Source organism: Oncorhynchus kisutch, linkage group LG24 (genome assembly GCF_002021735.2).
Source record: "Oncorhynchus kisutch isolate 150728-3 linkage group LG24, Okis_V2, whole genome shotgun sequence".
In the NCBI taxonomy this organism is placed as follows: domain Eukaryota; kingdom Metazoa; phylum Chordata; class Actinopteri; order Salmoniformes; family Salmonidae; genus Oncorhynchus; species Oncorhynchus kisutch.
This window is the reverse complement of record NC_034197.2, coordinates 17,835,455-17,907,543: the sequence shown is the minus strand read 5'-3', so window position 1 is coordinate 17,907,543 and position 72,089 is coordinate 17,835,455. Positions and strand designations below refer to the sequence as shown.

At 42.3% G+C, this 72,089-nt stretch overlaps 2 protein-coding genes across 6 annotated transcripts; both read left to right on the top strand.

The window, feature by feature from the left end:
* The first annotated feature begins 13,838 nt into the window (after positions 1–13,838).
* LOC109869743 (disks large-associated protein 4-like) lies at positions 13,839–42,972 on the top strand. Its single transcript, XM_020460004.2, has 10 exons — positions 13,839–15,082; positions 15,387–15,628; positions 16,839–17,004; positions 18,610–18,826; positions 33,564–34,000; positions 34,131–34,222; positions 36,398–36,837; positions 39,204–39,295; positions 39,730–39,870; positions 39,985–42,972. The coding sequence occupies exons 1-10, from the start codon at positions 13,883–13,885 to the stop codon at positions 40,207–40,209; spliced, it is 3,252 nt and encodes a 1,083-aa protein (XP_020315593.1). The 5' UTR covers positions 13,839–13,882; the 3' UTR covers positions 40,210–42,972.
* Positions 42,973–44,393: 1,421 nt separating this feature from the next.
* Positions 44,394–68,770, top strand: pfkfb2a (6-phosphofructo-2-kinase/fructose-2,6-biphosphatase 2a). Of its 5 annotated transcripts, none has more exons than XR_004205291.1 (16): positions 51,892–52,434; positions 52,946–53,046; positions 54,548–54,673; positions 55,010–55,106; positions 55,650–55,716; positions 55,836–55,910; positions 56,028–56,084; positions 56,214–56,338; positions 60,488–60,695; positions 60,866–61,012; positions 61,119–61,223; positions 61,310–61,439; positions 63,231–63,293; positions 63,399–63,463; positions 63,551–64,460; positions 66,102–68,770. XR_004205291.1 is itself a non-coding variant. In XM_020459567.2 (16 exons), exons 2-16 carry the CDS (start codon positions 52,950–52,952, stop codon positions 66,153–66,155), a joined length of 1,617 nt encoding a protein of 538 aa, XP_020315156.1. In that variant the 5' UTR covers positions 52,007–52,434; positions 52,946–52,949; the 3' UTR covers positions 66,156–68,770. The 5 variants fall into 5 exon arrangements, 3 of the variants coding, with proteins under 3 accessions (XP_020315157.1, XP_020315156.1, XP_020315155.1); XR_004205290.1 differs by having other exon boundaries at positions 51,893–52,434; positions 52,812–53,046; XM_020459567.2 differs by having other exon boundaries at positions 52,007–52,434; positions 64,260–64,460.
* Positions 68,771–72,089: the final 3,319 nt, after the last annotated feature.

Sequence of the window (72,089 nt, the reverse complement as noted above, 5' to 3'; positions counted from 1 at the left end):
GTCTTGTTTTCCTACACACCTGGTTCCAATTCCCTCAGTATTAGACCTGTATATAACCCTCTGTTCCCCCCCATGTCTGTGTGTGGAATTGTGTTGTTTCATGTATGTGCACGCTAGACTGGTTTGCACTGGGTTATGTCAACCCATATTGTGTTTAGTGTTCTTAGTGCCGTGTGTTTTGTTCTCCGAAATAAAAGGCTGCTTTGGCTACCCAACTTCTGCTCTCCTGCGCCTGACTCCCTTACAGCCAGTTACGCATACCTAACATGAATGCATGAACTGTGTTTAGAAAAAGGCACAACAAAAATGCTACACCTTGCTAGAAAATGTCCCCTATGTGTGAAAATCCTGAAAATGCGTCTGCTCAACTGTACGCATACAGCACCCCCAACTCAAAACATCTTCACTCAGCTAAGACCGAAAACCATGGGACACCAGTTCTGTCATATATGCTGGGTTACAACAATCTCTGAACCCAGGCTCTGAAACCCAGCAAAGTGCTTTCAGTTACCAGTCCTTTTCACTGCATCATGTTCTGTATAGAAAGGCTTCTGGTGGCCTCTAAAGGCTATTCTCTTCCTTTCAGCCCAGCTGCTCTTTTCATCCCTGCCTGCTCCAGCTCCATCATTGATCTAAATCTCTGAGCTTTATTTACACTCAAGTCTGCTGTGAGCTCACACCACTCGTGTTTCACCAGCTGTGTACAATTTCTACTAAATTCAGGTGTTGAAACATTCTGGTCCCCCTGCTTTGGTATACAGTGATGTGCCTGTGCACTTTGCCATGCAGCTTTTGTTTCATTGTCACTAAGCAGCAGCAAGTAATCTCTTCATTACAGACAGGAAATGAAATTGGTCAATTACAGACACTGTATGTGGTGCAATGTAATTTGGTATTATATATCATGTTGCAAATACTTTCGGTGTGTAATCTTCTCAGAGCGTCTTCAAGGTTCTGTCACAACAAGAGGCTTAGACTGAACACACAGACAGGCAAGACAACCACCACACCACCCTGTTGATGCTGCCCCTCTGTCTGACCAGCTTTTACTGATGGACATTTCTGTCAGAGTGGTCCCTGCCCCCTCCCTGCCTGGATACACATATGAGACTATAATCTATTTACAAAAGGGGGAAGCAAAATGCCATATTAATTTAATCTGGTTTCTGACCTGTGTTCCTCTGGGATTTACACAGGGCTAGTCAGGCTGCTACTGCTGCTACTGCTGCTACTGCTGGGAAATCACTTAATATGAGACCCTTGACAAAGAAAGCTTGGTTATTACGCTGTACAGAGCTCCCTCAGGATGGAAAGCTTTTAATTAGCAATAGCATAGAGGTGCTTATTGGTTGGACTTGGACTTGAGGGCAAATTATCCTATTTCAGTCTTCTAAGTAAATGGTGTGCCAATGGTCATATTCACCTTGCTAATGAGACAGAGGGATAGAATAGGGACAATGAACCAGGTTGATTGGGATTTGTGTTTGCGGTGCAGTGCTTGTGTGGTGGGCCATCTGATTACAGACCTGAAGGTCATTGCTTTCTTCCAACTTGGAGGAAGTCTAATCCAGAGAGAAGGGTCATAATTGGACGAGATAAGACGGGAATAGCATCACAATCAAATGGACCAATTTAAAATCAGGTCAGCGAAGAAGTACCCTAAATAGTTTGGCAAAATGGGTTAGGGATGCAGAGGGATAGGGCATTGTTGTGTCAGGGCATGGTGACAGAGTTAGACAACAGCAGATGAAGTTGAACCCTGTTTAGCTCTCAAACCAAACCTACTGTTAGAGAAAACATTTTTGCTTTGCCCTTTGCTTCCTCTGTGTACTGTTCTATGTCCTGCTTACTCCTTTTTCATCCTCCCTTTTCTTCTACTTCCAGAGGCAAATGAACCTTTTCTTCACTGTAAGCTCCAGCCCCAGGGACTCTTAAACTCCAAAGCTCTGACGGCATTTTAAATGGATGCTGGAGGAGGATTTGCCTTGCCAGCTACTAGCCAATAGCATTGAATAGCTCCCCTGGGCTCACAGGCCAGGGAGGCATCACCATAAGGCTATTGTTTCCGAGCTGAAGACAGTTAGCAGTGTTGCTTAACATGCCTCTCATACCACAGCAGCATATGACTCCACGGGTTAATGCTTGTGGCTTTTTCATTCAACAATGTGAGTCTCGTTTTGTCTTGAGACCATTACAGTGTCAAAAGTAATTTAGCCACAAAGTGGTGTTCCTTGTTCAAAGCTCTGGTTTTCTTTCAACACTCTTAGTCAATGTTGCCTTGTCTGCTCTGCTGTTGGTCCACACCATGACAGATCAAATCTATCTGTTAGTACTGTAAACTTTGATCTCTGGTGATTGATTGATTGATACAATCTTTGTCCCTGCATGGCATTCATATCGTTGTAATATGAAGCCTCTGTACTCGGCCTGGCCTCAAGCCTTAAAGATTCCCATCTCATTCTGGTCCTCTTTTCTTTTTTCCCCATAAGAGTCCCACAGATGTTAGCCAAATTCATGTAATAGTACAGTATGTGCAAATGCAATCTCAAGATTGGATCTTTGTTGTCAGGCAATGTTCAGAAGCTGGAATGAGACATTACAGAATTAAAACAGTAATGAAAAATAAGCCAGAACCAGTATACTTGAGGATTTTGCAAGTAAATTGCCAAGGGGGAATTTTCAGCCTTTCCCCTAATTATACTTCAGAGCCTGCAGTGCTAAATGAGGGAGAGGGGAGAGCTGCATGGGGATTGCTTTAATGGGCAAAGCGTTGATGAGCGTCCTATAAACACCAAATGTTACTCGCTCTGAATATTTCAACAGGGCTTAGCATTTCAGAACGTCTCCCAAGCTGTAACAATGAGAGCCGTTGGCCTTGGAGAGAGACGTGCGTGCCACCACACAGTCCCAACAGATCCTGTGCAGGCAACTCAAAGCCAGGGTTGAATGACTATAGTGCTTGCTATAACCCATACCCATGAGTAGTTTGCCCTGGCTGGCTATCTTTAAACCAGGCCTTCTGTCATTCTCTAACTGCCTCTCTATCTATCCATGATGCCCAATCAAAATGGGCCCTGAAACCTTTTAACACTCACTTTATACAATACATTAACTGCCATTGTCTTCATGGAACATCTGCACCATATGGTTAATGTTCTGATCTACCCGCCTTACAGGGGAGATCATTATATTTATAGAAGTTTCCATTAGGCTATGTTGTATGTACCATCTTAAATAAGCATGCTCCATTCAACAAATGTAGAACTAGGAATAGATATAGCCCTTGGTTCACTCCAGACCTGTCTGCCCTTGACCAGCACAAAAACATCCTGTGGCCTTCTGCATTAGCATCGAATAGCCCCCGTGATATGCACTTTTTCAGGGAAGATAGGAACCAATATACACAGGCAGTTAGGAAAGCTAAGGCTAGCTTTTTCAAACAGAAATTTGCATCCTGTAGTACAAACTCAAAAAGGTTATGGGACACTGTAAAGTCCATGGAGAATAAGAGCACCTCTTCCCAGCTGCCCACTGCACTGAGGCTAGGAAACACTGTCACTACCAATAAATCCACAATAATTGAGAACTTCAATAAGCATTTTTCTACATTTTTCTACAGCTGGCCATGCTTTCCACCTAGCTACCCCTGCGCTCCCCACAGCAACTCGCCCAAACCTACCCCACTTCTCCTTCACCCAAATCCAGATAGCTGATGTTCTGAAAGAGCTGCAAAATCTGGACCCCTACAAATCAGCCGGGCTAGACAATCTGGACCCTCTCTTTCTAAATGTATCTGCCGAAATTATTGCAACCCCTATTACTAGCCTGTTTAACCTCTCTTTATTATCGTCTGAGATTCCCATAGATTGGAAAGCTGCCGCGGTCATCCCCCTCTTCAAAGGGGGAGACACTCTAGACCCAAACTGCTATAGACCTATATCTATTCTACCCTGCCTTTCTAAGGTATTTGAAAGCCAAGTTAACAAACAGATTACCGACCATTTTGAATCTCACCGTACCTTCTCCGCTATGCAATCCGCTCTCGCTGCTGGTGATTCTTTGATCCACCTCTACGCAGACGACACCATTCTGTACACCTCTGGCCGCTACTTTGGACACTGTGTTAACTAACCTTCAGATGAGCTTCAATGCCGTACAACTCTCCTTTCGTGGCCTCCAACTGCAAGTAAAACTAAATGCATGCTCTTCAACCGATCGCTGCCCGCACCTGCCAGTCCATACAGCATCACTACTCTGGACGGTTCTGACTTAGAATATGTGGACAACTACAAATACCTAGGTGTCTGGTTAGACTGTAAACTCTCCTTCCAGACTCACATTAAAAATCTCCAATCCAAAATTACATCTAGAATCAGCTTCCTATTTCGTAACAAAGCATCCTTCACTCATGCTGCCAAACACCCTCGTAAAACTGACCATCCTACCGATCCTCGACTTCGGCGATGTCATTTACAAAATAGCTTCCAACACTCTACTCAACAAATTGGATGCAGTCTATCACAGTGCCATCCGTTTTGTTACCAATGCCCCATATACTACCTACCACTGCATCCTGTATGCTCTCGTTGGCTGGCTTCATACTTGTCGCCAAACCCACTGGCTCGAGGTCATCTGCAAGTCTCTGCTAGGTAAAGCCCCGCCTTATCTCAGCTCACTGATCACCATAGCAGCACCCACCCATAGCACGCAGTCCAGAAGGTATTTCTCACTGGTCACCCCCAAAGCCAATTCTTCCTTTGGCCGCCTCTCCTTCCAGTTCTCTGCTGCCAATGACTGGAACGAACTGCAAAAATCTCTGAAGCTGGAGTCTCTTACCTCCCTCACTAGCTTTAAGCACCAGCTGTCAGAGCAGCTCACAGATCACTGCACCTGTACATAGCTCATCTTTAAATAGCCCATCCAATCTCTCATCCCCATACTGTATTTATTTATCTTGCTCCTTTGCACCCCAGTATCTCAACTTGCACATTAATCTTCTGCACATTCTACCATTCCAGTGTTTAATTGCTATATTGTAATTACTTCACCACCACGGCCTATTTATTGCCTTACCTCTCTTATCCTACCTCATTTGCACATGCTGTATATATATATTTTTCTACTGTATTATTGATTGTATGTTTGTTTATTCCATGTGTAACTCTGTGTTGTTGTATGTGTTGAACTGCTTTGCTTTATCTTGGCCAGGTCGCAGTTGCAAATGAGAACTTGTCCTCAGCTAGCCTACCTGGTTAAATAAAGGTGTTCTCAGCTAGCCTACCTGGTTAAATAAAGGTGTTCTCAGCTAGCCTACCTGGTTAAATAAAGGTGTCCTCAGCTAGCCTACCTGGTTAAATAAAGGTGTTCTCAACTAGCCTACCTGGTTAAATAAAGGTGTTCTCAGCTAGCCTACCTGGTTAAATAAAGGTGTTCTCAGCTAGCCTACCTGGTTAAATAAAGGTGTTCTCAGCTAGCCTACCTGGTTAAATAAAGGTGTTCTCAGCTAGCCTACCTGGTTAAATAAAGGTGTTCTCAGCTAGCCTACCTGGTTAAATAAAGGTGTTCTCAGCTAGCCTACCTGGTTAAATAAAGGTGTTCTCAGCTAGCCTACCTGGTTAAATAAAGGTGTTCTCAGCTAGCCTACCTGGTTAAATAAAGGTGTTCTCAGCTAGCCTACCTGGTTAAATAAAGGTGTTCTCAACTAGCCTACCTGGTTAAATAAAGGTGTTCTCAGCTAGCCTACCTGGTTAAATAAAGGTGTTCTCAGCTAGCCTACCTGGTTAAATAAAGGTGTCCTCAGCTAGCCTACCTGGTTAAATAAAGGTGTTCTCAACTAGCCTACCTGGTTAAATAAAGGTGTTCTCAGCTAGCCTACCTGGTTAAATAAAGGTGTTCTCAGCTAGCCTACCTGGTTAAATAAAGGTGTTCTCAGCTAGCCTACCTGGTTAAATAAAGGTGTTCTCAGCTAGCCTACCTGGTTAAATAAAGGTGTTCTCAGCTAGCCTACCTGGTTAAATAAAGGTGTTCTCAGCTAGCCTACCTGGTTAAATAAAGGTGTTCTCAGCTAGCCTACCTGGTTAAATAAAGGTGTTCTCAGCTAGCCTACCTGGTTAAATAAAGGTGTTCTCAGCTAGCCTACCTGGTTAAATAAAGGTGAAATAAAATTAAATAAATAAAGATAAATGTATGGGCAATAGAGTGCTATGCTGGGTAAGGCAGGCATGCAGCATTAGGCTGTCATACAACGATGCTCTCACTACAATCATCCTGTCAGAGCCAGACTGCGTCAACTTTGTAACCCTTTTTATTTTCGATTAGTCACTTCAACCTGTACATAGCTCTCTCTCAGTGGTGGTTAAGATGTCGGTGAAACACAACACAATCCTTGTTTAGGACACAATGCTTCCTGAGGGTGGAAACGGGATGTTGTTATATAACTCAGTGTCGTTATGTGCCATTTCCATCACCAGCAGCAGCCAGCGACCCTCCCCACGGCCCATTCTGTGACACACAAACAAAAAGAGGCAGACCCTGTGGAATATAGTCTAATCTTGCTTGTTTACAACTTCAATCTCAGATTTGTCCTTTTCTAACCCTAATCATATCTGAGCTAGAAATGGGGCTCTTGGATTAAGAACACAATGCTAATGGTTCCCCTCTTATTAGCCCTGTCATCCTCAGCCTTATCTGGGTCTCTCTGGCTCTAACAAAAGGAGGCAGTTGTGACATAACGTTTTTACAGAAACAAGTGACTGGGAGCTACTTGCCTAACAATGGGACTAATGGCGTGTGTGCTCATATGTAAAGTGTCAATCCTGTGTGAATCGGGGTTTACTTCATTTTGGAAGGATTATGGATTTTGAGGTGAAATGTGAATGTGTTCATATATTAATGTGTGAATCCTTCTGATTTGCTATCTTTGAGACCCAAACCTTGCCAAGAATCTTACAATCTATTACTGATTCACTTGACATTAACAACAATTAGACCACACAATCACAATCCATTAGACCACACGTGACACAATTCCAAAGCATCTGGGTGATTTATATACAAACTTGAAGCCAAGGTCTGAGTGAGAGGGAGCAGACAAGAGTGAGAGAAGGAAAGAGAAAGGGAGGTGATTATTTTGGGAGTGTTTTCTAAAGCTGATGCCCAGCAGGCAGCTGTATATTCACCTCTGAACAAGGAGCTGTTGCTGGATCAATACCTCTGTCCTCACCAAAGGCTGAAAGGGAAGTGCACTGCCACTGAGCAAATTCATTAAAGGCCTGGTTAGTGGCGCAGCACAGTGGGGTTTGACTGGGTAGCCAGTCTCCACTGGCTGACAGGTTCAGGTCTGGAAAATGAAGTTCCCTTTAGACAAATATACTGCTTTGAAAGGATGTGTGTAGATTGAGCTGTGTACTGTATGAACTTGAATAAAACTTGATAACCAGAGCAAGATTACATCTGCAGAATGATTAATAAGATAAAAATTCCATTATCCTTTTAGTCTGTCACAAGATGTAAGAACCCAATAAGAACTCCAAGGAGAGCAGTCTCCACACAGTCAAAACCAGTCCAATGGCCAGTTAGCAGTCTGCTAACCCTGAAGAGCTGGTTCTGTTGTTCAGCGCCTACCTTTTATTAGCATCTCGCTAATAGGCCTAGTTCGTGTGCCTTTTTTACAGAGGTAAACTAAGCAGGCTGCTCTGCTGCTGGAAGAATAAACCCACTCTGACTCTTTTGTACTTCTCAGATCAGACGCTTTATCAAAGAAGTCCTACGCTAAGTTTGTTAATTTTTCGCCAACCGGTTCCCGCTCTTTCATCTTATTTGTGCCTAATGAACTCAGTGTGATGCATATTAAAGCTCTTTAAGGCCACGCAGAGAGGCAGTCGGCAAAACAATGTGCTTCCAAACTAAGCCTTTACAGAATACAGTATATGTTGTGTACTGCGAAGCTTGAATTGTGTAGTGATCAGGCTCAGATTGGGTTTGAAAAGACAGTGTGTGTCTGTGTGTGTGTGTGTGTGTGTGTGTGTGTGTGTGTGTGTGTGTGTGTGTGTGTGTGTGTGTGATGCGTCAATGCGTGTGTCAATGTGTGCTTGTGGCCTTCTCTTAAAATAATCTCCTCCATGCGCTGTCTGTCTATGATTAGTAACAGTCACACTGTTCTCAGCCTGCTGAAGGACTAAAGTCACTTGAAATCCAGTGGTCAGAGTTAGAATCTTTTGGACAAAGGAAATAATTTAAAATCTTGTGTGCCTCTGCCTCGTGATCATTAGACTCCAAAATTGCAATGTTGGAATCCATATCAATTCCTATGGACTACATTTCTACCAGATTATAATTGTTCATCAAAGAGTAAATAATAATAATGAATATTATCAGTGACAGGTTTCCTACCTTCTCATGTGTGCAACGTGATTCTGTCAGAGATGGTGGTGGGCAGACTATCAAAGGCCCCTCTGATTGAACTGTCACTTTGACCTGGTTCAATAATTATCGAGGACGGTGCGTCAATGTCGAACTTCAAACAGTGTTAGGCTATATGCAGGAATGTGAATAAAAAGATATCTCTGTCTCTTTGATTTCATATGTCTCTGTCGATGACGTGGGAGCACACTGCACAGCAGTAATATCATGTCTGAACGCTTTCTACAGTACATCATATCAATTTGTTATGCCCTTGGCTTACACCACACACTAGTAGTTCACAAACCTGCTGAATTTCAGTCTCCAAACAACCATATATGAACCATTACACAATGCATCGACTCCGTGTTATACACCAAGAGAAAATATTACATTCTCAGGTGTATCCACTGATGCCGCATAGTACTACAGCATGTAGAAGCTTAGTTCAAACTCTTGTCATGTTCAAACTCTTGTCATGACACCATAGAAGGTAGACATAAGCAGAAGTGTGATGTTCTCTCAGGGTAGAATGATAAAAACAGTGGCTGACACTGGGGGTTCACTAACGAAAGTAAATGTCAGCCAGGTGTAGGTTGAAGGCTGCTGATTAGGCTTGGTGCTGTCTCTGTGCTCTATTCATCATTGGAAACCGCACCAATGAATAGGGCTACATAGGGCTGTATACCGACTGAATAGTGATACTTCCCCTACCAATCATTTTCCTCCTCACACACAAGCAGATCACGTAGTACACTTACAAATATACATGTTTACATATGCACACACACACACACACACACACACACACACACACACACACACACACACACACACACACACACACACACACACACACACACACACACACAGGTGAACAGCTTGCTGCTGAAATAGACCCAGCAGTCCTGTCACTCAGGGGAAGTGTTACATCTATTTTACCGTTGCAGGCAGGCCACAGCTCCCATGACACTTACGCTAAGCCTGTGCTTCCCCACTGTGTGTGACAACTGGTGATGGGCGTTTAAAGCAGCCTGAGCCCAGGGGGATCTTCCGTCTACTTGATAATTATCTCTGTGCCTGTGGTCCAGGTTCCATACACAGCCAGCCTGACCCTGGGACGGAGATGCACGGGGCTGCAGCACTTCTCACCATCTTTCCATAGAGCCTAGAGTGCTGTGATGCGTGCACATGCTTGTGTGGGTCTGCACAAGCATCCGTGTGTGTGTGTGTGCCTGTGCATCCGCGTGGCTAAGGCAGATGAATTACAGCAGCCTACAGTATATTGCTGTGAAGCCGGCTGTATTTGTCTCAGCGTTGTTCTGCTTCAGCCAATGAGACAGACTGAGATAAGTGAGAGCTCTCATACAGCAGAGGGGGGTATGAGGTTAGATAAAGGAAACAAACCCCAAACTAATGTTGTGGTAATTAAATGTGAGCGGTACATGCTCAACTCCCAGGCAGGATTTCCAACTGTGCTATCAGAGGGAGATGCTGAATGACCATGCAGTGAAGCTGTGTTCAATGACACAATTCCCACTGGGCACACACTGGTTGAATCAATGTTTCCACATAATTTCAATGAAATTACGCTGAACTAACTTGGAATAGACGTTGAATTGATGTCTGTGCTCAGTGGGTTCCTACTTCTCCACGCAGCAGCTTGCTTGATAAGCATTAATCTCACATAAATATGGTATTTTTATACTTTTTAATGTCATGTTTACAGATCGTGAAGAATGAACGGGTTAATTTGAGCTACTAGAAAAAAATGACACCAAAAGCTCAGGCTACAACTAGTTTTCCTGTGCACACAAAACAGTTCCATCATCAATTTCCTCAGCATGATTTAGGCTTCCAGCTGCATGCGCGTGAGTCATTATGCCAGAGCCTTGTTTGCCAGGTAGATCTGTGACGTCAGAGGCATCAGGAAGAGAGAACCAATAAACAGACAGACTTGTCTAGACCGACTAGCCTAGCCAGCACTGACTGTTGCTGTGGAAACCGCTATCCGTATTGACAGACAATTCCATGGCAGGAGAATACGTCCATCATTCATCAGAGCTTCAGGATCCCCTGATGTGACAACAGCCAACCAGCAGAGAGAGAGGATCCATCAGCTCTGCTTTAGACTAATCCCTGATTCCCTGAGCGCTCTACTATCACCTCTGTCTATGGTCAGGTTACGATAGCCAGGAGAGATGCCTGAGGTCAGGATACAGAATATCACATCTGCTCCTCAGTTCGTCCCCATTTAAGACACTGTAATAGCTTTGAAGTACTTCAATGGGGTGACAACCTGTGTCTGCCTTACGTCGGTGTTTGTTCTATTCCCCATGTTAACCTCTGTGAGTCTCTGATTCTACTTGTAGTTCACCTTAAATTAGTATAAGGTGATTGTGGCAGCAGAGGCCTATGCACCAAACACAGTACATCTGGGTAGACAGCCTACATAGTGGAATACAGGGTTGCACTCTCTGCAGTAAAATGCACAGTTTATATTTGCATTGCTAAATAACCTTAATAAAATCATAAGTTAATAGCCTTTAAAGTTCAGTCAGACAGTCCTTTGGTGCTTTAATATGCAGTGACCTTTAAAAGACATAAAAGATTAAGCACAGATGGTCAATTTACATTTCTCACTTCATTTAGTCATATAAAGAGAATCATGTAATTTTGATGAGCAGAGCATATACCAGTGTGTACTAAATAATTCTACACCCTGAGCTCAGTTGGGAGGCACTGATGCTTTCAAATCTCTGGCCTAGCTTGTATGCCATTGGTCTGTTCTGTAGCTCTCCCTGGTGGTTAGTTGGAAAACCGTGAGGACATGGTGATGTGGGTTACAGGAGAAGATCAGTTATGGTCCCCTTCATCTGCTGGTAGAGGGCAAGTCCTCTGTCTTTTGCAGTGCAGTTTGGTTTAGCTATATCAATAACATCGCTGTAGAAGTGCTGTGTGACACACAATGTATTTTTAGTTAGTGCTTCACAACAGTACTTAAAAGATCTAAGGACACATTGGAAATACGTGATGAGCTCCAACTCTGTGTTCATTTGCTTACAGTGCCTTCAGAAAGTATTCACACTCCTAGACTTTTTCCACATTTTGTTGTGTTACAAGGTGGAATTATGATGGATTTAACTTTTTTTTTTTGTCAACGATCTACACAAAACTCTGTACTGTGAAAGTGGAAGAAATATTCTAACATTTGTAAAAAATATATTGAAAAATAAAGCACTAATATATCTTTATTAGATAAGTATTCATTCCCCTGAGTCAATACCAGTGGCGGTCGGTGCCAGATGAGGGAGGACAAGAAAATGTTTTAATAGCATGGCCTTATTTCCATTACAGGATATTGGATGACTGTCATTCATATTCCATTCACCCAGCTCAATGTAACAGTGATAGGTTTAGGCTACTTACTACATGATACTCAAATTTTCCCTATACACAACATGAGGTTGCTGCAACCTAGCCTATGAATGAAAGTTTACAACGTAGGTACACAGGTCGAGATACATTTCAGTAATCAAGGTGACAGACATTGACACGTTCAATACCACCTTGCACAATCTTGCCTGCATCTAGCTCATCTAGGGTGTAATCATTAGTCCAACAGTTGCAAAGGAGAGTTTCTATTGGACAAATTCAGGCATGTTTATGTTTTTCAACAGAATCAGCGGAATGAATACACCCCTATCACATGCAAACAGTTCACTTTCATAGCAGCCAGATCGTTGTATAATTCCTTCTAGCATCTATGTGCATCTTACCTTTTTCCCTTCGCTTGTGCACTTCAGTGCACAACACATCAGCAGTCAGTGACCAGGCGAAATAACCTTTCCAAGCCAAACCTTCATATCATTACACACAGCCTACATCATTGTCACCATATTAGCTAATGTCAAGTCAACAACATAGATAATAGAACTAACGCGTTAGTAAACCCACTACAATCATGCAGTACAGTTAGCAAGCAGTTTAGCAGTTACGGTGGCAATAAATGAATCAAATCAAATGCTTACCTTGACTTGGAAGAGTTCCAGTGTTGAATAGCCATAGCCAGCTAGGTAACATAGCATCCCTCTCTGTTTGAGCCGGGTGTTTGAGTAATCTAAACTAGCTAGCTAGCTGCATTTGCTAGCTAAGTAAGTGAAACAAAACATTTTTTTAAACAAAATATAGCTAGCACTCTCTCTCTCTCGCGTCTCCTTCATTTTTGAAGAAATTAATTTGTTCAAAACGGTTCAACTATTGTCTCTCTCTCTTTGAGTTAACTACACACCTCATTTTATGCACTGCAGTGCTAGCTAGCTGTAGCTTATGCTTTCAGTACTAGATTCATTTTCTTATCCTTTGATTGGGTGGACAACATATTAGTTCATGCTGCAATAGCTCTGATTGGTTGGAGGATGTTCTCCAGAACTTGCCATAATTACTATGTAAGTCTATGGAAGGGAGTGAGATCCACGAGTCAATGTGCCCAGAGGAAGATGTAAACAAGCTGCTGATGCTACTGTAGACCTTCATTGCAAAACAACGTGTTTTAATCAATTATTTGGTGACGTGAATATATTTAATATAGTTTTATCTAAAAATAGACACAATTAATGTTTCACTATTTTCATGAAATTCACCAAGGAGGATGGTCCTCGCCTGCCTCCTCTGGGGAACCTCCACTGGTCAATACAAGTTAGAATCAAATTCGGCAGCGATTACAGCTGTGAGTATTGCCACACCTGGAGCTTTCCACACCTGGATTGTGCAACATTTGCCCATTATTCTTTTCAAAATTCTTAAAGCTCTGTCAAATTGGTTGTTGATCACTGCTTGACAACCATTTTGTGATTTTTCCATATATTTTAAAGCAGATTTAAGTCAAAATTGTAACTCGGCCACTCAGGAACATTCACTGTCTTCTTGGTAACCAACTCCAGTGTAGATTTGGCCGTGTATTATTGTTTGGTAAAAAGCAGACTGAACCAGGTTTTCTTACCATATAGATAATTGTATTTTATGGAGGTACAGAGATGAGGTAGTCATTTAAAAATCATGTTAAACACGATTATTGCACACAGACTGAGTCCATGCAACATATGTGACTTTTTAAGCACAGTTCTACTCCTGAGGCTTGCCATAAAAATGGGGTTGAATACTTATTGACTTAACACATTTCAACTTTTCATTTTGTATTAATTTGTAAATAAAAAATACATAATTCCACTTTGACATTATGGGGGTTTTGTGTGTAGGCCAGTGACAAAACATCTCAATTTAATCCATTTTAAAGAGAAGCAATAAAACTCTTATAAAACTCTTAAAAGACTCTTACGTAAACTATCGCCTCCTCTTTCTCATACTGTATATTCTAAAAGATGTCATATTCTCTGTTCCAGGATGAGCCCTCCAGGGCTGTAGACGCGCCCTAGCTGGAGACATGTTCTAAGGGCAGCAGGAGACCTGCGCTGTGGCAACCATGAAAGGGTTAGGAGTCAATCGCAGCCGTCACCTGTCGGACTCCTGTGAGCCATCGGGGGCCCCAAAGAAGCCCCTGTACCCCTTGACCTCTGACGCCCACGGCCCCTTCCTTCTGAGCCCCACCATGAACCACTACGGCACCCTGGACCCCCACCAACTCTACCAGGGCCCCAACCCCCAATCCCTGCCTTCGGAGTGCCTGCTGCCCCTCAACCAGATGTCCAACAGCAGCACATTCCCCCGCCTCCACTTCACCTCCCAACAAGAGCAGGCTGACTACTCCCCGGACTACTCCCAGGGCTACATGGTCCCTGCCGGGGGTGGGCCTGTGGGCAGCCGGGCGGGCACCCTGTCCACCTCCATGTCCATGGGCCTGGGTCTTAGAGGGGCTCCCATGATCACCAGTGGATCAGTTACCATCTCCTCTGCAGCAGCAGCCAAGATGAACCGGTTGCCATCTAACCTGTTGGACCAGCTGGAGAAGCACCTACCTCTGCAAAGGGATGGCTTCAGTACCCTCCAGTTCCACCGGGGCAGGGTGGCCAAGCAGCGCAGCGAGAGTCCCGGACGCATCCGTCACATCATGCACTCTGTCCAGAAGCTCTTCAACAAGTCCCAGTCGCTGGAGGGCTCGGTGGTCAAGGGCAACATGAACAGCACTACAGGGGGAGGTGAGGAGGGGACCAAGCAGACCCGCAGGAGTAAGAGTAAAGACAGGGCTAAGACTGAGACACTGAAGCAGCAACCTAGCAGGCAGAATGCACTGGGGCTCTGGCGCTCAGACAATGCCCTGGACAGTGACACAACCGCCAAAGCTGGCACTATCGCCGTGGGCTACCGTAACCCACTTAGCATGATGACGCTGGGCAGGGCGGTGTCGGACAGCCAGGCTCCTCCCAGGCACCTCCCACAGGGCTACAACACCATCTCTGCTCACACACTCAAGGCCTCCAAGAGCAGCAGCGACCTCAAGTACCTGGCCTGCCCGCAAGCGCTGGTAGGGACCAGGGGAGGGGAGCTGGTGGGAGGAGGAGGCAGGGAGAGCACCCTGGTGAAGAGAGGCTCCTGGTCCACACTGACCCTCAGCCAGGCCAGGCAGGTGCTCCAGAAGGGCTCAGCCACAGTCAACAGGAAGCTGCTCAAAACCAAGTCGTGTCACCAGGACCTGACCTGTCAGTACCTCCAGGTAGGAGGCCCAGTGAGTATTATTCAGGCACTAGCATCCACTGCACCCCCTAATTCCCCTCACAGCTTTACTGTTCCCTGAAATGAGATTTGTTTTCAAACCTAATTCATTTGAATCATTTTTTAACTTACTGCAGCAGTATCTTCACATTTACAGTCTATAATCCCATTATTCAAATACTTTCATTTCAAATACACACAGTACATTCACATGAAATGACCCATTCAAGGTCTCTCTCATTAAGCTAGTTAAAAGATTGTCTGATTTAGTGGAGTTGAAGGTTTGGTGACTCATTGTGGCCCAATGCTGTCTGTAGATTCCCCTGGGGGACTGGAGCGCTACGCTGGGGGGCCGGGGCCGGCCCGGTGGTCTGGAGATCCCCTGCCGGAGGATGCGTAGTGGCAGCTACGTCAAGGCCATGGGGGACGTGGATCAGGACAGCGAGGAGTCGGAGGGAAGCCCCAAACCCTCACCCAAAACAGCTGCCCGCCGCCAGAGCTACTTGAAGGCCACCCATCAGTCCCTGAGCGAGCAGCAGCCTCCACCACCACTGCACAAGTGAGTGAAACAGCCTCAAGAGGAAATATGCATGTAGATCATACTGTAGTTAATACTCTTTAGATATGTCTCAGAAGAGGGGCTTGTTTCTCATTATCAATCTATGTCATGACAGAACAGATAACATGGGATGTCCGAGGGAACGTATTATTTTATAGAGAAGGAGCTACAGACACCCTGCATGGAAACCTGCCTGCTCTAAAAGAGAGTTGAATATAGCAATGCAATTCAATTAAAGTGGCCACCACAAATGGACAGCAGGGGGCAGAATCCTGACACTGATGTGGAACAGTTTCTACAGTATATGCAAGGTAAAACCTGCAGGCTGCAACAGACCCTTGTTCATTAGGAGTACATATCAGCTTAACATGTTCTTAGGGGATGTTCATTTATAGGAAAAGGAAATCACCTCCCAGCAACAGGTAACCAAAAGTTTCCATTTGAGGTCAAAAAGGTGAAATGTTTTGTCATGTTCCCCACCACCCAAATCGGCAGGCCTCGCTGCTACGCTCTCATGCTGAAGGATAATGGGGTACTGTGGTCTCCGCTACAGAGTGCATGCTCAATGCAGCATTTGGCCAGGTCAGTGTCTTATGGAGGGGGGCAGCACGGCCCTCCATTCACACATGCCCACCGCTGCTGCCGCTTCTCTCTAACCACCCCAGTGCTTTGTGTCGTGCTCCTTCCCACACCCCATCTATTACCAAGTGCTCCGAGTGGTGTGTTAGTATCCCAGCCACAGCCAATCCAGTCATGTCTCTCATTATACACCACTGATTCCCCATACAAACCCCTTCCACCCTCACCCCGGCACACACATTCCCACTAACAGGTGCCTTCTTGACAGACAAGTCAGAACAGAGGAAACAATCTATCCGTCACAGCAGATTCCATTAATGATTACAAAGCAAAAAAATAACTCCAATTTCCTCCCTTTTGTTTTGATGTTTACTGATGACGCAATGTTTCCTCTGTGCTGTCATTTTGATACCCAGCTACACCCCAATATTCTCTCATGCCACTGGTATTTAATCTCACAAAATCACAAGAGGTTTGGGGAAGGTTCAAGCATCCACTGAAAATGGATGCTCCAGCACCAGTGGTTCTCATCAACCCAAGACGTCACGTTTCCTCCCCACCCTTCATCCAAGTATTTTCCTTACTGTTGAGGGGTAATTCCAGCAGCTAATTCTCCCCCCTTTCCCTGTAGCTGTCTCCCCTCCCTGAGAGAGCTCTCCACCAATCGGAGCCTGGACAACCTGGACTGCTTGGTGAGCCCAGGAGAGCCCCCGATAGCCATGCGGCATTGGAATGATGGCAAAGACTTCCACCAGAGCTACTCTACCCTGGGCAGGGGCATGATGAGCAGTGGGCAGGTATGTAAGTCCACTCTCTCTATTACTCAGGACACTCTTCATCAGGGTCTAAAACAGGCCTATCAGTTTGTGTGGGAATAATACCCCCATACAACAAATACAACAGAAGTGTGACAGATGTAGGTACTACTGAATAAAATGAATTATTCATAAGGAATGCCCTCAGTCAGTGCAAAGACCTTCAGTGTGGACAAGCCTCAAGCCTGAAACAACAACCAGAAATTAATAGGATGTTGACAGCATGGTCAGCTTGCGTGCTAAAAATATAGACTGTAAAGATGGTTTCAAGATGGTAATAATCATTCCAAAACCATGGCTAAAAGTATTGCAAGATTCTAATGGATCAAATAACAGATAAGCAGCAACCAAGGAAAAAGCTCTTATTTGTAAATATCATGAAATGGTGTGAAGTTTCATCATTTGATTTGATTTGAATGAAGTTTTAAAATGTATTTTGAATACTGAGCATCCCTGTTACATCTCCTTTCTTTCTTGGGGGATACAATGATGACCATGAGCCAACTCTGGCACCAGCATCCTCCTCACATTGCAATGAAAAGCAGGACGAACAAGCAGAGACTCCACCTGCTACCAACATCATTAAAACCTTGAACATCACAGCAGCCTGGTATAGAAGACTGGGTGTAATAGGCTATCATTGTTCCTCCTCCTCTACTCTGGCACTGTTTGAACAGTGAAACGAGCCCTTATCGCAGGGTGGACAGGTGAAGTTGACTCAGCTGGCCGGTCTCTCTACAATACCTACTTCCTGTCCATCCTATACAGTTGTATTATGATATATTTCTGCTGGTGAATCTGCTGTTGTGGTAAAGTGTCATGTTGTCAACACCAGAGCCTGTAAATGTGCTACACCAATAAACAAGTCCTGTAGATCAATAGAGTCGCTGAGCTGAGCAAAATCAGACACCGCCACAACCACTACGACTATGATGTGGAGAGAGTGGACAGCTTGTAGTGGGAGGCTGTTGATGCCTCAGTCACAGTGATTGCATTAGCTCCAGGGATGAGGAAAGGGAAATCAGACACCACCACAACCACTACGACTATGATGTGGAGAGAGTGGACAGCTTGTAGTGGGAGGCTGTTGATGCCTCAGTCACAGTGATTGCATTAGCTCCAGGGATGAGGAAAGGGATATCAGACACCACTGGCTTGTCATCACTGATTAAACATTCTATGTGGTATTTCACAGATAGAATCTGTGTACAAACTGTATTGTATCAGTGAACACAAAGCTCAAACAGAATATTGATATAATGAGATATCTTCAACATGGTTATTGAAGTAGCTTACTTTTAATCAATCCGTTTCATTAAGTACAATTTGAACTGTGCATGATAACTCCTGTACCTATTTTCCTCAGTGCATGAGATTCTTTGGTAAATCTAACAGTCCTTTTGATTGGGCTCTTGTGAGCTGAGGGAAACAGGATCCTTTCCACACTCTCACCATACACCACTACCTTACTCCAGAAGCATGCCCTGCCACCCGAGACTTGCACTGCTTTCGCCTCAGAGGCGGTGGCGGGCTAGCTGTCACCTAAGTCCCCGCCCCCAACGTGTCAACCTGCACGTGTCCTTTCAGGTGTGTGGGCAGGGCTGCGGGCGCTCGCTGTACTGCGAGGGGGAGTCCCAGGCAGTGGAGGCTCTGAACCTGCCCACACCGACGTGCTTTCGCTCCCGCAGCCACAGCTACCTGCGGGCCATCCAGGCCGGCTGCTCCCAAGATGAGGACACCGCCTCAGTGGACTCTGATTCACCTCCACCCACCACCACCGGCTGCACCTACACCTCCAGCCCCAGTGAGTGTACTGTAATGCTTATAGGATGAAGGGGGGGGGGGGCTGGGCCCTGGGCTCAGGAAAGAGGTGGGCTGGGCCCTGGGCGTAGGAGGGGGATGGGCCCTGGGCTCAATTAATTAATAATTGAGTATCTGCAAGATAAGGACTATTATGTAAGATTCCCACATGCATTGATGTACATTTTCAAATCCAGCAGAAGGGAAATTAATATGAAGGGTGTGAGGGACTGTACTTCTTCCGTTGTAAAGTGTATGTACTCAGTGAGTTACAGTGCACTTACACACAAACAGGGTGAGACAGATTCGGTCTCTGGCTGGTGGCACTAAATGGCCTACCAGCACAGTGGTGGAAGTAGACGGGGGCAAGACTGAACTGGTGCCAACTAACTCATCCATACCCATTACACAACAGTGAGCAGGGGAGATATGATGTCTGGTGATCATGGTGGGTTTGATGACCTGGGTCACACACACATATAGTACACACTACACACGCACTGGCGCTGCTGCTGTCTTCCATGCATGAGCACAACATTTCACCTCTCTAGCCATCCTTATCAGATAATCACTCCATATCAAGCCATTTCAAAGTTTTAGAGGAATTACTTACATGACATGAAGCAATTCATCCATTGTAGCTGTGGATGGTCTCAGATAGGGGTCTGTCGACTGCTGGAGCCTGTGAACATAAGAACAGATCAAAACATGTTTTGATCCCTCAAAAACATGAAGCCCAAAGCACGACAATCATGTGTTGAGTATGAATAAAAACACATCAAGGTCTACTTTTCATTGCAATTGTTTCCTCCAAACAATTTCTGTTTACATTCCTGAATCTGATGTATTTCTGTGGCTCAGCTCAGGGCCTTTGATGTCTGTTACCACATCAAGGCCTATGAAAAGGGCACTCAGACAGAGCTTACAGGGGGTGAAAAGTTTATCGGGGTAGAGTCTGAGCAGCATGGAAATCAATGTGCCATGTGAATGCAGTCTCTTTGCAGCACAACAGCGATGCTTGCCCAGATGAACTTTGCCTCAGGGCAGACTGTAGTGGGCTTAGAGCAGGGACAGTGAAGTCGGTCTAGCTAGGCCTGCTTTGTGCTCTCTTGCTGAATCATCTTGGGTATTTGAAACAGATGGTGAAGCAAGGCCTTTACAAGGGCAGGGCACCCCATAATTGACATGTTAGAGACTATTGCTGTTTCCATTAAATTTTTGGGGTACAGACTTAGCTATAGCCCAATATGAAAATTCTAAAGTGTCAATCTGAACATTAGACCATAGTGTATAATTTGACTCATAGTTTTCAGCCAATCGAAGTAACATGTTCCATCAAACATACTGTATCTTGCACTCTTGACACATTTGTCTTTTCTTACAAGCACTGATTTGACTGATTTATTGAGGAAAGTTTTACTTGCAATGACTGTGTGAAATGTGGTTGTCTTACCTAAATGGAATGCAACACTGAGGCTGCATTCACACAGCCAGCCCAATTCTGATCTTTTTTCCACTAGTTGGTCTTTTGACCAGTCACATCTTTTTCACAGAGACGATTGGTCAAAAGACCAATTAGTGAAAATAAAGATCAGAATTGGTCTACCTGTCTATGGCTGCACAGGCAGACAAATTCTGATATTTTTACACAGGCAGCCAAAATATCTGATGTGATTATTCAAAAGACCAATTAGTGGGGAAAAGATCAGAGTTGTGCAGCCTAAATGCAGCCTGACTGCCCTGGATATTGCTGCATTCATAACCAAGTGTGAAGGTGGCAATTATCAGTTGTGAAGTTGTAAATATCAGTTGAATGCATGCATTTATTCACATGCTTTGAACTCATTGAGAAACCCTGATTGGCCAATGGCCAACAATCTGCTTCAACCATAAACTAAAAGTACAGATATTCTGCCTGTAAACAAATTATAGTAATAAAAAAACATATTAATATATAGATTGCTTTTAATAAATAATGTTTTGTTACGTTTAACTGCTTAAAATGCTGTTGTTGAGGTAATTTCCTTAGTAGGTGACATCAGAGGTCAGCATGTGGGAGAAGTCAGAGCTCAGGGATTATAGATGAGTTGAGTTTTCCACTAGTAATTACCAGTTGCAAATACCATTTCCGTAAATAAGAGTGAAATGCTTACTTGGGGTTTTCCCCCCCAACAAAGCAATGTCAAGGATAAAGATAAAAAATAAACATACAAAAAATAAACATAGAAATAGTGAGGAATAAGGAATAAAGGAAGGAATAAAGGAATAAATACACAAAGAATAACGAATAACAATAAAGTGTAGAAAATAATATGGCTATATACTGGGAGTACTAGTAATTGAGGTAGCTGTCTACATATAGCAGGGCCGGGGTAAAGTGAGTAGGCAACATGATCGATAATAGTCAGTAGCAGCGTTTGTGTGTTTGGCGTCAGTATGCATGAGTGTATGGACGTATTGTGTACGTGTGTTTGGGTGACTGTGAATGTGTGGGTAGAGTCCAGTGTGTGTGCATAGGGACTTTCAAGTCGATTTTTCCCAGTCATATGTGGTAAATATAACATCTTCCCAATCGGTTATGAATGCAGGGCAGTTTTTCATTCACCTGATGATAAGACAAGATGTGAAAAATCTTTTTTTTTTTTTGTTAAAGTAGCGACAGGGTAGCCTAGTGGTTAGAGCGTTGGACTAGTAACCGAAAGGTTGAAAGTTCAAACCCCGGGGCTGACAAGGTACAAATCTGTCGTTCTGCCCCTGAACAGGCAGTTAACCCACTAGGCCGTCATTGAAAATAAGAATGTGTTCTTAACTGACTTGCCTGGTTAAATAAAGGTAAAATATTTTTTTTTTTTTTATGATTGGGGTCCATGGGAGGGGGTGCGAAAAAATGATAAAAATGTACATTTAGAGGTGGGAACCTACGCTACCAGGGCGGGGAAAAAAACGTACCCACAAAAATAGACTGAGATATTATCTAATGGGCGTTTAGAAATCATCTGTCGTATACCAAAACGTTGGAAAAACTTGACGCACTTACTGAACCAATCCTGTTCGTCTACGCTAAGATTGATGACCATCGACATCCAATGGTGTTGTAGTGTGTTTGTCTTAAAAAGTGGACTCCAAGCCCTATCTTCAAGGGCGTGTCCTATTCGATTCCCTTCTTTAAGGAAAGTACGTTGTGAACAATCAAATGCTACGGTAGCGTATGCCTCTCTCACTATTAAAACAACTATGAATGAATGAACAGAAAATACGGATTTATTGACTCACCTTTATCAAAGTAAGAATCAGTATTTTATAACGTACTCCTGCATGCACAGAGTTTTGAACCGATTGGTATTAAACGTCGTTAGATAGCTAGGTAGGCTTAAAACTAACGTTACCTTGCTGGTTAACGTGGATGAATCGCCCTGATTCTGGTAACCACGTAGCTAGCCAGCTTGCTAGTAATGGTAGCTAGGCAGCTACATCGCACGAGTCGTACAGATGCTTGTTTCATTCCACTGCTAACGTAACTGGCAGTCATTTGTCACGCTAATATTTGAGCTGTTATTATTAACATGTGACAGTTTGTGGCGAATATTGTCTAACTAGCAGCAATGCATTTGTATTGTTCTTTAGCTCGTGTAGCTAGCTAATGTTACCGATGCCTGCGAAAGCAACCGTATTGTTAACCAGCTAGCTGCCAGCACGCCATCGTGATAGAGCGGGTAACTAGCTAACGTTAACTATCAACGCTGACAACCACTGGTTGAATGATCAAATTAGCAAACCAGTTAACTAGATTCCTATTTTGGTGAGTTTGAAGTGAGACTGGTAAAATTACATGACTAGTTCCATGTCATACATTTTCCCACCATGACATTGACCATATGATCCAGCTAACGTTAGATCCCGTTGCTAGATCATCCAGCCAAGTTAGCTAAAAAGCTTGTTTGACATTCTTGTGTTATTGTGTATTCTGCTTAGTCTTAGTTGCACATTAAAAGGTGTGCGTGTGGTAAGTTAAGTAGTAAGGCTACCTCCTTGCCAAATGCTTTAATAATGCATTAATTTGTTTGGTTTTACTGCTATGATCAAAAAGAAAATGGCTAGCTGACGATTTGTGAACTAAACAGAAATTAAACAAGTATGGATTGCTGACTATACTTTATTTCCAAACATACTTATGAATTTATCACTCCGGTCAACTGATGTTCGTAGGAGTTTATCTGGCTTAGAAGTCAGTTGAAGGCCAATAACTATTTCAGTAGCAATCCCCTGTCGCTTGCCTTTTTATTGCCTTATAGCCAAAGTCCTTTAATAGTCTGATTAGAGAGTACTGCATATACAATCAATAATTGAGCAGCTTCTGGCACCGTGCTCACTGAAGTGCTTTGCAGTTAGGGCCTTTTCAGAGGGGATTTGATCAGTGCTCTGTGTACCGGGGACCAGCGTAGAATCCTTGACTCAAAGTTTTAGCCTGAAAGTTGTTATAGGGCTGGGATCAGATGGCCATTCATTCATAGGCTTCAGATAACACTAATACACAGACATTGAGTTGCATGCTCTAGCTATACACCCACCCGGACTACAGACATACTCATTGGTGAGTCAGTGGGTGGTGTGAGGAGTCACTTTTGTTGCCTGAAATATGGTACATTTCAGATCAACCCATGGGTAGAGTAGTAAAATTACTCATTGGTGGGTTGTGCTAGAGAAATGACTCAAAGTAGCACAATGATGCAATCCCGGCCAGGGAGTCTGCAAGCCTCTCCTATTAGGTTTGTCTGAATCCCTGTCCAATTGAAGTGACCAATCTGTCAGAATTGGGTCACAAGGAGGATTTCCTGCATCCATGGTGTCATAATTCAATCTCAAAGGCTCAGTCTGAGGAAGTGGGACGGTGTACTGCTTGTGTAGCTGGTCACTACACACACTGCTCTAAAAAGAGGGTCGCCCAATCCTACGTCCCTGTCCAGCTTGTCTGCCGTTTTCTCTCATCAGCCCTTTCCGTCCCCTCTGGGTTTGGGCAACCAGCCTAGTTCTCCAGCAGACAGCCAGTCTGCATGTCCCCCTGTCACTATAATGCCGTTAATCTGGGGCTAATCCAACCTCCGGCCGTGCCTTGTGCAGATTGGGAACACTCACAGGAGCACCAATTAAAGGTTTCCCAGGCAGCACTAGTCCAACACACAGTGGGGGCATGGATGTTTAGTGTTGCAGACAGGAAGGAATGCAGGAATCAGCTCTGGAGTCACCAGACCACCAAGGTTCCATTCAATGGGTTGCAATGGCAGACATGTTGTAGAATGTTCAGAGAGAACATACATGCTGCTTTTTCTATCTGCAGCATTTAGAACTGTGTTCCCTCAAGGTTGGGAAAACAACTAAATCAGCACTGTCTCATCTCTCCCAGCTGAGGCTAGTTTGAGTAATTAACACACATCTCAATTGGCAGGAGGAGTGCACAAAAATAAGCCCAACAGTAATTAAACCGTCAAAATCCCACAGCAATCTCCAGACACTTGACACCCTAAGAGAGCAGAGAACTAGGGCTGTCCCCGACAATAATTATTGGTTGACTAGGAGTCAGTCGTCCTTAGTTCTTTCGACTAATCTATTGGTATAAATGTTCAATGTGTATTTTTCCATATAGACATGCTATGCGTCCCACCTCGCCAACAGCCAGTGAAAGTGCAGGGCGCCAAATTTAAAACAACAAATCTCATAATTCAAATTCCTCAACCATAGAAGTATTTTACACCATTTTAAAGATAGACTTCTCGTTAATCCCACCACAGTGTTCGATTTCAAAAAGGCTTTTCGGCGAAAGCCGAACATATCATTATGTTAGGTCAGCAACTAGTCACACAAAGCATTCGGCCATTTTCCAACCAAAGAGGTGTCACAAAAAGCAGAAATATAGATCAATTAATCACTAACCTTTGACGATCTTCATCAGACCACACTCCCAGGACTCAATGTTACACAATACATGTAGGTTTTGTTCGATCAAGTTCATATTTTTGGCGCCATGTTCAGAAATGCCTCCAAAACTTCCGGAGAAATTGCAGAGAGCCACATCAAATAACAGAAATAACTCATCAACTTTGATGTAAGATACATGTTTTACATAGAATTAAAGATAAACTTGTTCTTAATGCAACCACTGTGTCAGATAGAATATTCATTACAGAGGAAAAAGAAGGCACGGCGTGACCGCGCAGTAAATAACTGATTGGCCACAGCCAAGTCCCCTTCCACAATAGAGCCTCAAACAACTTTCTAAAGACTGACATCTGCTGGAAGCCTTGGGAAGTGCAATCTGGCCCCATAGACACAGCATATTGGATAGGCAATCACTTAAATGAAATACACACAGACATCATTCAAACTGTTTTAGAAACTTATCCAATACTACTAATAATATGCAAATATTAGAATCTGGGACATAGTAGTAGGCAATTTACTCTGGGCACCTTATTCATCTAAGCTACTCAATACTGCCCCCTGTCACCAAGAAGTTAAGCACACTGTTTGATGGAATAATTAAGACACAAATGGTTAGAGGCAGTCGGATTGCAATTGATTTGATTGTGCCAGACTGGCTTAGACTTATTGCGCAGTGTTTAAAAAAAATGACAGAGTGACACTGACTTGCACCCGTTGTCTCTCTCCTCCCTGCTGCAGCGACCACCACAGAACATGTTTATCACGCTGTCCGTGTTGCTGAAGCTGCAATATAATTACAGCCATTTCTGACCCAAAAAGTTTTGTTATCGAAATCCCTAATTTGTTTAGGAAAAACATTCCCTATTCCCTCAACCCTTGCTCTCTTTACGTGACACGTATGCACCGCATGCACGTGACCAATAGGGCCTGCCCTATAGCATAATCACGTCAATAAATTGGCTATAACAAACTCTGAACACAATAACAGCTAAATGGATGCAGAGGACATGGCAAACTCGAAATGGGAATGTTTACTGGTTGCTCAGGAGGTAAAGGGGATGTCAGATGTGTGGAATAAATTTGACTAGTTGCGGAAAATACTGGAGATCGAGAAAAAGGTAAAGTAGCAAGCGCTGCATGTACATTATGTCTGCCAAACAGGTGCTGTTAGATTACAATAGCAAAATATGACTGTTTGGAATAATGTAAACAACACTAAATAAGTGTACCAGAGAGTGTTGTAATGTTTTATTAAGCCTTTATTACAGCAAAGACTAAAAACAGTCACATTCATTGGTGAATGCAATTTCCAAAATGGAATGGTTTTATTGTTTTCGCTAATTATTCAAGATACGCTTTATTTTAAAACTAAAATTGGGCCTACAGCTCAATGGTGGTTATACACGGCTGCTATACGAAGCCTACTACTGATAAAGACATTACTTATTATTATGATGATAATGAGATCAAGAAAAAAGAGGGGTTATGATTTTTCTGACAATTTGGAACAGTGTAAACAACAGTAAATTAATAATATATAATACGAGAGACCTAATTAAGTTGGTTTCCTCTCACTTTTCTTAGACAAGGCAAGGGCTGTTTTTTCCTCTCATTCTGCTGCTGCCTCCGCCGCATTGTTCTCAACACCATTATGCTGATTAACTTTCTATTATGCACATAGCAACATGGTCTAGGGAAAGGCGCCAATTCAACACCGCACTGATGTGTTTCAGAACTGCGGATAGCGACCACTATCCAATGAGGAAGAAAGTACATTTTTATTAATGTTGCACCATTGTTCTTACATTATAGAATTTCAGTAGCACGTCTTAGAGTGATGGACTGTGCCATTCCCACGGCCTCCACAATGGATTAGTCCACTCAGACAGGCGTGAATCAGACAGTTGTCTTATGGTGTCTTGCTACTGCTCGACTAAAGAAATCTTGGTCGACCAAAAGCCTATCGACCAAACAATCGATCGGTCGACTAAATGGGGTCAGGCCTACAGAGAACAGAACAGATTTTAAATCTACGATGAGTACAGAGGGCGAAATGACTGGGTCATGTCAGTGTCATTTATCTGGTCTTATTTTAACTGTCTGCCGGTCCGTTACTGGATATCAGATACGTCTCTCACACGTGCTGGTAGAGAGAGTATTTCCTGGAGCCTTAACTGCAGTGCTTTTAACAAGCAATCCAATTTCGGTTCACTAAAATCACCAACTTGTGATGATCACCAACATGTTGACAGTGCTGTTATGGATGTTAAGTGCTTTCCGAGCAGGAGAAACCCCATGAGCCCCACAGAGAAACAGCCTTTTGCCTACTCTCCTAACACCTTTCCCTTTGATCAGTGCATGATAGACCGCTCCCCATCAGATCAAATTCCAGTTCTGTAATCAACTCATGCCTTGTGTATGAACATACAGTAGCTTGGGCAAGACAGGTTTAGCCTTGAATGCAAAGTAAAGGAGTGATTCGCCGACGCATTCGCTACTCATGATATCAGATATCCAAGTGCTCCGTGTTTTTGGAGGTGAACAGGGTACATGTTTTTCCCTACTAGTATCAGATACTTAGGGCTGGCATTATCTGTGGAACCAGTGGTTGAGTAGCAGCTTAGCTGGTTGGCACTGCCCCCACAGGAGCAGAGGTTCAAGGCAGCTTAGTTTATCTACCCCATAATCACCTCTGGGCGGACAGCCCATGATCATGGAGTAGAAGAGGGCAGGGCAAGTGTTGTACAAATCACAGCAGGACTGGACAGAGAGCATTTCTGTCATCAGTAATATGTTGTACTACAGCTTTAGTGAGTGCTTATTTCTGTCATTAGTGTTACTGATGTCATAGGAAAAAAGTAATATTCCATTTGTTTGAGGGTGTAGGCTCTCTGTCAGTCTGGACATTGTACTGTGTATGGTCCACACTAGCCTCATAGACATGGGTATCAAGAGGCTTGTGGTACTTAGAACGTGACAACACGGAACACGTTACATTAATTCACCCGTTTAGTCTTGTGGGTCTATGCTGGGCATTTGAGGAATGTGTCTCGTTCTCAGGGAGTAAATGTCCCTTTGTCCTCGGCTGGCGCTGGGCCCAGAGCCGAGGCTGTTGCTGCTATTACAGCAATGTGTGAGACAGCGTTTCTCTCTGTGGCCACTGGATTCCACAGCCCTGTTTGTGTGCATTGGTGACATTTTAATGAGGGATTAAATGGAGCAGGCTGGCGTTTGTTGATGACAGATCTCATGTCTACACTACCCTGTTGATTTAAACAAAGGATATTGAAGGAAGTTTGGTCACACCAACATTAGCCTATATGGGACAGGCGTTTCCCTTTGTAACAGTGAATCGACTGTGAAACAGGCCAAGGCAAACCCATGTAATTACCCTGCACTTGTTTATTTATTTATTTTACCTTTATTTAACTAGGCAAGTCAGTTCAGTACCCCGGCCAAACCCTAATCCGGACAACACTGGGCCAATTGTGCGCCTCCCTATGGCACTCCCAATCACGACTGGTTGTGATACAGCCTGAAATCGAACCTGGGTCTGTAGTGATACCTCTAGCACTGAGATGCAGTGCCTTAGACCACTGTACCACTCGGGAGCCCTTGTAGTAGTCAAGTATGTAGGTTATTCCCTAGAGTTACCGGTAATAGTGCTACCAACTTTGTTTTCATTCAGCCTGTGACTGTGTATGTGTAGTCATGTGTGGGAGTAGACTTGGAGCCCATATGACTTGGTGAATGTGGTAACTGGACTAGAGGTCAACCGATTACGATTTTTCAACACCGATAGCGATTTATTGCAGGACCAAACAAAAGCCGATAACGATTCATCTTCTTTTTTTCTTTTTTTATACAGTTGGAAGTCGGAAGTTTACATTAACTTGTTTTTCAACCACTCCATACATTACTTGTTAACAAACTGTAGTTTTTACAAGTTGGTTAGGACATCTACTTTGTGCATGACACAAGTCATTTTTCCAAAAATTGTTTACAGATTATTTCACTTAGAATTCACTGTATCACAATTCCAGTGGGTCAGAAGTTTACATACACTAAGTTGACTTCTTTTAAACAGCTTGGATAATTACAGAAAAATGTCATGGCTTTAGAAGATTCTGATAGGCTAATTGACATCATTTGACACAATTGGAGGTGTACCTGTGGATGTATTTCAAGGCCTACCTTCAAACTCAGTAACTCTTTGCTTAACATCAAAGGAAATCTGACAAGACCTCTGAAAATAAATTGTAGACTTCCACAAGTCTGGTTCATCCAATTTCCAAACGCCTGAAGGTATCACGTTCATCTGTACAAACAATAGTACGCAAGTATAACAACATGGGACCATGCATCTGTCATACCGCTCAGGAAGGAGACGCGTTCTGTCTCATAGAGATGAATGTACTTTGGTGCAAAAGTGCAAATAAATCCCAGAACAACAGCAAAGAACCGTGTGAAGATGTTGCACGAAACAGGTACAAAAGTATCTATATCCACAGTAAAACGAGTCCTATATCGACATAACCCGAAAGGCCGCTCAGCAAGGAAGAAGCCACTGCTCCAGGACAACAAAGTCAAGGTATTGAAAAGTCCTGACATCAATCCTATAGATAATTTGTGGGCAGAACTGAAAAAGCGTGTGTGAGCAAGGAGGCCTACAAACCTGACTCTGGAACACCAGCTCTGTCAGGAGGAATGGGCCACAATTCGGCTACCCGACGCGTTTGACCCAAGTTAAACAATTTTAAGACAATGCTACCAAATACTAATTGAGTGGATGTAAACTTCTGACCCACTAGGAATGTGATGAAAGAAATCAAATCTGAATTAAATAATTATCTCTACTATTATTCTGACATTTCACATTCTTAAAATAAAGTGGTGATCCTAACTGACCTAAGACAGGGAGTTTTTACTCAGATTAAATGTCAGGAATTGTGAAACTAAGTTTAAATGTATTTGGCCAAGGTGTATGTAAACTTCTGACTTCAAATGTATATTTATTTGTAATATTGACAATTAACACAATACTGAATGAACAATGAACACTTATTTTAACTTAATATAATACATAAATCTATTTAGTCTCAAATAAATAATGAAATATGCTCAATTTGGTTTAAATAATGTGAAACACAGTGTTGGAGAAAAAAGTTCAAGTGCAATATGTGCCATGTTAAAAAGCTAACGTTTAATTTCCTTGCTCAGAACATATGAAAGCTGGTGGTTCAATATTCCCAGTTAAGATGTTCTTGTTTGTAGTTATTTTAGGAATTATGACACGTCTCTATACCATTTGTATTTCATATACCTTTGACTATTGGCTGTTCTAATAGGCACTTTAGTATTGCCAGCCTAATCTCAGGAGTTGATAGGCTTGAAGTCAAAAACAGCATTGTGATCAAGCATTGCTAAGAGCTGCTGGCAAACGCAGGAAAGTACTGTTTGAATGAATGCTTATGAGCCTGCTGCTGCCTACCACCGCTCAGTCTGCCCTATCAAATATCAAATCATAGACTTAATTATAATATAATAAACACAGAAATACGAGCCTTTGGTCGTTAATATGGTCAAATCCGGAAACTAATTTAGAAAATAAAATTTTATTCTTTCAGTGAAATACGGAAACGTTCCGTATTTTATCGAACGGGTGGCATCCCTAAGTCTAAATATTGCTGTTACATTGCACAACCTGTTATGTCATAATTATGTAAAAATTTGGCAAATTAGTTCACAACGAGCCAGGCGGCCCAAACTGTTGCATATACCCTGACTCTGCTTGCACTGAACGCGAGAGAAGTGACACAATTTTCCTAGTTAAGGTGAAGTGTATCTAAAGTTCCATGTATAACACTTGTATCTTCATCAGCATTTATGATGAGTATTTCTGTAAATTGATGTGGCTCTCTGCAAAATCACCGGATGTTTTTGGAACTAGTGAACGTAACGCGCCAATGTATACTGAGATTATTTTATATAAATATGAACTTTATCGAACAAAACACATGTATTGTGTAACATGAAGTCCTATGAGTGTCATCTGATGAAGATCAAAGGTTAGTGATAAATTCTCTCTCTATTAATGATTTTTGTGACTCCACTCTTTGGCTGGAAACATGGCTGTGTTTTTCTGTGACTTGGCTCTGACCTAACATAAGCGTTTGTGGTGCTTTCGCCGTAAAGCCTATTTGAAATCTGACACTGTGGTGGGATTAACAAGAAGTGTATCTTTAAAATGGTGTGAAATACTTGTATGTTTGAGGAATTTTAATTATGGCATTTCCTGTTGTTTTGAATTTGGCGTCCTGCACTTTCACTGGTTATTGTCATATCGATCCCGTTAGCGGGATCTCAGCCCAGCTGTGTCAGATTTCAAAAAAGCTTTATGGAAAAAGCATACCATGCAATAATCTGAGTACGGCGCTCAGAGCCCAAACAAGCCAAAAAGATATCCTCCATATTGTGCAGTCAACAGAAGTCAGAAATGACATTATAAATATTCACTTATCTTTGATGATATTCATCAGAATGCAGAATCCCAGTTCCACAATAAATGTTTGTTTTGTTAGCGCATTTGGTAAACAAATCCAAAATCAAGAAGCGTGTTCACTAGGAGCAGATGAAATGTCAAAAAGTTCCGCTACAGTCCGTAGAAACATGTCAAACGAAGTATAGAATCAATCTTTAGGATGTTTTTAACATAAATCAAACATAAATCTTCAATAATGTTCCAACCGGAGAATTCCTTTGTCTGTAGAAAAGCCCACTTCACAGTAGAATCATCAAACAAGGATCTAAAGACTGTTGACATCTAGTGGAAGTCGTAGGAAGTGCAACATGACCAATAGTGGGATATCTTCAATAAGGGAATGAGTTGAAAAACGACTAACCTCAGATTTCCCACTTCCAGGTAGGATTTTTTTCTCTGGTTTTTGTCTGCCATATGAGTTCTGTTATACACAGACATCATTCAAACAGTTTTAGAAACGTCAGTGTTTTCTATCCAAATATACTAATCATATGCATATATTAGCAACTGGGACTGAGTAGCAGGCAGTTTACTCTGGGCACCGTATTCATCCAACTACTCAATACTGCCCCCAGCCATAAGAAGTTAATATTGCCTGCTAACATGAATTTCTTAACTAAATATGCAGGTTTAAAAAAAATATACTTCTGTGTATTGATTTTAAGAAAGGCATTGATGTTTATGGTTAGGTACATTTGTGGAAAGATTGTGCTTTTTTTCAGTAATGTGCTTTTGTTAAATCATCACCCGTCTGGCGAAGTTGACGTAGGCTGTGATTCGATGATAAATTAACAGCCACCGCATTGATTATATGTAATGCAGGACAAGCTAGTTAACCTAGTAATATCATAAACCATGTGTAGTTAACTAGTGATTATGTGAAGATTGCTTTTTTATAAGATACGTTTAATGCTAGCTAGCAACTTACCTTGGCTCCTTGCTGCACTCGTGTAACAGGTGGTCAGCCTGCCACGCAGTTTCCTCGTGGATTGCAATGTAATCCAAAAATACCGATTATGAAAACTTGAAATCGGCCCTATTTAATCGGCCTTGACGATTTAATCAGATCCCACTCAAACAGCTGTTTAAATAGCTGTTGGTGAACATTTTATTATGATTTTTTAACAGCATGATCATTACACAGGTGCACCTTTTGCTGGGGACAACAAAAGGCCACTCTAAAATGTGCAGGTTTGTCACGCAACACGATGCCAGAGATGTCTCAGGTCTTTGAGGGAGTGTGCAATTGGCATGCTGACTGTAGGAATACCAACCAGCACTGTTTCCAGATAATCAAATGTTCAATTCAGTACCAAAAGCCACCTCCAATGTCATTTTAGAGAATTTGGCCGTTTGTCCAACTGGCTTCACAACAGCAGACCACGTGTAACCATGTCATCCCAGGACCTCCACATCCACCTTCTTCACCTGTGGGATCATCAGAAAGGGGAGGGTGGGGTGGGGTGCTAAGAAGTATGTCTGTAATAAAGGCCTTTTGTGGGGAAAAACTCATTCTGATTGGCTGGGCCTGGCTCCCCAGTGGGTGGGCTTTGCTCCCAAGTGGATGGGCCTGGCTCCCCAGTGGGTGGGCTTGGCTCCCAAGTGGATGGGCCTATGCCCTCAAAGACCCATCTATGGCTGCGCTCCTGCACAGTAATGTGAAATCCATATATTTAGGGCCAACTGAATTTATTTCAATTGACTGATTTTTCAGTAAAATCTTAGAAATTGTTACATGTTGCGTTCTACTTTTTGTTCAGTGTAGTAAAATACAGTTTACCGCCCAGCCCTAAATGCTCATTGTTCATATGTATTTCTTTTCAAAAAACATTTTGAGAAAAAAATATGGTTTTCATGTAAGCCAACCCCGTCTGTTTTTTCCTATAGTTGCGCACGTGTCGGTTTCTATAGTCCCATGAGAATTAACATTATTTGGTAACTAGGCAGGTAAGGGACTCCCATAGGTATAGACTGACGTCAATGGAACTGAAACCGCAGGATGACAGGAAACATGGAGGTGTGTGTGTGTGTTAGGCATAGGAAAATATGTTTAGGAAAATTGGGAATGTTTTGTTTTTTAAACTTTTGAGCGTGCTGCTCCTTTTGCAGTGGTTTGATTTCAGCGATAATCCTCTACTCAGGATGTCTTTTCTTTTTCAGCTCCATTTAGCTGGTGTGGTGGCTCAGTTGGCGCTACTGGAATTTCCTGCTTTGTCCTGGTTCAGGTTTCACAGAATGGTCCTTCTGTCCCTTCTCTTCCCAGCACTGCCGACGTGTGTAAACAGCTCCTGTAAGAAGGCTCCCCCGCCGGTCCCTCCGCGCACTACCTCCACGCCCTACATCTCTGTGACGGTGCAGAGCAGCACTGAGTCGGCCCAGGACACATACCTGGACCAACAGGACCACTGTGGCGAGGCCAACAGCCAATCAGGACGCAGCAGCAACTCTTCCGACAGCCTCTGCAGCCTGCGTACAGGCAGCCTGGCCAAGGGCTCAAAGCCCCCATCCCCTGTCGCTGCCCCTGTCCCTGCCCCGAGGGACTCCCACCCACCACCCTCCTCCACCACCACCCAGTCTTCGCCCCAGATCCAGCCCCAGAATGATACCCTAAACCCAGGCCCCAGCCTCACCCCAGACCAGTCCCTGACCCTACCAGAGCCTGTTCCCACCAAAAGGAAGCTCTCGTCTATCGGCATCCAGGTGAGCCCAGGAATCAATTTTCTAAATTGGCAAGACCGGGGTGTTCGGGTTGAATGTCTGACTTACTGTAATGTGCTGCTACACAAAGGGTGTGTAGAATGACTCATTCATTGTAGTGGTTGACTTGTAGGTGGATTGCGTTCAGCCAATCCAGAGAGAGGATCAACCGCCTCCCTCGACCAAGTTCCAGTCTATTGGAGTGCAGGTGGAGAACGGCAGGCCGTAAGTCAAATCCTTTTATCACCACAAGGTTGTTGCTGTTTAGCTATTATCTCAATCTGCTGTTCAGAGCCACTTGTGTAATAGTCATCTTCATTTTCTCACGTGCTCTCTCTCGCACGTCTTGCCTTTTCTGCGTTGACTGGAAAGGCAAAGAGACGGGCAATTTGCTTTCAGCTCCTCTCATTTTTATTGAGTTTATTTAACTAGGCAAGTCAGTAAAGAATAAATTAATATTTACAATGACAACCCACTGTTCCCCGGTAGGCCAACTGCCTTGTTCAGGGGCAGAACAACAGATTTTTACCTTGTCAGCTCGGGGATTCGATCCAGCAACCTTTCGGCCCAACTGGCCAAACGCTCTAACCACTAGGCTACCTGGTGCCCCTCATGTCCTATACCCGTCAGTCAAACTCCCCTTCATAATGATGGCTTACTGTGTATGCCTGTCATTGGGAGAGGAAGTCTGACCTAGGTATTGGCTTCATAACTGTCCTTGGTCTATTTATTTGGGATACAGAGTAGAGGTCGACCGAATAGGATTTTTCAACGCCGATACCGATTATTGGAGGACCATAAAAGCCAATGCCGATTAATCGGACGATTTTTATTTATTTATTTATTTTTATTTATTTGTAATAATGACAATTACAACAATACTGAATGAACACTTATTTTAACTTAATATAATACATCAATAAAATCAATTTAGCCTCAAGTAAATAATGAAACACGTTTAATTTGGTTTAAATAATGCAAAAACAAAGTGTTGGAGAAGAAAGTAAGTGCAATATGTTCCATGTAAAATATGTGCCATGTAAGAAAGCTAACGTTTAAGTTCCTTGCTCAGAACATAAGAACATATGAAAGCTGGTGGTTCCTTTTAACATGAGTCTTCAATATTCCCAAGTAAGAAGTTTTAGGTTGTGGTTATTATAGGAATTATAGGACTATTTCCCTCTATACCATTTGTATTTCATTAACCTTTGACTATTGGATGTTCTTATAGGCACTTTAGTATTGCCAGTGTAACAGTATAGCTTCCGTCCCTCTCCTCGCTCCTCCCTGGGCTCGAACCAGGAACACATCGACAATTAGCGGCGCTAACTAGCTAGCCATTTCACTTCGGTTACACGAGCCTCATCTCGGGAGTTGATAGGCTTGAAGTCCTAAACAGCGCAATGCTTGACGCACAATGAAGAGCTGCTGGCAAAACGCACAAAAGTGCTGTTTGAATGAATGTTTACGCGCCTGCTTCTGCCTACCACCGTTCAGTCAGATACTTGTATGTTCAGTCAGATTATATGCAACGCAGAACACGGTAGATAATATCTAGTAATATCATCAACCATGTGATTATGATTGTTTTTTATAAGATACGTTTAATGCTAGCTAGCAACTTACCTTGGCTTACTGTATTCGCGTAACTCCTTGTGGAGTGCAACGAGAGAGAGGCAGGTCGTTATTGCGTTGGACTAGTTAAGGTTGCAAGATTGGATCTGACAAGGTGAAAATATGTTGTTCTGCCCCTGAACAAGGCAGTTAACCCACTGTTCCTAAGCCGTCATTGAAAATAAGAATGTGTTAACTGACTTGCCTAGTTAAATAAATGTGTAAAAATAAAACGGCAAATCGGCGCCCAAAAATACCGATTTCCGATTGTTATGAAAACTTGAAATCGGCCCTAATTAATCGGCCATTCCGATTAATCGGTCGACCTCTAATACAGAGGAACAGCCTGTTAAATTGTGTGCGTGTGTGACTGAGACCTAGATTCAATGACATCAAGCATTAACAGGCGATAGCCGGCACCCGCATGGCTGATGTTTTGGTGTTGTCGGAGGTGTAACTGCATTGGAGCTGTCAAATTGGCGAGCAGCTGCTCTTGTGATCATTGTCACGACGCCATGCCCAGTAAGAAGTTCAGAAGCAGAAAGTGTAGGCTACATAGAAATATAGTTCCACCTCAGACACCGGCAAAACAACCACTATGCCAATTTCTGCTAGTGCGGATCTAGTAGAATCAAGCCCTCAGTGCTCCTGTATTCTCTGGAACACCGTGCGGTCAGAGGTGCCGCAGTGATGTGTTGGTCGTCAGTCCCCAAGGTGGACCTTTTCTACATCCACAGTAAATGATCTCCGACCTGCACCAATACTAATCCGTGTGTGTCCGTCCAGACTCAGCCGGGCCAGCAGCATGGCCTCCAGACAGGAGACCGAGACAGAGCCTCAAGACTCTAAACAAGATGTCCCTACCTCAGAAAACAACAGTACAGTCCACTGCAACAGCCAGCCACTAGACCCCGACACCACTGCTTCCAACGGTAAGGAGTGCGCGGTGGTGCGGCAGCCCCCTAAACATCCCTCTTTCCCGGCTAGAGCATCCGCCTCCCTCCCAGAGAGCCTGGACCCGACCTTGGATCCCTCCTTCCTGCCTCCTCCGGACCCCAGCTTGGTGGGTGGAAACGGCAGTGCCCAGGGAGATGCAGCTGCACCCAGCACCTGCCTCCGGGACGGCAACTGGTTTCTCAAACTTCTACAGGCTGAGACGGCACGCATGGAAGGCTGGTGTCAACAGATGGAGCAGGAGACCAAAGACAAGGACATCTCAGAGGAGGGTACGAGACACACAGTACACCATACTCTTAACTAGCTAAATGTATAAGACACATACTAGACTCACTCTGATAGGAATACAGGGGCTTTCAGAGAGTAAGAGACAGTCAATCATACACACTGTATACAGTAGACCTAATCAGTTCAATAGTAGTATTTGACTAAACAAAATTTGAGAATCTATCAGTTCTCTAACATGGATTAGGCATTGAAAATATGTCCTCCTCGTCTCTGAAACCCTAAGACAACAGACTGTCCTTATCAGCTCCTGTCTGCTGTTAGCGATTGGAGATGCCAGGGCATGGCATGCTAATGGTTAGCAGCTAACGCTGCTCATTATCTAGTGGATCGGAGCTTCCCTTCAGTCTTCTAGAGCTACTGTAGACATTAATTGAATCTCTTTGATCTTCCTATGATCTGTCTCAGGCAGGCAGATAATATTCCTCCACCTGTATTGCGGGTATTTAATGATTGTGTAATGAACACGATCGACTCCCACATCAGATTGTTCATCAGCTATTTTCTCACTGGACCTGTACTGTACAGTCGTGGCCAAAAGTTTTGAGAATGACGCATATTAATTTTCACAAAGTTTGCTGCCTCAGTGTCTTTAGATATTTTTGTCAGATGTTACTATGGAATACTGAAGTATAATTACAAGCATTTCATAAGTGTCAAAGGCTTTTATTGACAATTACATGAAGTTGATGCAGAGTCAATATTTGCAGTGTTGACCCTTCTTTTTCAAGATCTCTGCAATCCGCCCTGGCACGCTGTCAATTAACTTCTGGGCCACATCCTGACTTATGGCAGGCCATTCTTGCATAATCAATGCTTGGAATTTGTCAGAATTTGTGGGTTTTTGTTTGTCCACACACCTCTTGAGGCTTGACCACAAGTTCTCAATGTCTGGGGAGTTTCCTGACCATGTACCAAAAATATTTATGTTTTGTTCCCCGAGCCACTTAGTTATCACTTTTGCCTCATGGCAAGGTGCTCCATCATGCTGGAAAAGGCATTGTTCGTCACCAAACTGTTCCTGGATGGTTGGGAGAAGTTGCTCTCGGAGGATGTGTTGGTACCATTCTTTATTCATGGCTGTGTTCTTAGGCAACATTGTGAGTGAGCCCACTCCCTTGGCTGAGAAGCAACCCCACACATGAATGGTCTCAGGACGCTTTACTGTTGGCATGACACAGGACTGATGGTAGCGCTCACCTTGTCTTCTCCGGACAAGCTTTTTTCCGGATGCCCCAAACAATCGGAAAGGGGATTCATCAGAGAAAATTACTTTACCCCAGTCCTCAGCAGTCCAGTCCCCTGTGCCTTTTGCAGAATATCATTCTGTCCCTGATGTTTTTCCTGGAGAGAAGTGGCTTCTTTGCTGCCCTTCTTGACACCAGGCCATCCTCAAAAAGTCTTCTCACTGTGCGTGCAGCTGCACTCACACCTGCCTGCTGCCGTTCCTGAGCAAGCTCTGTACTGGTGGTGCCCCGACCCCGCAGCTGAATCAATTTTAGGAGACGGTCCTGGCGCTTGCTGGACTTTCTTGGGCGTCCTAAAGCATTCTTCACAACAATTGAACCGCTCTCCTTGAAGTTCTTGATGATCCGATAAATGGTTGATTTCGGTGCTATCCTACTGGCAGCAATATCCGTGCCTTTTTGTGCAAAGAAATTGATAACGGCACGTGTTTCCTTGCAGGCAACCATGGTTGACAGAGGAAGAACAATGATTCCAAGCACCACCCTCCTTTTCAAGCTTCCAGTTTGTTATTTGAACTCAATCAGCTTAACAGAGTGATCTCCAGCCTTGTCCTCGTCAACTCACACCTGTGTTAACTAGAGAATCACTGACATGTCAGCTGGTCCTTTTGTGGCAGGGCTGAAATGCAGTATAAATGTTTTTGGGGGATTCAGTTCATTTGCATGGCAAACAGGGACTTTGCAATTTAATTGCAATTCATCTAATCACTCTTCATAACATTCTGGAGTATATGCAAATTGCCATCATACAAACTGAGGCAGCAGACTTTGTGAAAATTCATATTTGTGTCATTCTCCAAACTTTTGGCCACGACTGTATAGACCTACTTTATTATGCAAATGTTAAGACTGAAGTTTAACAGTGTATAAGGTCCTTTAAAAAAGGATCGTGTCCCCAGCAATGTAAATTCCACACTGAATTGAAAACGGTAGCTGAGGACCAGTATTCATGTCAAATGAAGGTCACATAACCATACCATTTTTCCTTATCCTCATAAACTAGATGAATTCACTAAATATTGGTGTCTGTGCCCATTTGAATAATGTTTAACTACCTGCATGTTGTTGAGGTTGTGATTGCTGACTGGCTGTTATCTGTGTAGTGATGGGCACGGTCCGCAGTGCAGTGGGCAGTGCCCAACTCCTCATAGCCCAGAAGTTCCAGCAATTCAGAGGACTCTGTGACGAGAACCTTGTGAGTGGCACTAACCCTTTCAAAATCCCTGTTAATCTGGTATATTTCAATACGCTGTTTTGAGTCTCAGCATGCAGAGGTTGAGTTTAATAGCTCCCCCTGGCAATGAGGCAACACACCCATCTCTGTAACAAATTACTCATTGGTGCTAAATCTTCCAGAAAGTGAATAATGTTATAATTCATTTTATATGATTTATTTAAGTGTCATACACCTACTGGTGCCGAGCCCACATACCATACCATTTTCCTTGTACTCAAAATATATATTTTTGCAAATGATAAGCACATACAATAATTATGGAAAGTACAGGTACCATCTAGCCACACTACACCAGCTGTACATTTCTCCTGTTATGTAATGTCACTGTGTCTAGACAAGCCAATCAGCCCTTCACATTTTAAACCTGTGCTGTTCTTCTTCCTGTCGGTTAGAATGTGAACGCCAACCCTCAGCCCACAGCTCAGGACCTGGCAGGGTTCTGGGACCTCCTGCAGCTCTCTGTAGAGGACATCAGTGTCAAGTTTGATGAGCTCTGGCAACTCAAGGCCAACAACTGGCAGCTGCCGGAGAAGGTATTGGAATCACACAACATATCACCTCAATAGATCCTGTTTACATCCTAACAGATATTCTTAATGGGTTTGCTTTGCAACATCTCTTCATCTTAATCTCTCTCTCGTCGTTAGGAAGAGAAGAAGCCTGCACCCCCCGTTGTGCCAAAGAAGACATCCAAGCCCAAGCTGAGCCCTGGGAAGGACCGGAGCATAGATTCGGCGGTGGACAAGCAGCGGCAGGAGGCCAGGAAACGCCTGATGGCGGCCAAACGTGCGGCATCCGTACGACAGAACTCTGCCACGGAAAGCTCAGACAGCATTGAGATCTACGTCCCAGAGGCCCAGACACGCCTCTGAGAACGGACCACCATTGGCACCCTGCTCCCCCCACATTTAAGGAACAGCCACAAACACACACACACTAGTGAACACACACACACCTTGCTCCCCATGAAGGAACAGCCTCAAACACAGTAGAGAAACACCCAGAGGCGCAGAGGTTGGTCCCCTAATTGCAGCGCAGCGTCCGATTGGACGAGAGCACAGGAATCGCAAAAAATGCAGAACAATGCAAAACTTTTCCCTTCCTGGCAGCCATGGAGACAGAGACCTGAACAGACATTTAGTACTATTGTTATTAATATTATATTAAATATTGTTTTCTCCTAAAATATATCAAGAAGAATCTTGGATAAAAGGACATTCTTATTCCTTGTGAGCTTAAGAATCTTGGTATCCCAGAAGTTTACTCTCTTCTCACCCCCTCACTGCTTCTGAGTCTGCGAGCTGGGCTGGGCTCTCTCGTTTACGAGCTACGGACCACCACACTCAGGATACACACAGGTGTACTCACTCACAGTCCACGCACACAGTCTTCCTCTTCTCACTTTGTATAAGGCTGCCACTGTATTGGTTGTGGACGGTAAGCTTTACTGTGAATGGAATCAAATCTATATGAGATGATGGGGTTGTCGTGTACAGAGGTATGACACAGTCAGAAGACCAGAGGAAGACCGTAGCATTAGATCTATCTCACACTCTGGCTATTAGTAGGATGGGTCTTTTTTGAAATGTTCTTTAGCAGATTGTTTGTTAGACAAGGTCCAGTGTTAAGTACTAAGTTATTTTTTTTATAGAACAGGTACATGTACTGTCATGATGATATTTGCACATGATGCAATCATTAACTCTCGCTCATAAACACACACTGTGCTGTCTGTCAGCGTCTGTGCAGACTCATGTTTTGTCTTATATGCCCCTTTTAGGGAAGAAGAGAGATTACTATGGCCATTTGATGTGTGCTACAGTAGGAATGTAAAATGCATTGAAAATAACTTGTTGACTGCACCTTCCACTCCCAACTGTTTACCCCAGATCAAGTCAGCACCCTTCTGTTTCCCTGTTTATTCTGGCTACTTATTTGGTGCAGGGGACCATGTGTATCTCTATTTATTACATTCCCAGTTTCCCACTCAACCTCCTTTACAGGGACTCCCAAGCAGCATTGCTTCAATTTGAATCAGAAAGGGGAATCGACTATAAGCTCCCTGTCTTCCCTGATTACAAAGACTGATTTATTTTTACCTGCATAGGCCAGAGCTCTGCAAGTGGTTTCGGGAGACAACTAGTATAAGTAAAATTGGACATTTGAGATGGCAACGTAAAAATGATTCTGATGTCCAGTCAAAAAAAACAACCCCTAGCCTCTTAAACGTTCAGTTTTTTTTTTCAGATCTGAAGCGATAGGTAATAGCCAAACGATATGTAATGAGAGTACCTAGTCATGCAATCCACGATACTGCTTCCTCCAGTCTAATTCTTAGACTAGGGGTTGTTTTCTGACTGGGCTGAGTTTTCTCAGGGTGAGCACTCAGTCACTTAACACACCAACAGTCAAACCAACAGCACTTTGGTCATCATACCCCATTAATAACCACCACTTGATTGGTCAAAGCCTTAACTCAAACTGTCTGAAATGAATAATGATCCAAAAGAATGAATACATACCATACATTATAAAGACATGTATTTGCGTAAGTATCACCCATCTGTGCATTCAAAAGGTCTGAAACACCAATACTTTGATTCAACCCTTTTGAATGCACAGATGGGTGATACTTACGCAAATACATTGTCAAGTAATATTCCTGTTTTGTTGACATGTTTCAGACTATGCTCCAGCTGAATTATTGTAGTCATATTGGTGTCTGGCAGCTTGACCTTTCATTCCTCTATACAGAAAAATGCACATTGATGAGATTCAGGGACTAGGGTACATTATTTTTAAGTATTTTATTTTGTATGAGACATTTCATGTGACCTGTTTTGAATTTGTTTGGCCTGTGCTACAATGGTTATTGGTATTTTTCTGGGTTTGGAGAGTTGATGGTGCTGCACAGGATTGACCATAGTACTGAGATGGTGTGGAAATAAATGCCATTTCAAGAGAAACATTTCACCATCACTGAAACAGGCTTATTTCCACTATCGCAGGACTATAACATGCATATAAATGAGCTTTCAGCTTTGCATTTCTCGTAACATGAAAGTACATTTTCGCAAATGAATCTTAACGTTCCACTCATTCTCTGAATTCCAAATCAAGCCCCTAGCCAAGCCACTTCTGTAGATCTGAAACTATAGGACAGGTTGGAGGCCGTCATTGTAAATAAGAATTTGTTCTTAGCTGACTTGCCTAGTTAAATAAAGCACTATGGTGCAAGAAATTCCACCCAGTCTAACCGAAGCAAATAACCTCTGATCAAAGGTAATGTGATGTTATGCATACACCTATGTGAGGGATTGATTTGGAATTTAGAAATGGATCATCTGCAATTTCAGGATCTCAGTACTACTTGTCCCCTTGAAGAGCTGGCTCTCCCCCCCTAAATGGTCAACACCTTTGTCACATGGCTGCTCCCAATGTGCTGATCTGATCCACAGTCAGTTTTGTATTTTTTATCTCATAATGTCAAAAAATAGAGAGAATTAGAAGAACTGGGAAAGCAGCTGATGCAGTACCAGGATGTTAATTATTTTGTTTATTTGTAATACATCAACTACAGACATGTACATTTCATTGTCCAAAGAAATCATTAAACATCCCTTTGTTACAGTACATTTCCTTGTCACCATCATTATACTGTTCTATTATACTAATTTCTATATGTAATATTAGCTCAGATGCTAATATTACAGATGATCGCTGTCATCAACAATAGTTAGCTATATGTTATACCCTAAACGCATGAACCATATCTCTTTGAATGGCAATCCTCATAGCTCAGAGTCATGTAAAGATCCTATTGAGATCATAGTACCAATCACAAGCTGTTTTCTGTCAGGGGATGGAGATGGCTATATTATGTCTCGTGTCATTCAGGGTTGGTGAATTGGTCTTAGTCAATTGCAAAGATCCTTTTAACACATTTCACTATAATGATTGAAGATATGTGGACAGACTAAGATTTCATTTTATCATCTATCTTTAATCATTACAGTGAAATGTGTTAAAGACAGATCTTTGCAATGCACTGGCACAGCATAGGCTCCAGAATTTAGATCTTGTTTCTAAATTAGATTCCTTCAGAATCAGGAGCCTGGAAGGATCGAACCCTTTAGTCCCACACTACTTCAAGAGAACATGGCCTGATTAGGGATCGTCAGGCAGTTTGTATACTACTTGAGATATAAAGGGCTATAATGGACACAGGAAGGGCCAACCCCTGATGGCATATATCCTGTTGAGAATGGACGATGCAAAACTCTTCAGTCATCTGGCTTGGATTGTTAGAACTGATGATCTTGATTGTATCCTTAACGTCAATAACATTTTCCCTTGAATCCCCTACTATACCATCTATTCTACATAGATGAACTTTTCTATGGACAGATGCACTTTATAATCTCATTTACCTGACTGTAGCTATACCTCCTTAGACTTGTCACTGGTGATTACACTATTCCCATTAACCAACTCCTCTTTGAGAGATGCAAATAGTGAAACATACATAAATAAATTAGACAAAGAGGACGATTTAGATACTACTGGTCATTATTTACAAATCAAGCACATTCTATTCTATTGATAAGGGGTTGTTCATATGGTATACTAGTTAGACACTGTGAGGTTTGTTTCTTTTGAAAGAATAAAGAATTGTGATTACTATTAAAATATGTGGATATTTATTTTCAGTGTGTAAATGCAGTGTAGCAAAATGTATCATAGAGCACCCCCTACTGGCATCTAGATGGTAGGCCTATTGACCTCAGACAAACAAACCAATGCTGCGTTCAAGTCATGTCGGAAATTCAGGACCTCCAAGATAAAGTGAGAATATCAATTGCATTCTCCAGGAGTCCTTTCACCTTTTTACCTTCTCAAAACCCATTGGATGCGAAAGCAAGAGGTATCTCCCTCCTGACCTTCTCCGATAGGTGTTGAGAAGGAGACAAGGAGAGAGGACGCGAGCAGTGTGCTAATTGTGATTCTCCCAAAATGAACGTAAGTTATTTGGTAGACCTTCCTATTGGTTGATTCTGATACGGATTCATATACTCGTGGGAAATAGGAAACTGGAAAGTCCCACATGATTGTGTTCAAGTGCTTTTGAAGTAGGAACAATTCTTCAACCAATAAACCTGAAGAATATGGTCAGAATAGCTACATTATCCATATTGTTAAGGGTGTAATTATTACAAAACTATTTGTTGAAAAGGCAAACGGTCAGTGGTGAAATGACAACTCGGGTAACAACATTTTCTTTGAGTTTATCACTTGTAATTCTAACTTGGAGGGTCAATCAAATTAAATGTCCCACTGGGAACTAGGGGCTTCTGATAACTCAGATAGCACTTGAAGGTGGCATCATCTTTCTACAACAAGTAAGTAAGTAGAACATTTTCCAACATGACGTTAGCGCACAACACCAATTTTAGATACACGAATAAATGAATGTGTGACAAAACAGGGCGTTAAGCCTCATTTCTAAATAGAGACCATATAACTCTCTCTCCCTCTCTCCATTATTGTGATCCTCATCTCTCCCCCGCTCTCTCTCACACAGAACACATATACACATTCACACACACAGCTAGCATGACAACGTTGACATGACAATGTTTTCTAAAGTTATTGTGATCATATCTCTCTCTCACACACACACACACACACTTATTGTCATTAACTAAATATATATCAAAATGTTAGCAAGATAGCTACAACTAACGGCTACAACAGGTAAAAATTAGGTATCTTAAATTAGCCAGCTAAATTTGCTAACGTTAGCTAGCAAGCAAATCTTTTCTTGAAGTTCTTGTCCCCAACAAACCACCGTTTTACTTACAAAAGTAAAACAAGAATGCAAGTGAACAGGGACTACCACTAAAACGGTAGTTGTTTTCCAGCTGTGTTGTTGTGTAGCCTACTGGGCACTCTGCCCCAACTGCCATATGGAATGTTGATCGATGTGCTTCAGCAAGCAGGCTGCCTGCTGGCAGAGACATATTGCTACGCATGAAGCACAGATTCAAATCAAAGTTTTAGCTGTAACTGATATGCCTACCTCCTTATTTAGCTACTGAAATTAAAATACAATTACTGCATGCATTATGTTAATTGCTTTAAAGCGGCAATCAGCAGTAGATACAATAACAAAGCGGTCGCACCAACCCCTAATTCGGTAAAAAGCTGAGGAATGGGGCTGGAGAAATGTAACCTCTTTCAAATTCATAGACAGAGCTATGAATTAAATATTTACAGTTTTACCAACGTTTTGAGGCTATATAGTGTTTGTTTACATTTTATGTTTACGAACATTAGAGTAAAACAAGCTTATATTTCGGGTTCTGATGTGGAAAGACATAAGTTATATTTTTCAAGAATCAATGGGTACATATTTATAAATAAAAAAATGGATGTAGCAACTGCTGATTGCCACTTTTTAAGGGAAAATATAATTTTGTACAAATTATTGATGGAAATAAAACGGATGAAAAATAGGGTTTTGTAAATCCTGGTGGATTGTAGTAGGAGATTGAAATAAAACAGATTGACATATGCGTTATTTGCTCAATTGTGAAAACAAAATGAGTTAGTCATAAAAGAACACCAAAACATAATTCAGTGCAACAGAAAAACAATCTGCAGCACAATAAACCGTGCAATTAACTAACACAAAAGATTACCATTATAAGCCAACACACACAGCAAGCTACCGGATACCATTAATTAAACAACCATTATTTCACTGTACTGCAGTTTTACTGCATTTAACTGCAGTGAATTGTTGTAAGGGTATCCTGTATTATTGTGCATGTTTATCTAACATGCTGGTAGCCTAGAAAAAAATGTTATGGAAGTGAATGTGCACTTTTAAATTGGATGGACCACAATTACGAAAAACACTGCCTTTGGTAAACGCAAAAGCATTTATAGCATCAGAGATGCTCTAAATTAGGGACCATCTATGACAGCTATATGACCACAGAGACGGTCACAAATTAGAGCTTTTAATGACCTAGCAAACTTGATGACGTGGAGGTGAAATACAGGGCCATCAGAAAGTATTCACCCCCCTTGACTTTTTCCACATTTTGTTGTGTGACAGCCTGAATATAAAATGGATCAAAATTTAGATTGTGTCACTGATCTACACATACAGTTGAAGTCGGAAGTTTACATACACCTTAGCCAAATACATTTAAACTCAGTTTTCACAATTCCTGACATTTAATCCTAGTAAACATTTGCTGTCTTAGGTCAGTTAGGATCACCACTTTATTTTAAGAATGTGAAATGTCAGAGTAATAGTAGAGAAAATGATTTATTTCAGCTTTTATTTCTTTCATCACATTTCCAGTGGGTCAGAAGTTTACATACACTCAATTAGTATTTGGTAGCATTGCCTTTAAATTGTTTAACTTGAGTCAAACATTTCGGGTAGCCTTCCACAAGCTTCCCATAATAAGTTGGGAGAATTTTGGCCCATTCCTTCTGACAGAGCTGGTGTAACTGAATCAGGTTTGTAGGCCTCCTTGCTTGCACACGCTTTTTCAGTTCTGCCCACAAATTTTCTATGGGATTGAAGTCAGGGCTTTGTGATGGCCACGCCAATACCTTGACTTTGTTGTCCTTAAGCCATTTTGCCACAACTTTGGAAGTATGCTGGGGGTCATTGTCCATTTGGAAGACCCATTTGCGACCAAGCTTTAACTTCATGACTGATTTCTTGAGATGTTGCTTCAATATATCCACATAATTTTCCTACCTCATGATGTCATCTATTTTGTGAAGTGCACCAGTCTTTCCTGCTTCAAATCACCTCCACAACATGATGCTGCCACCCCCATGCTTCACGGTTGGGATGGTGTTCTTCTGCTTGCAAGCCTCCCCCTTTTTCCTCCAAACAACAATGATCATTATGGCCCCATGTGCAGTTGCAAACCGTAGTCTGGCTTTTTTATGGCGGTTTTGGAGCAGTGTCTTCTTCCTTGCTGAGCGGCCTTTCAGGTTATGTCGATATAGGACTTGTTTTACAGTGGATATATAGATACTTTTGTACCCGTTTGTTATTGTTAAATAAATATCAAGACTCAAACCATCTGCCTCCCATGTCTGCATCTGGGTCTCGCTTGTGCCCTTATAAAAAGGTGATGTGGAAGGAATGGGGGGCTGGCCGTTCCTCATTGAGGACCATGTATATTGCATTAATCTGATCTTTAATAAACTATGACAGTATTGCATATGGTTCGGCAGCTCAGACCTCATTAGAAGGCTAGATGTCATAAAGGGGCAAGGACTCAGAATATTGGGGCGTTTCAGACCTCCCTAGTGTCTGCACTACAGGTGGAGATGGGGGATATTTTTTATTTATTTCACCTTTATTTAACCAGGTAGGCAAGTTGAGAATAAGTTCTCATTTACAATTGCGACCTGGCCAAGATAAAGCAAAGCAGTTCGACACATACAACAACACAAAGTTACACATGGAGTAAAACAAACATACAGTCAATAATACAGTAGAAAAATAAGTCTATATACAATGTGAGCAAATGAGGTGAGATAAGGGAGGTAAGGACCAAAAAAGAAATTAAATTAAAATAAATAAAATAAGGCCATGGTGGCGAAGTAAGGGGCCAGCCAACGAGAAAGTACAGGTTGCAGTGGTGGGTAGTATATGGGGCTTTAATGACAAAACGGATGGCACTGTACGAGGGTATGTTTGGCAGCATGAGTGAAGGATGCTTTGTTACGAAATAGGATTCTAGATTTAATTTTGAATTGGAGATGCTTAATGAGTCTGGAAGGAGAGTTTACAGTCTAGCCAGACACCTAGGTATGTGTAGTTGTCCACATATTCTAAGTCAGAACCGTCCAGAGTAGTGATACTGAACGGGCGGGCAGGTGTGGTCGGTTGAAGAGCATGCATTTAGTTTTATTTTCATTTAAGAGCAGTTGGAGGCCATGGAAGGAGAGTTGTATTGCATTGAAGCTCGTCTGGAGTTAGTTAACGCAGTGTCCAACGAGGGGCCAGAGGTATACAGAATGGTGTCATCTGCGTAGAGGTGGATCAGAGAATCACCAGCAGCAAGAGCGACATCATTTATGTATACAGAGAAAAGAGTCGGCCTGAGAATTTAGTGACGACGAGAGGTCCGGACAACATGCCCTCTGATTTGACACACTGCACTCGATCGGAAAAGTAGTTTGTGAACCAGGCGAGGCAATCATTTGAGAAACCAAGGCTGTTGAGTCTGCCGATAAGAATGTGGTGATTGACAGAGTTGAAAGCCTTGGCCAGGTCGATGAATACTGCTGCACAGTAATGTCTCTTATCGATGGCGGTTATGATATCGTTTAGGACCTTGAGTGTGGCTGAGGTGTACCCATGACCAGCTCTGAAACCAGATTGCATAGCGGAGAAGGTATGGTGGGATTCGAAATGGTCAGTAATCTGTTTGTTAACTTGGCTTTCGAAGACCTTAAGAAAGGCAGGGTAGGATAGATATAGGTCTGTAGCAGTTTGGGTCTAGAGTGTCTCCCCCTTTGAAGAGGGGGATGACCGCGGCAGCTTTCCAATCTTTGGGAATCTCAGACGATACGAAAGAGAGGTTGAACAAGCTAGTAATAGTGGTTGCAACAATTTTGGCAGATCATTTTAGAAAGAGAGGGTCCAGATTGTCTAGCCTGTCTGATTTGTAGGGGTCCAGATTTTGCAGCTCTTTCAGAACATCAGCTATCTGGATTTGGGTGAAAGGGAAATGGTTGAGGCTTGGGCGATTTGCTGTGGGGGGTGCAGGGCTGTTGACCGGGGTAGGGGTAGCCAGGTGGAAAGCATCGCCAGCCGTAGAAAAATGCTTATTGAAATTCTCAATTATAGTGGATTTATCGGTGGTGACAGTGTTTCCTAGCCTCAGTGCTTTCCTAACTGCCTGTGTATATTGGTTTCTAACTTCCCTGAAAAGTTGCATATCACTTTTCGATGCTAATGCAGAACGCCACAGGATGTTTTTGTGCTGTTCAAGGGCAGTCAGGTCTGAACCAAGGGCTGTATCTGTTCCTGGTTCTAAATCTTTTGAATGTGGTGTGCTTATTTAAGATTGTGAGGAAGGGGGCCTCCCGGTTGCGCAGTGGTCTAAGGCACTGCATCGCAGTGCTAGCTGTGCCACCAGAGATTCTAGGTTCGAGCCCAGACTCTGTCTCAGCCAGCCTTGATGGGGAGGCACATGGGGCAGCGCACAATTGGCCCAGCGTTGTCCGGGTTAGGGAGGGTTTTGCCGGCAGGGATATAATGGTCTCATCGTGCACTAGCAACTCCTGTGGCAGGCCGGGCGCAGTGCACGCTGACCAGGTCGCTAGGTGTTTCCTCCGACACATTGGTGCGGCTGACTTCCGGGTTGGATGTGCATTGTGTCAAGAAGCAGTGCGGCTTGGTTGGGTTGTGTTTCGGAGGATGCATGACTCTCGACCTTCGCCTCTCCCGAGTCCATACGGGAGTTGCAGTGATGAGACAAGAAAGTAACTACTGAAAAAATGTTTTCAAATAAACAAACATTTAAAAAAGTAACTACTGACGGGATGAGGTCAATATCCTTCCAGGATACCCGTGCCAGTTCGATTAGAAAGGCCTGCTCGCTGAAGTGTTTTAGGGAGCATTTGACAGTTTGATGTGAGTAGGATGTGAGTACATTGGAGGTAAACCAAGGTATTGAGTAATGATGAGAGAGATATTGTCTCTAGAGACGTTTAAACCAGGTGATGTCACCGCATATGTAGGAGGTGGAACTAAATGGTAGGTTAAGGCATATTGAGCAGGGCTAGAGGCTCTACAGTGAAATAAGACACATAATCACTAACCAGGACAACTAATGGACAAGGCATATTAGGGAGAGGCATGCGTAGCCGAGTGATCATAGGGATCCAGTGAGTGGTTGGGCTGGCTGGAGACCGGGGCTAGCAAGCTATCAGAAGGGCCTTAGATGGACGTGGCGATGGAGGAAAGTCTGTTTTAGCCTCCGCGTGTGGTGACGTCGATAGACCAGTCGTGATGGATTAGTAGGGTTCCGAGTAGCAGAGGGGTCCAAGTCCAATTGGCAAAATAGGTATAGTGGCCCAAGAAATTGGCCGATGTACCTATTCAGCTAACAGTCCAATATGGTCTAGACAGCTAGTGAGCCGCGGCTAGCAGATGGGCATTCAGGGGACGTCGAGACGGAGGGGCTTGTTGGAAGAAAAAAAGATTACAGATTACGTCGGTAGTCCAGTCGTGATGCATAAGCAGGGTTTCGTTGAGTAAAAGGAGCTCAGGCCAATTGGAAAAATAGGTGCCATTGCCTTTGCAGATTAGGAGACAGCAGCTGGCAATTAAATATTGCGTGTTGATCCATCTGATTTGTTTAGTAGACGTCTGGATACTGTGTATCAGGATTTTGTGGCCATTTACACAGATTGTTCAAAAGATCCAAGGACAGGATATACTGGGTCAGCATTTGTAGTGCAGGAATGTGGGGTGGCAGTCAGGAAACATATTACAGGTCATCTGGCTGTATATACAACAGAGCTGATGGCCATACTGTTGGCCTTGCAGTGGGTGGAGGAAGTCAAACAGAGTAGTTATTTGCTCTGATTAATGTGCAGAGTTGATGAGTTGGCAGTTCTTTAGCTCACGTAGCAGACAAGATCTGCTTTATGATGTACTACAAACACATTGCAGGATTAGACACGAGTATACAGATAAGAGTTACTTGGGTCCCAGACCATGTGGGGGTGGAGGGGAATGAGGCAGTTGATGTACTGGCTAAACAAGCACTTGGTAGTGGGGATGTTGAGGTTTCAATGAGCAAGGCAGTGGGAAAAAGCCTGATATGGACAGTGATGGTGCAGAGATGGCAGGAGCATTGTAATAGAGATACTAAGAGTAGGTATTTGTTTCAAGTACAGAGGAAATTCAGGGAGGACGGCAGGAAGGGACAAAGGAGAGGAGGCTCTTTTTACAAATTAAGGGTGGGACACAGCCGATTGAATAATACTTTGTTATAGGAAAGCATCCAATAGGAAAGTGTGATTATTGCCAGGAAACAGAAACAGCGGAGTGTGTATTGATACAGTGTGGGCAGCAGGAGAGGAAAAGAGAGGCTGAGATTTAGTATGAGGGAGAAGGGGATACAGGAAATTAATTTAAAGAGTATATCGACTAGAAGGTCATTAGATACATTCTCACATATTTTCAATTTGTTAAGAGAAACGGGGCTCACAGGTAAGATTTAGTTTGTCCTTCTCTGGCCCACACTCCAGTACAGTAGGTGGGGTAAAGCGGATGCCAACCGCAGACAAACCCCACCGAAGAAGATTACCAGCAAAGATGTTTATAACTAAACTAAGATGGACCACAGACTGTCGTTTCCAATGGGAACATATGAGTCATAGTGGGCAGAACAAGCAAAGAGGTGGGCAGAGCCAAGCACGAGCTAGTGAGATTATATTAGCCCGTTCTAAGCATAAATCTGCATATTTCCGCTAGAGAACGTCTACTCTTGGAAAGTGCGTGTGTGCAATAACTCAATTCGCCTTTGCACTCCCTCTAAACAACGCGATTTTTTTACAACTTTGGCAAAGGGTAATGTCTACAAAACCTAGTCCACTCTGTTCATAACATATTGTAGTTTTGGGAACAGAAAACTGAATTGAGATCAAATGTTCCATCGATGAGAATTTGCAGAATTTCGGTCAAAATCCATCTTCTCCCACTGCTGGCCACTGAGCTTCCTCTTACTACCAATGTCAGGCGGTTGCTTCACATTTATTTCGATTTTTTGTTATTATTTTGTTTACTTTTTTTTCATGCTTCACATTCATACATCCGATGAAATATCTGTCTCATTGTTCTATCTGTGTTACCGGTGTCCATCGTTAGTCAGTGCGCAGGTTGATTTCCTTCCCGCAGTGTCCGGGGGGAGGAGCCAAACAATAGAATACCTCGGAGCTCGACGGTAGACAGATGAAATAGCTACTGTACTGAGTGGTTACTAAGTGACTCACCAAAGCGATACATTGTGTCTGTCGACTCACTTGTTGTCATTTTGGTAAGTGCTTCTGTAAACTATCCGTCGTGCTGAGGATAATCTGTTTTTGTTGCATAGTATGACGTTGCAGTAAAAACCATGCTAAAGTTATAGCTGAACCGGGTTTATGTCTTCACGTTGTTTTAGATAGAAAAAGCGTGTCATATGAACGTGTGAAAAAATAAACCAACCGGTCACTTTCTTCAGATGTAAAGGGGATGTATTATGCTTAGCTAGCTAGACATATTTTGCACTGTAACAATAGCTAGACGTATTTATAGGCTAACTAGATAAACTAATTGTGAAAAATATTTACTCAGCTAGCTTGCTATGGTTATTTGAAAGTAAACAATTAAAGCAATCTGGGAAGATGGACTAAACAACTATGTTATCTGCAGAATCCTCTGCAGAGATGACCTCACTTAGCTAGTGTCCTGACCTCTCAGTCCCAGAGAGAGTCCCCAGCCAGGCTACCCTGCCGTGAAAGGACCAGTCATTGGACAGTATAGTGACAGTGTGCTGTGTCTACTAGCATCATGGCTGCCAGCCAGCAGAAAGGCACTGCAGTTCTGGAAAGTTCAGCAGAGGGAAAGAGAACGGAACTCAGGGCTAATGAAGTACTGAAGAAATGCTGTAAGTACTAGTGTCTTGTCTGCTAGCCTCATATACTCCTGTCTATTCTGGTCCCTTTCCTCTATTAACCCAATCAGGTTAAATGTCAACCTGATCTGTGAGTATTCATTGCAAGCTGTTGCATAACCAATGTTCCTCGGAGAATAGACAATTACATTGATTAAGTGGAATTGAATTTGGCAGTGCAGAATCTAACATTTAGAAAATTTAGATTTATTAACACAAAATGCCCTTTTTTGTAAGTAATCAGCCCTATTTTTTTGCCTCGCTAGCAAACTTAGCTTTCCTCTCATGCAAAGTGAAACTAGGTATATTTTGTCTCTCTACCTGCATACAGCATGTGAAAGGTGCTCTGATAGTTTACTATAGGCATAGTGCCTTTTTTCACACTTCAGTTCAAACTAGATTAGATGTGATGTGTGCAGTCATCAGTGCATGCTTTTTTGCGATCACCCCCAGTTAAATAAGTCTAGCATTAAAGGCACAGTACAGTCAACTAGATTTTCGTGTGTCTTATATATATTTCCACACTATGAGGTTAGAATAATACTGTGAAATTATGGAAATTATGATAATGCCCTTTTAGTGTAAGAGCTGTTTGTAAAGACCACCTAAAATCTCTGCCTGTTTTGGCGGGATGGAGTTTCGACCTTCCATGGTGACATCACCATGTGGAAAACGTGTTAAATACCAACAAGAAAGAGTTCCAAACTCTCTGCCAATAATGTAATTTTCAGTGTTCCCACTCAGATCACACAGACAGTCCTAGTAAAATTCATGCTTGAGAGATCGCCCTTTTTCAAAGACGCCCTTTTTGTTTATTTTTGACAATCACAGTAAGGTACTTAATTGTTACCAAGAAATGATTGAATCTTGAGATAAAAGTAGCTGCATTGGACCTTTAACGAGCCAGTCCAGTCCACTCTGAGGAATCTGTAATTAGGAGTGTGTTTGGGGTTCCAAGATATCCCAAACACACTCATATCTCAAACTCACATTTACACACACACATCTTTTGCGGGTGGCTGCTTGGTAACCACTGAATTTTTAAGCCACGGGGCTGGTTTAAGGAATGTGTAGCATGTAAATGTAATGCCTGGTCTTGTTAAGAATAGCAAGGGTTTGTGTGCAAAGGACTGAGGATGGGTGTTGGTGAATCTTCTATCTGCAGTAACAGACTAAAGAAGAGAGAGCGACAATAACAATAACCTTCAGAACACCAGACTTAATTTTAGATTTCTGGGCATGGACTTAACAGTGTCTGTGGACAGTCAGTAGCTAAGCAGCTGCTGTTTGAAAAACATTAACCACCATTAGTGAGAAGGTCTGGATGAAAAAATAAACCCAAAGGAATAATTGGCATGTTATTATATTGGCCTTTTTTTAAACAATTATAAAATATAATGGAGTTACTGTGTCATGGTAAAATACTTAGCCTACGTTCTATTGACATTTCAAAGTAAGTTGTTTGGTTGTGATTGATGTTTCTCTGTGTGAACAGCATGGGCCTCTTACATGACCAACTCCCCCACTGTGATTGTGATGATTGGTCTTCCTGCCAGAGGGAAAACCTACATGTCCAAGAAGCTAACCCGCTACCTCAACTGGATAGGAGTGCCAACCAAGGGTTAGTTTATAGGCCTCACTGTATGTACTATACTGTATTTCCATTAACAATACTTGCAGACCCACACTGCCGGAAGATAAACATTGAAAACCACACTTTCCTCATTATTCATGTTATTGTATTCACTCTATACGATGTGTAAATTCATTCCTTTGTGCAGACTAGCAATCATGGGGATCTTTTTGTATTGATATATTTACAATATAGAGAATTATGTAATTGAACTGCGATGCTGCAGAACCCATGACTTCCTTCCACAGTTCAGTAAGCTGTCACATGACATTCTACTGATTACAAGAACATGTTGTGCATTTCATCACCTGTATTGTGTTGCAGTATTCAACCTGGGGGTCTACAGGCGAGAGGCTGTGAAAGCCTACAAGTCCTATGACTTCTTCAGACACGACAACGAGGAGGCCATGGAAATCAGGAAGTGAGTGCTCCCTTCATAGTATTTTTGGACCTGTAGGAGAAGAATTAGGTTGTTTTGATGAGTTACACAGTACTACAGTAACCCTTTTATTTCTAGGCTATGCCCTCCATGTTTTCCCAAGCAGGTGTTATCTGTATTGAAAACCTTGCTGAGGTTTATAAGGCCTCCTACTGGATTTGGACAAATCATGTAATTTGTTCTTTAATGAGCAACTCAATGGTAGTGAGTCACCTGGCCGCCCGCCCGCCATTTTCCTTTTTCTCGGTTTAATGCTAACTGCTAGACCAACAGGTATAATACTTGTTATAAGCATTATATAAACCCTATAATCTATTATTATAAGGTTTGTAATATATTGTGTATTTCTATGCTATAATTCTTCAACAGATTGAACATAAATATTACTAAGACATAATGGGGTTGTCATACATGGTCGTACAATGCATTATAGCAACATAATGCATTATGTCTGTCAGATTTAAGTGAGTTGTCACTGATTTTTCATTTCAATTGTTATTGATTTTTGTCACTGTGTCCCTACAGGCAGTGTGCTCTGGTGGCTCTGCAGGATGTCAAAGCATATCTGACTGAAGAGGGGGGTCAAATCGCTGTGAGTTTCTACTCTCTGCTCTCTCTGCTGTTTTGAGTAATTGGAGACAAAATAGTGATATCAAAGTAAAAAGACAAGCTTAATTTTAGATATCAGTGAGACGTGATTATGTCTTTCAGGTCTTTGATGCCACAAACACCACCCGAGAGAGGAGAGAATTACTCCTTAGTTTTGCAAAGGAACATGCTTACAAGGTCAGTGTTATTATTTGTTTCTATACCTAACAATGGTTAGGTTTAGAAACTATTCTCAATTATTGGTGTTAAAATGGTTTGGTAAAGTATATCTTCAAAGATTGGTCTCTTTCGCAGGTGTTTTTTGTGGAGTCATTGTGTGACGACCCTGATGTCATTGCTGCTAATATTATGGTAAATTAACTTACATGTTTAAAAACTTAACTACATTATGAGTTTTACTTCTCATTAAAACATTCTATGATTATCTTCTTAAGGATTTCGACACTTTAAGTCTTGTGTACCTCCCTCTCTCCTCCACAGGATGTGAAGGTGTCCAGCCCAGACTACCCAGAAAGAGACAGAGAGAGTGTGATGGAGGACTTCCTGAAGAGAATAGAATGTTATAAAGTCATGTACCAACCATTAGACCCAGATGAACACGACAAGTAAGACATTCTCTATTTTAAATGGTTAATGCTGGATTATGTACATTTTTGTATTTGTTTTAATGTTCAAAAGCTCTGAGTCGCTAGTGGTCCCAATGTGCTTCAACCGTAGCAATATTACGCCTCCAGCCTGCCTGAAAACCACTGTATTCGATACCATTATTACAGAGAATAAAACGAATTATACTACCCTCTGCCTATTAGCTTCTTAGCTTATTCAAGCTGGTCTCAAAATACATCACTGCCCCTTTAAGACAAAAAAAGGTCGGTACATGTAGCTCTCGCTTTGATCTCAAAACAAGCGCATCTAATCATGACTGCTGATGCTGTAAAAACATTCCAGTTCAAAGTGAACGGCACAGATCCGTATATGGCAATGGTCTATTTGCATATAGGCCTACTGCAGCTCTGATTGGTTATGGCGCACTGGTCTGTGTAGAGTATGTGCCTGAGTAGTGCCTGTCAATGCAATTTAATCCTACTCCGATGCATTCTGCCTACACTAAAATCTCTTGTATTATTAGTTTTGCATAGTTAGTTTTGTTTTGGTATGTTGCATTGAAATGGGCTAATATTGTGTTGATTCGATCACAATTCCCACAGTAAAGGGAAACGTTGATAGTGGGCAAAACTCTAGAAAGTTGAGAAGTTCAATCTGGTGCTTCTCTGTGCCTTCTGATATTTCTTCTGCGCGGCAGTCCCGGGGAGCTGCACGCCCGCATTCAGTTTAGAGTTAACATTGGTCGCGATAACTCTATTCAGTGAGAATAAGCCCTTAGTCTAGTGCTGTAGGTTGGTTATCTTTGAATGCAGCAGGTAATCATTCTTAAGGCCATTACTTAATATATTGACTTTATATAACAACTCTGGGGTCAATTTGACTAATGGTTAGAAATATTGTCCAAAGAAAATCAGCGTTAGTGTGTTGGTATATTGTGGTCATCTTTGAATTCTGGTACTTTATGTTGTTTAAATATGTTTGTGTAAATGATTTAATCTCAGTTGGTACACTCCACATTAGTTTTCCAAAATACTTCAATACACTCTCACAGCTGTAATATGCAGACTGCGCAAGAAGCAGAGCTTCTGGTTTCAAATTTTCATGAATAAAATATTGATAGAGGAATTAAATTCCTATATGTTTATTACCCAATTAAATTAATACACTCAGCCCATTTCTCAGGATTTGTAAGAAACTTATTTGCATAAAATGGGCAGAGACCAGTCTCAAAATAGAGCAATAGCGTTTATTCTCGAGAGTACTGAACATGATACAATTTACAACAGGTTATAAACTGAAAATGACGTCATTAGGTTTCAAACTGTCCCCTCCCTCCTCCACTCCAGTACGATGGCAGTATAGTTCTCAAGCCTTCCTACATCCTCCTCCACCCGTTTAGATAATTTATGACTAGGCCGAGGCCTCCCTGTGTAGATAATCATTCTAGCCAGTCTGACGATAAGTTCATTCGTTTCTACCAAGGGACAGACAGTCATTGTTCTAATTCTTGATTATAATTACACACATTATATTCAGTACTAGGATTAAAATAAAATTCATACATCTATACAGTAACATAATAGTATTCTGATTAGTCAGTCCTGATTGAAATGTATACATAATTAGTCAATATTGATTAAAAAAAATCCCTAAACAAATATCAGTTTTCACTAGTTCCGACCACATAATAGGGCACCAATATGTGATTATATGTACTAATCACGATATTTCACATTGTTCATCTGCATAATTTAAACCTAACATTCATTTGCATGAGACAAAGTTCACTTGATCAGTAGATATGTTCTATTATCCTATGGTGCCAATGACATCGATTGTGCCACCAACTTGTCTGGTGCATCCATCAGGGTTAACGGGATTTTATATTCACACAGCTTCTAAGGACATATTCATAAGGTTTACATACCAAATTTCATGGCCCCATGTCCATCGGTTCAGTTCTTCTAGTCCTGGAGTGATATGGTGCCATCTAGTGCTGTAGCGTGGCCAACATTGAATGCAGCAACTAATCATTCTCAAATTCATTGGAGGCTAACTCATTGAGTCTATACAGTGTACCAAAACTGGAGTGAATTTGATTTATAGTTCATGACAAGGAGATAAAAAAAAAAATAATGTTTTTTAAGTATTTTTTTCATTAGCATATGTGCTAACGAGCACCTATAGGTACAGTGCAGCCATATTTGAATGCAGCGACATTATTTTTTTTTTTCACAAAACCATTAAAGATTTATGTAATGAGTCTAAATAGAAAATCAGACATGGTTCATGAGGAGCATATGATTTTGAGCATTAACATTACATATGCAAATAATTAGTTTCCTTGTTTTTTCAGATTTATCAAATTTAGTGTGGATCATCTTAGGGATGTCAAAGATGGTGTTGACACATTTTAAGTTGATAGGCCACTGTAGAGTGGATTTACAGCGGTTAAAATAGACTAAATCTGATTGGTCAAAAGATGGTTGAGTTATTGACACATCTCAGCTTTTCTCAAGATTTTTTTGTGATTATTTTAAGCATTAGTGTTGCACAGTCAAAAAAGTGAATTGTTAATAGTTTCCTTATTTTTGATCAATGCCAAACTTGACATGGTTCATCATTGTAATGTCTTTCATGATCCTATCTAAATTGAAAGGCCATTGTGGGGTAGATTTACATAGGAATTAAATAGGCACATAAACTGTCCCTATTGTCAGACTTGGCGGCTCCCAGGAAGTGTGAAAACGTACAGTACCAGTCAAAAGAATGCCAAAGCTGTCATCAAGGCAAAGGGCGGCTACTTTGAATCTCAAATAAAAAATATATTTTTTTAACAAACACTTTTTTGGTTACTACATGATTCCATATGTGTTATTTCATAGTTTTGATGTCTTCACTATTATTCTACAGTGTAGAAAACAGTCAAAATAAAGAAAAACCCTTGAATGAGTTGGTGTGTCCGAACTTTTGACTGGTACTGTACATAGTACTCAGAAGTCTTTACCAAGTTAGCTATCTTCAGATTGCCTGGTAAAATATTTGATCGCTGAGACATTCATGTTAGCTATAACATTTTTACAATGTACCCATAACTGCAGGAAGTAGGGGTGTTGAAGGTGCTGCAACACCCCGTGATAAATCACCCATAAAAAAAGTATTAATATATTTAAAAAGTCATTTTTGGGAAAATGTTGTTTTTCCACCAAATTAATGCGCTAGGCCTTTATGACTCATATGCGCTGAGAAAAATACTTGTCAACAGAGCAGGGAGAAATCGGACTATACTCTGTATGGAGAGGATGTCATTCTAGCGACTACAGATGAGAGCGGGGTTTCTATGGAATTGTGTTGAACTCTTGACTTTTTTTTTCATTCTTGCCAGAGGGGTCTCCAAAAACACCAGTACATAAAAAGTTCCACAATGTAGCTTTAATTGATACCATTTGTATTTACAAACCTTCATCAAGAGTTCCATAGTTTCTCCAGTAGTTGGAGACAACACACAAGATTGACAAAGTTATTTTTTCAGATTATAGCCTGCTTTGTCACCATGTTGACTCCTCATCATAACATCATTGGTCTGATTTCCAATTCTAAATCTCCTGACAGAAAAAAGTTTTTGGTTCGTTGGTCATTATTCCTAATTCACCATAGTATTATTAGATGTAGTCCCTCATAGGATAAGCCTTATAAAACAACACACTGATTTTACACTGTTAATCTTCAAGAAATGTACAAATTACAATCTTATTTCAAGCCTGAGCTCTCCTAAAACCTGGGCCTCCAAGTCATATCAGCAAATTCCTCTGGACATTGTCCCAGTTAGAGAAGAGGAACAGTTGCTTCCCCTCTTACTGACCCAGCCAGGGCCTTGCGAAAGCTTTTGTTTTCAACAGTTCGGGCCATTTAATACCTACAGAAAGCAGGTCCTGAATAGCTATTAAAAGTGTTATTTTATTATTAGAAGTTCTTGTCAATTTCTTTGATTTCTCAAAACTATTGTACTGAGAATTAATTTAGCTAATGAGTAGATCTTCATGATGTTCATTATTAGCGTCTTTAGCAATGAGTCTGTATAGGATCAAGACACTATCAGGTCACTGATAAATTCCATCTTGACCTCCATTCTAACCTCTGACCCCTAGGGACCTGTCCTTCATCCAGGTCATCAACGTGGGCCGGAGCTTCCTGGTAAACAAGGTGCAGGACTACATCCAGAGCAAGATCGTGTACTACCTGATGAACATCCACGTGCACTCTCACTCTATCTACCTGTGTCGGCACGGAGAGAGCGAACACAACGTGGAGGGACGCATCGGGGGCGATGGAATGCTGTCTGTTCAAGGGAAAAAGGTATACCTCGACTTCTCCTGTAGTAAAGTACAGAAACTACTGCGCCGCTTCATGCTATGTTGCTCTGTGTTCTATATATATTAATATTGCACACACAATCACTGTATTACACAATCTTTCTTACATTCTGTATACAAATAAACCCACTATGCCTATTCTAATCCTCTTAGTTTGCTGGAGCGCTGAAGGGTTTTGTGGAGCAGCATGGTCTGACAGACCTCAAGGTGTGGACCAGCCAGCTGGGACGGACTATCCAGACTGCTGAAGAGCTCGGGGTGCCTTACGAGCAGTGGAAGATACTCAACGAGATCGATGCCGTTAGTACCACAGCACCGTGGTTCAATAGTGACCCACAGACAACATGGTAGGGGTTAAATTTAATAATGATTGTCTATAAAAAAAAAACGTATTTATGATTCTCAGGGTGTGTGTGAGGAGATGACCTATGAGATGATTGAGGAAACCTTCCCTGCGGAGTTTGCCTTAAGAGATCAGGACAAGTACCACTACCGCTACCCAGGAGGAGAGGTACAGTTACTCCTTATCTCTCTATAGAGATCTGTCCCATTCATCTGAAGCACTGAGCTCAGTTTGTCCCTCTCCTCTCTCCGTAGTCCTACCAGGACCTGGTGCAGAGGTTAGAGCCGGTCATCATGGAGCTGGAAAGACAAGGCAACGTGCTGGTTATCTGTCACCAGGCTGTCATGCGCTGCCTGCTCGCTTACTTCCTGGATAAGAGTGCTGGTACAAACACACACTCACTTAGTGCCTTTGGAAAGTATTCAGCCCCTTGACTTTTTCCACATTTTGTTACATTACAGCCTTATTCTAAAAGTGGTTAAATAAGAACTTTTCCTCAGCAATCTATACACAATACCCCATAATAATGTTGCTAATTTATAAAAAATTAAAAACAGAAATACCTTACTTACATAAGTATTCAGACCCTTTGCTATGAGACTCGAAATTGAGCTCAGATGCATCCTGTTTCCATTGATCATCCTTGATATTTCTACAACTTGATTTGAGTCCACCTGTGGTAAATTCAATTGATTGGACATGATTTGGAAAGACACACACCTGTCTATTTAAGGTCCCACAGTTGACAGTGGGAAAGGCCTTGGTCAGGGAGGTGAGCAAGAACCCGATGGTCACTCTGACAGAGCTCTAGAGTTCCTTTGTGGAGATGGGAGAACCTTCCAGAAGGACGACCATCTCTGCAGCACTCTACCAATCAGGCCTTTATGGTAGAGTGGCCAGAGGGAAGCCACTCTTCAGTAAAAGGTACATGATAGCCCGCTTGGAGTTTGCCAAAAGGCACCAAAAGACTCTCAGACCATGAGAAACAAGATTCTCTTTAATCTGATGAAACCAAGATAAAAAAAATTGGCCTGAATACCAAGCGTCACGTCTGGAGGACACCTGGCACATCGTGGTGGCAGCATCATGCTGTGGGGACTGCAAGACTAGTCAGGATCGAGAGAAAGATGAATGGAGCAAAGTACAGAGAGATCCTTGATGAAAACCTGCTCAGGACATTAGACTGGGGCGAAGGTTCACATTCCAACAGGACAACGACCCTAAGCAGACAGCCAAGACAACGCAGGAGTGGCTTCGGGACAAGTCTCTGAATGTCCTTGAGTGGCCCAGCCAGAGCCAGGACTTGAAACCGATCTAACATCTCTGGAGAGACCTGAAAACAGCTGTACAACGATACTCCCCATCCAACCTGACGGAGCTTGAGAAGATCTGCAGAGAAGAATGGGAGAAACTCCCCAAATACAGGTGTGCCAAGCTTGTAGCGTCATACCCAAGAAGACTTGAGGCTGTAATCTCTGCCAAAGTTGCTTCAACAAAGTAAAGTACTGAGTAAAGGGTCTGAATACTTAATAATGTAAATGTGATATTTCTTTCTAAAAATGTCTAGATGTGTAGATTCATGAGGGAGTAAAACAATTTAATCAATTTTAGAATAAGGCTGTAACGTAACAAATTGTGGAAAAAGTCAAGGTGTCTGAATACTTTCTCTATATACAGACAAGCACATTCACAGATACACACAGCACCTCGTTAGGAAACTAAATTACTTTAGGCAGGATACAAGCACACAAACACACACATCTTGATCTCTGAGTGAAAAATATGCCTTTGCTCATGTTCATCCTGGATGAAGGACAGAAATAGATGTTGAGGTTAAAAAGAATGTCACATGGCCCTCTTAAGGTCTGCCAATTCAGTTGCGAAAATAGTTTGTGCCTTAAGGGGCATTTTAAAAGCTAGTAAAGCCACCCACACTGTGACTGTGCAGTGGGCACCTCTGACGGTCACTGCCAGATGTCAGGAAAGAGAAGTGATGAAGTCTATTGACTAATTATATTGGCTAATCTAAATATAATCCCTAAAAATATATGTATGTATTGTTAACTCTATCACGTGTCATTAACGGCATGAGGTTGAGTCCTTTTGAGATGCCATGTTGATCTCACATGCAATGTTCTAAATAAAGTCATTGTGTCTTTGTTTCTGTTGACACAGATGACCTGCCCTACTTGAAGTGTCCCCTCCACACAGTTCTAAAGCTCACCCCTGTGGCTTACGGTAGGATATCTCATCCAAGACTACCCTGTGTCAGTCTCAGACACATCTTTCTCTCTCATTCCTCTCTCTCAGGTTAACATTGACTGTTATTTTTTTCTCGGCCAGGTTGTAAAGTGGACATGTTTGACCTCAAAGTGGAGGCTGTGAACACTCACCGGGACAGGCCATTAGTGAGTTGTTCTCCTTGACAAATCTCTGTTCAATCTACTGTTGTACTTAATTTCATTGGTTCGTATACTGTATCCCTCTTTTAACAGGTGTGGCCAGTTCTGACCACTGATCCAACAACTTTCTCCCAAGAGTCAGATGGATGATTAACTACAATAAATAGTCGAGTAATAACAAACTGGCTGATCAGGGAAGTTGCAGTTTGAAGAGTTCTAGGTAGTAGTGAGTCAATCCTCAGAATATGCAGTTATCTACAAAATAGTGTGAGAAATTGCAACAACGAAAAACAGACCAGCTGAGTCATAACAAACTGTCTGATCTGGGAAGTTGTAGTTTGAAGAGTTCTAGATAGTAGTGAGACAATCCTCAGAATATGCAGTTATCTACAAAATAGTGTGAGAAATTGCACACACAAAAAGACCAGAGTACAGTTTCCACCCTCAACCATACAAAGGGCCTATTTGATGTAATTTCTCCTAATTTGGAGATCTGCTCTGCTTATACAGTACAGTATGTAGTTCTGGAATCAACAGGCCACACTGTCTCAGTGCTGTCCCCGGTACAGTGTGTTTACCAGATGTTCCATGTGGTGTGGGCGTTACACTCAAAAACATGACCAGTGGCCACACTGCCTTTTACTGAGCGTAGCCCTGCTAACATGTCTGGGAAAGGAACCGCAACACCTCTTCAATATTCTGTTGTTTGTTTCAGCTGTAATGTTTTCACAAGATGTGTAGCATGCAAGACACGCGCGCACACACACAGTGAAACTTCTGATGCTCCATCCTCTCTCACCAGGATAAAGTCCGTAATGACGTCGTTCCCACCACATTCCTCCGGAGGAACAGTTTCACCCCGCTGTCCAGTCACGACCAGGTGAAGCGACCGCGCCTCTACAGCGCCGGCAACCCACCTCAATCTCGACGGCCCCTGGCCCCCTTTATACCCAGCATGCAGTCCTTCGAGGACCCTGAGGGAGCAGAGTTGACACGAAGCCAAGTTAGTTGTCTTTCTGCATGAATGATGTCTCTCTTCACGTGTTTTTATGATGTTACTGATGTCCTTAAACTACAGTAAACTTATTTTAAAAACTAGGGATGCACTATATATCGATGAGCATATCAGAATTGGACTATATTAGTTAAAAATGCCAACATTGGCATCAGCCCGATAGTTTAACGCTGATGTGCAAAACCGATGTCAAAGCTGATGTGCATACCTATATAACGTAGGTAGATGACGTGCATACCTATATAACGTCGGTAGATGACGTGCATACCTATATAACGTCGGTAGATGACGTGCATACCTATATAACGTCGGTAGATGATGTAATGACACCACGAAAAATACAGCGCTACACAGAACAAAAGCAGAAAAATACTAAGCCAACAACTAAACAAGTTCAAGTTGAGCAGTAATTTGAAAGAGTAAGAACATTTCAGAGAGACAACTCAAAAGGTGAAATACATTAACACCAAGATGATGGAAATCATTATGCTACTTGCTATGGGCGTCACGACCGACATTTGGACCAGCGATGTCAGCCCTTTGAGCATGCTGAATCTGACAGCACAGTGGGTCCACAAGGATTTTGTACTGAGGAAAGCCGTATTGCATGCTCAACAATGTGCTGGTTCTCATACCGCTGGTGCCATTTCAATGGCATTTGAGAACATGTTTTGAAACTTGAAAACATGAACACACTCCTAGCGCTATTCGAACAACTGACTGGAGAAATAAGCCAATCAACTGTGTCTGCAGCAGACGTGATACCCTCTGTCATGGCATTGAAACGCCTACTCAACGCCGACATAGACCGTGGGGTTAAACAAGCAATTCTGTGGTGTACTATCGGAGCCTCTTTACTGTGTCGCCACCATGCTCGATGCTAGGTACAAGGACCGCTACTTCGATGCAGACAATAAACAGGGTTTATGTGAAATGTTACATACACAGCTGGACAAGATGGAAATGGACAGTGACTGCGCACCGAGGAAGAGAGGCCATGGATAGACAGAACAGAAACACTGCTTGACATGTATGATGAAATCCTGGTTGAGAATGAAACGACTGAACAAATGAACAATGAAACAGCACAGCAAGTAAGTGAAAGAAATAGGTTTTGATTATGTTTTACTGGTAATGGGGACATACGTAAATGCCAACAAAATAACTTTTTGGTCAATGTGGTGTGTGTGTGTAACCTTTATTTAACTAGGTAAGTTAGATAAGAACAAATTCTTATTTACAATGACAGCCAAACCCAGACGATGCTGGGCCAACTGTGAGCCGCCCTATGGGACTCCCAATCACGGCCGGATGTGATACGACCTGGATTCGAACCAGTGCCTTAGACCGCTGCATCCGTGTGTGTGTGTGTGTGTGTGTGTTAACTATTTAACTGTACTAGAATGCTTAAAAGGACGCAACATTTTTTAAATATTGGTTATCGGCATCAGTGTCGTGCATCCCTAAAAAAAACAGCAAGTTGTGTCTTGTGATTGACCTTACCCTTCTCTTTCTGAGCTCAAGTGTAGCAGAGACCAGTCAAAACAAATTGTATGATGACGCCGCCCAGCCTTGGCACAGCTTAGTATGTGAGATAACACTGTCTCTCCCTCCTTCTGCCTCCTAAAGGAGTCTCTCAACTGCTTCAGCCCAGGGGACTCAGAAGATGCTGTTCGCAGTTGAAGAGGACAGAGACTGGGGTCTCCACTCCCCAACATCCTCTCTGCCATCAGACCTGGGTTCAAATACTATTTTAAATGTTTGTACATAGCTTGAATGTTTGCTTTAGCCTGCCAGGAGTGCCAGATGGGCAGTTTTTGCACTTTGGGGGCTTTTCTATTGATTTCATTTCAACATGCAAGCACAGCTGAAGTATTTGACATGATTTCAAATAGTATTTCAACACAGGTGCCCTCTGTATGTACCTACTGTAGTCCCTCCACTCCAGGAGGAACCATCACCTAATGCTCAGGCCTGCTACATACCATGCCAGCCTTACCAGTTTGATTGTCAAGCAGTGGTTCAAGCACAACACCTCAGCCACAAATGGTCACAGCGTGTGGTTGTTGTAGTGGCCAGAATTTGTTCTACAGCTGTTTAGTTTCTGTTGACATCTGTTAGATAGATATTGTGGTTGTGTGAGGGTGAAGAGCGAGATGATTTGAGAAAAACATGGCCATGCTTGCACACACACTTATCAACATTCAAAGTTGAATTTACTCTAAACAGAACTTTGGGATGTTTAAATAGAGGATATCTTTGAGGAAATTTGTCTTAGTGTAAAATAAATTGTATAAATCTACTAAGTCCCTTATGGAAGGGGTTGCCACATGGTAACACTGAACATTTTATAAAAAAACAAAGCACTTACTACAAACACTGTCTTATCCTTTGTCTATAATGTACAATTACTTAAGCTCTTATGAATAATATATGTACGTCTTAAATTGGATAGTTGAATATCATAGTTTTTGAACAGCCTTGTGACCAACTTTGTTATTCCTCCGTTAGGCTGAAAGACCACCATACAGGATTTAACATTTCAGCTCAGGGATTCATGTTATTGGTTAGTCACATGTTACTGTCACAGGTTACATTTCTGTGTGTGTATAGTTCACATTTTACTCTGCAATTCGGTTACATATTTATCGTCATGTTATGAAATACCAATTTATTTGCATTATAGATGCATCCATTACACGTCTTCAGCTAAAATGGCAACTACTACTGTAGTTCCAGTTAATGCCAGCATTTATTCTTAAATTTGTTAAAAGGACATTGTGTTTTTACTTTTCCTAACGTTATCTGCATGATTTAGAATTCTGGAAAAGCACAACATAAGGAAAGATACTGTAGGTACGTTCATACTTAAACTTCACTGATCTTGCCCAGCAATGTGTATCTTATTGTTAATTACTGCTATAATTATATATGTTAAATGTGCTGCTGCTCTAAAGTGCCTCTGTGACTGTGTTTAGTAGCATTACTTTTGTTGCTCTTGCAAGGCTATGTTATTATATAAATAGGCAGAAGACCGTAGCCTGTAAGACTACAGTATACTGATCTGTATACTAGCACTATGCTGTAAAATGATTTAAATCACTGGAATATTAGTCATGAGTGTAAACGATTCAATAAATGAATGTATCTGTCAGAATGTCTTGCTCATGGCAGTTAGACTTGACTTTGTCCTCTGGTACACAGTGTGGGCATGGGCAGATTTAGTGAGCTCCATTGGGTGGTACCTATCTGTTTCGATGTTTACAGCAATTTCTTCCTGTCTTCTCTAAAGCCAGGACAAGCCTGTGGCAGAACCCTGGATATAGGGCAAGATTCTGAGGGATACTTCCTGGGAATAATAACCTACGGTGCATTTGGAAAGTATTCAGACCCCATTTTAATGCTTTGTCATTAAGGTGTATTGTGTGTGGATTGATGAGTAAAAAAAAAAAGAATCTAGTCAATTTTAGAATAAGGCTGTAATTTAACCATTTGGAAAAAGGGAAGGGGTCTGAATACTTTCCGAATGCACTGTATGTCCAATAAATCACTCAACCTTCTTATATTAAACCTAGGTTATGACCTGTGACACATCTAGGACTAATATAAGTAGCGCCTGTCGAAGACGTAAAGGACAGGTGGTGGGGCTTGGGACCTTTTTAACTGATTGCAACCATGAACTTTTTTTCCGGACTGGCCTGTCATAGGGGAAATGGGTTGGGTCAATGGGGTGGGTATGACACCTACTGTTTACCGTCTGCCCTGGCCTGTCTCTCCCTGTTTGGTACAGATATCCCCACCTCTCTCTCCCGAGCTTTTGCTCGCCTCCAGCACACACACACTGTTGGGGAGAGTGACTCTGAACTTACAATGGCTAGCCCCAAGTCGTTATATTTTTCTCTTGTGCTTTATGCTATTTGCCTCTGGACTCCTGTGTTCTTTGTTCCTACACTCGGGACTCTGACTCTATTGGTTACACGGACTCTTGGCCTCCCATCCTATTCTAACCACCTCTTGCTGGTTGATGAGATTGCTGTACAATATGATATTGTTGCCATTTAATGCACATTCAAATGTTATAAATCAACACTGCAGAGCTCCCCATGTCCTATGCCGTGCCCTGATTGTTTTACTGCTGATTATATCTGGAAATGTGCATGTAATGTACAATCTGGCCCATCAACTTTTGCTAGCCCCAGTTCTGTTTTGTGCTCTGACATTTGCGTCACTGATTTCTGCTTTTGTAAATGCCTGGGTTTTCTGCACGTTAACAATAGAAGCGTTTTACCTAAAATGGATCAATTGAAAGAGTGGGTTCACAGCTCCAATCTATATGTGTTGGTCATTACTGAGACGTGGTTAAGAAAGTGTTTTGAACACTGATAACATATCTGGTTATAATCTTCCAAAGGTGGTGGAGTGGCAATCTTTACCAAGGAACACCTTCAATGCTCGGTTGTCTCCACCAAGTCTGTCCCAAAACAATTTGATTTGCTGGTTTTATGCATTAAACTTTCAAATAACTCATTGTTGACTGTTGCTGGGTGTTATCGGCCACCATCAGCACCGGACTGTATCCTACAAACCCGAAGCTCTCTCCTGGCCCCTTACACCAAGTCTGAATTTGTCTTGCTAGGTGAGCTAAACTGGGACATGATTAAACCACCTGACCAAGTCCTAAAGCAATGAGTCTCCCTAAATCTTTCTCAGATTATTACCAATCCTACAAGATATGACTCCAAACAACTAGAAAATTTTACTCTCCTTGATGTTATCCATACAAATAATCCTCATAGGTAAGTCTGGTGTTTTCTGTGTTTGATCTAAGTGATCAGTGTTTTAGAACATGTGTTCGTAATGGCTGCTCAGTGAAACGACCTGTCTTGATTTGTCATATATGCTTGCTAAAAAAAAATGTATGAGCAAGCCCTCCTTCATGACCTGGCCTCTATAAATCGGTATATAGTCATGGCCAAAAGTTTTGAGAATGACACAAATATTAATTTTCACAAAGTCTGCAGCCTCAGTTTGTATGATGGCAATTTGCATATACTCCAGAATGTTATGAAGAGTGATCAGATAAATTGCAATTAATTGCAAAGTCCCTCTTTGCCATGCAAATGAACTGAATCCCCCAAAAAACATTTCCACTGAATTTCAGCCCTGCCACAAAAGGACCAGCTGACATGTCAGTGATTCTCTCATTAACACGGGTGTGAGTGTTGACGAGGACAAGGCTGGAGATCACTCTGAAATGCTGATTGAGTTCAAATAACAGACTGGAAGCTTCAAAAGGAGGGTGGTGCTTGGAATCATTGTTCTTCCTCTGTCAACCATGGCTACCTGCAAGGAAACACATGCCGTCATCATTGCTTATCACAAAAACGGCATCACAGGCAAGGAAAAGCTTGTCCGGAGAAGACAAGGTGAGCGCTACCATCAGTCCTGTGTCATGCCAACAGTAAAGCATCCTGAGACGATTCATGTGTGGGGTTGCTTCTCAGTCAAGGGAGTGGGCTCACTCACAATGTTGCCTAAGAACACAGCCATGAATAAAGAATGGTACCAACAAATCCTCCGAGAGCAACTTCTCCCAACCATCCAGGAACAGTTTGGTGATGAACAATGCCTTTTTCAGCATGATGGAGCACCTTGCCATAAGGCAAAAGCGACAACTAAGTGGATCGGGGAACAAAACATTGATATTTTTGGTCCATGGCCAGGAAACTCCCCAGACCTTAATCCTATTGAGAACTTGTGGTCAATCCTCGAGGCGAGTGGACAAACAAAAACCCACAAATTCTGACAAACTCCAAGCATTGATTGTGCAAGAATGGGCTGCCATCAGTCAGGATGTGGCCCAGAAGTTAATTGACAGTATGCCAGGGCGGATTGCAGAGGTCTCGACTCTATTGACTCTGCATCAACTTAATGTAATTGTCAATTAAAGCCTTTGACACTTATGAAATGCTTGTAATTATACTTCAGTATTCCATAGTAACATCTGACAGAAATATCTGAAGACACTGAAGCAGCAAACTTTGTGGAAATTAATATTTGTGTCATTCTCAAAACTTTTGGCTACGACTGTAGAATCAGCTTGATCCCCTCTGTCGAAGATGCATGGACCTTCTTTTTTGATATTTTCATTGGTATTGTTAACAAATACGCACCCATAACGAAAATGATATCTGGCAGAGTTACTCCACCTCAATAATTCCATCGCTTGACACACGCATACTCAGGCTGACACTCTCATTCAGGCAAATTAGAAATAAGTGTACTCAGGCTATCTGCTATACTTTAAGGAGCAGTTCCCTCTCTGTGGGTCTAACCCCAAGAAGTTCTGGAAAATGTTTAAAGACCTGGAGAAACCCTCCTCACAGCTGCCCATGTTCCTTAATGTTGATGATGTGGATCCTTTATTTAAAGGGGTAGATCAAGCTGATCCTAACTGCCTATTTATATTTTGCCCTGTTTATCAAATGTGTTGGAAAAACAATTCAATGATCAACTGACTGGCTTTCTTAACGTCTATAGTATTCTCTCGGGTATGCAATCTGGTTTCTGCTCAGGTTATGGATGTGTCACTGCAACCTTAAAGGTCCTCAATGATGTCACCATTGCTCTTGATTCCAAGCAATATTGTGCTGCTATTTTTATTGACTTGGCTAAAGCTTTTGATACGGTAGACCATTCCATTCTTGTGGGCCGGCTAAGGAGTATTGGTGTCTCTGAGGGGTCTTTGGCCTGGTTTGCTAACTACCTCAAAGAGTGCAGTGTATAAAGTAGGGCTGGGCGATATGGCAAATAAATTATCACGATATCTATATATTTTTTTCATTTGGTAACGATAATTATCACGATATTAATCCAATAATGTTTAAAAGGTGCATATCTGCTTCAAACTCAAGAATGCCTTAACAAACCGTGGTTAGAGCATTGGGCCAGTAACCGAAAGGTTGCTAGATTGAATCCCCGAGCTGACAAGGTAAAACTCTGTCGTTCTACCCCTGGACAAGGCAGTTAACCCACTGTTCCCCGATAGGCAGTCATTGTAAATAAGTAAAACTGACTTGCCTAGTTAAATAAAGGTTAAAAAAAATGTATTTATTATGTGAGCTACACACAATTATACTTGAATGAAAATTGTTTGCCGCCAGGGAGCACGTACCTGGGGGTCAATTAACTTGATAAGCCTCTTGAAACCTTCATTTTCGACTGTGCTAATTGGTCCTTAGCAATGCATAATAGCATTTGTGATTGTCTTTTTGATGTTTGCTTGTAGGGCATAAAAGCTGTCAGTGGTGACTGCTTCGGGCAAACATCACTAGATTGGCTGGTGCTTGAGTGGCGTTAATCAATACTGTGGCGCAAACTCAAACTTCCTGCATGTTCCAAAGAGTGATTTTGCTTCAGATGTTGAAAAAGGTTTGTGGTATTACCAGACTTCGTAGCCAGCTGTCTACGGCACAATTTTGCACCAAACATTTCTCTGCTCTTTGTCGGACTTCAAAAAGCCAAACCACTTCCAAATGACTGAAACAGTTTAACCCTTTTTATCAATAATTTCTTTGTTGGAAGCTGCTCCTTGTCCATAGCTTTCACTGCCACTGT

Coding starts and splice junctions, on each gene's coding strand:
- LOC109869743 (XM_020460004.2), top strand. CDS start 13,883: ATGAAAGGGTTAGGAGTCAATCGCAGCCGTCACCTGTCGGACTCCTGT. Junction 15,083..15,386: donor ACCTCCAGGTAGGAGGCCCA/GTGAGTATTATT, acceptor TGCTGTCTGTAG/ATTCCCCTGGGGGACTGGAG. Junction 15,629..16,838: donor CCTCCACCACCACTGCACAA/GTGAGTGAAACA, acceptor CTTTCCCTGTAG/CTGTCTCCCCTCCCTGAGAG.
- pfkfb2a (XM_020459567.2), top strand. CDS start 52,950: ATGGCTGCCAGCCAGCAGAAAGGCACTGCAGTTCTGGAAAGTTCAGCA. Junction 56,339..60,487: donor GACCCAGATGAACACGACAA/GTAAGACATTCT, acceptor TCTGACCCCTAG/GGACCTGTCCTTCATCCAGG. Junction 61,224..61,309: donor ACCGCTACCCAGGAGGAGAG/GTACAGTTACTC, acceptor CTCTCTCCGTAG/TCCTACCAGGACCTGGTGCA.